This window comes from Phodopus roborovskii, unplaced genomic scaffold (genome assembly GCF_943737965.1).
Source record: "Phodopus roborovskii unplaced genomic scaffold, PHOROB, whole genome shotgun sequence".
Classification (NCBI taxonomy): Eukaryota; Metazoa; Chordata; class Mammalia; order Rodentia; family Cricetidae; genus Phodopus; species Phodopus roborovskii.
The window spans coordinates 27,770,545-27,835,000 of NW_026126407.1; the positions used below are offsets into that span (position 1 = coordinate 27,770,545).

The 64,456-nt window shown below is 47.5% G+C and overlaps 1 protein-coding gene and 1 non-coding gene across 5 annotated transcripts; both read right to left on the minus strand.

Annotated features, from left to right (window-relative positions):
- Positions 1 to 6,232: 6,232 nt before the first annotated feature.
- On the minus strand, positions 6,233 to 33,367 carry Vdac1 (voltage dependent anion channel 1). 4 transcript variants are annotated; one of them, XM_051180715.1, is made up of 9 exons: positions 33,177 to 33,367; positions 19,494 to 19,560; positions 18,847 to 18,896; positions 17,535 to 17,687; positions 17,383 to 17,435; positions 10,692 to 10,919; positions 8,850 to 9,000; positions 7,257 to 7,314; positions 6,233 to 6,373 (listed from the first exon to the last, which is right to left on the minus strand). In XM_051180715.1, the coding sequence occupies exons 2-9, from the start codon at positions 19,558 to 19,560 to the stop codon at positions 6,282 to 6,284; spliced, it is 852 nt and encodes a 283-aa protein (XP_051036672.1). In that variant the 5' UTR covers positions 33,177 to 33,367; the 3' UTR covers positions 6,233 to 6,281. The 4 variants fall into 4 exon arrangements, with proteins under 4 accessions (XP_051036672.1, XP_051036671.1, XP_051036673.1 ...); XM_051180714.1 differs by having other exon boundaries at positions 19,494 to 19,563; positions 33,177 to 33,336; XM_051180716.1 differs by having other exon boundaries at positions 19,494 to 19,563; positions 33,040 to 33,180.
- Positions 20,289 to 20,416, minus strand: LOC127219873 (small nucleolar RNA SNORA20). Its single transcript, XR_007834306.1, has one exon. It is a non-coding gene; the product is annotated as a small nucleolar RNA SNORA20 (small nucleolar RNA).
- Positions 33,368 to 64,456: the final 31,089 nt, after the last annotated feature.

Consider the following 64,456-nt stretch of genomic DNA (forward strand, 5'->3'; position numbering starts at 1 on the left):
ATTATTTCAATGCTACATCTACTGCTGAATTGCTGCTACAGAACAAAACTAGAGTCTGTGAGACTGTTAGGAAGAGTAGAGGTTTACCACCAAATTTGAAAATGTTACATCCAGAGTGAAGAAAGGTGACAATGTTTTCCAGAAAAGGTGCTATTCTTCTCCTAGCATGGAAAGCACCAAGGGATACAATGCCCACATGAAAGGCATTGACCGTTTAGATTAAATCCTTTCATGTTCTATGGGAAATGATGAATGGACAAAAAAAGTAGTGGTGTACCTTACAAACTATGGACTTTTCAGTTCATTCAGAGTGTACAACGTCCTCAATACAAAATGCAAAAATCAAGTATGAAGTTTCTGCTATCTGTGGAGACTGGATAACAGATGACAATGAAGGCTCCCTGGAACCACAGACCAATCTGTCCAGCCCCCTCTGGGGGTGCAAGGAGAGCACATAGTATAGATCCACCCAAAGGGTTGTCAGGTGATATGAAGCAGCACGAACCTACGTGTATTCCAGCCAATGGAAAGAAAAAATCCCCTATGAGAGCCTGCAGAGTTAATGCCACCATGGAAAAAGGAGTGACTCGAGATATGTCTGTAAATTTTGTTTGGTCCCTTTTCATAGAGGAAAATGTTTTATGCAGTACCATATGTTAAAAAAAAAAAAATACTAGGAACTTTCCCAGGCATTGGTAGTACATACCTTTGATCCCAGCTCTTGGGAGGCAGGAACAGGCAGATCTCTGTGAGTTCAAGGCCAGCCTGGTCTACAAAGCAAGTTCCAGGACAGCCTCCAAAAAAAAAAAAAAAAAAAATAGGGACTTAAATTGTTTAATTAGTTGTTTGTTTTTGTAAATAAAAATATTATTGAAAAACCATCACTTAAAAGTGCATTGTGATCTGTAATTATGATGACTTAAATAACATGCAGTTTACCCAAAAATGTGCCATCCCTGGCATATGTCTTAGAGATTTCTATGCAGCACACAATATGTTAAAGGCATATGCCACCATGCCCAGGAAAAATGGATGTTAAATTATGTGTAAGTGCAGGTGCCTTCCGATGCCAGAAGAGGGTGTCAGACTCCCTGGAGTTGGAGTTAGAGCTGGAGTGAGCCACCCCATGTGGCCGCTGAGAACTCTGGTCCTCTGAAGATCAACAAATGCTCTTAACTAGATAATTTCTCCAGCACCCTTTTGTTTTTGCCTTTTGAAACAAGAGTTCATGTAGCCCAGGCTGGCCTTGAAACCCCTTTGTACTCAAGGATGACCTTGAACTCCTGCACCTCCACCACCAGGTGCTGGAATTACAGGTATGAGCCACCATCCTGGCTTATCCTTTAGTGTTTCCTCAAATATTTAACACTCTTCCATACTTCAGGCTGCACTGATAAAGCAGACTCAAGCCAGCCCTTGCAGGACTTACTTTCTTGTGAGGGACATTAAGAATGGATAGGATTTAACAGGGTGGTAGTGTTAGGAAAGAAAAGCAAGAAAGTTGGCCAGAAGTCAAACTGAAACACTGCCATTGAGAATCACATCAAATTTTCCAAAAAAAATACTATCATCTTTTACATTTCATAAAACAAAACCCTCAGTATATGAAAATGTAAATTTAGAAGGTTTGCCTAGGGCCTTGGTACAGTGTTTGTGTCTGAGGCTATGTTGTGTGACTGTTCCTTAAATAAATAGTTACAGGTTTCAATTCATATACATTCCATTTCATTAATTATCAGGGAAATCGTTAGCATAAAGCTGCCATTTATTGTGCCTTCGGGTTCACTGCCATCTCTTCGATTTCCTCCCCTGAGACAGCTGAGCTGCCTCTGCAGGGTAGAGAAGGGCCTGTGTTCTCCCAAATCTGATGTGTTTGGCCCCAAGACAGCTCCAAAACACAGACTCTGTGTTAAGAAAACTAAGATGTCATTCATCTCAATTCAGTCTGCCACAGCCTGCATACATGGAATGGTGCCCAAACCTACCAGGTCAGCATGCAAAGGTACAGTTCTTCCAAGTCCATCCCCACCCCCCGGGGTTTGCTTTCTGCTGGTCCAGAAAATACCAGCATTCAGAGAATAATCTCAATCCTACCTTCTGCCAGTTTGGAGAGTTTTCAGTTGATCAACTTCTGTGAAACCCTCTGTCCTCCTCCCTAATCTGTGTTCTTTTGTCCTCAATAACAGATCAACTGAATTCATTTTTTGGCTTTGCTTAGTTTCTCTTCATGGCAAGAGTTTCTCTGTGTAGCCCTGGCTGTCCTGGAACTCGCTCTATAGACCAGGCTGGCCTCAAACTCAGTAACCTGCCTGCCTCTGCTTCCTGAGTGCGGGAATTAAAGGCATGTGCTACCACTGCCCAGATTCAGATGCATTTTTAAGTATATGTATTGTCTTATGGGATTTATGCATTTGAGTACAGTGTCATCAGAGACTGAATGAAAAAAAGAAATAAAAATGTCATGACTGTTCCTAGGTGTGGTGGAGAAGGTTTGTTTTAGATAAAAGGAAGAGCATAGTCAGAGGCAGGGACATCTGGGAGAGCCCAGAGTGGACATGACCAGACTGAGCTGGGTCATGTTAGAAGAGGGGGAGGGGAAAGGAGAGACAGGGAGCAGCAGCTATGAGGGCAAAGGTACAGAAGGAGCAGGTAACCAAAATGGCTTGATTATATAGGGAAGGGCTCTGTGGAAAGGGCAGTCCAGCCCCGGGCTGGAGAATTATGGGGGTTGGGGGTCTAGAGGCCGAGGGAGGCTGTACCAGCCATACCCTGAAACAGGACTGAGGGATACTGGGAGAACCTGGCCTGGTCTGCTTTGATTTGTTAAATAGGCACCTCAGCCATTTGTGCCGGGGTTTGAGACTTAACTGGGACTAAAAGATGGCATGAGATCCCCTAGAACTGGAGTTACAGACAGTTGGGAACCAATCCCAGTTTCTCTGCAAGAACAATCAGTGCTCTAACTGCTGAGCCACCCAGCCCCATCTAAATCCTTTTAGTTACTGAGATATTATGAACTCAAGGTATTTTGCAATGATATTCCAGTCAACACACTGCATACTGTAGGCAGGCATTCAATGAATAACTGGTGAATTAAATCTCTCTCATACTCAGGGGGCCTTTTGTACACTTCACAGCATCTCCCCCCCCCACCCCTGCCCTCCAAGACAGGGTTTCTCTGTGTTGCAGTCCTGGCTGTCCTTGAATTTGCTTTGTAGGCCAGGTACTCATAGCGATCCATCTGCCACCAGTGCTCAGCCACTTCACAACATTAAAACTATATCTGGCTCTTGACTACATGGACCCAGAAACCACTTTGTTCAGGGCAAATCCTCTGGACAGACTCTAAGTATTCATTTATAAGAAACAGCTGCAGTCGGGTAGTGGCGGTGCACAACTTTTGGTGAATCTGTGAGTTCAAGGTCAGCCTGGTCTACAGATCGAGTTCTAGGGCAGCCAGGACTATACAGAGCCTGTCTTAAAAAGCAAACAAAAAAATGGAAGTGTAAACTCCAAAATGACCCCACCCCACCCCATGGCCCACAAGGGAAATCCTGTTAATGATGATGATTATTGTAAGTATAATGAGGTTACACTGCATGGCAGTTAACCTTGGGGGGGGGGCTAGCCTAATGGGCGAGCTGGTAAAAGGGCCAGCCAGTTCTAGAGAAATGAAGAGAAGCATAGTAAGAATTAGATGGGGAGTCCTGCTATTCTAACACTGGAGATGAGAAGGACAGCGTAAGCCTCCAGTTAGCAAGCCAGCAAGGGACTTCAATTCTACAACCATAACTATATTCTACCACAACCATGTAGACCTAGAAGAGGACCCAAAGCCTCATGCTGGAACAAGAGCACAGCCAAATTGTATTTACTTCCCTATTATTGCTGTGACAAAACATCATAACCAAGGCAATGTATGGAGTTTATCTGGGCATACAGTTCCAGAGAGATAAGAATCTATCACACCTCCTAAGCCTCCCCAACAGCACCAACTGGGGACCATGTACTTAAACGCCAGAGCCCAAGGAGACATTACCATTCAAACCCGAGAACGAAGCCAGGCTATAAACGGGGTTCTTAATTGGTCTAAGTAATAAAAACCTGAAGTCAGACATAGAGGAAAACGCTAAGAGATCAGAGAGAAGGAGCAAACCACAGCCACACCTTTCCTCCTTAGCATCTCAGCAACCAAGAGAGCAAGTTCCTGTTTCTCCTGGCTTATATCCTGTTTCTGCCCAGCTACCTCACTTCCTGTCTGTCTGTATAGACCTCCAGACCTCTATGGTTAGCTAGTGGCAAGCTCCATTCTCTGACCTTCAGACAGATTTGTACAAGCAAGGTACCACTACACAAGGCAACCCTTCCTGGACTTCTATTCCATACAACAGTGCTACCAATGATTTTTATATTTTTTAAAAAGTTATTATTTGAAAGCCTAGAGAGATGGTTCAGCAGTTTAAGAGTGCTTGATGCTGTCTCTTGCAGAGGACCCTGGTCCAATTCCCAACAGTCTTAATCAGACTGCCTGTGACTGCAGTTTCATTTAGATCCAACACTCTCTCACTTCCGGGGACAGCGTGCGTACACATGGTGCACTTAAGCTCATGCAGCTTCACACATGGGGCCTCCTGAGCCCTTCAACCTTTCTTTTGACACCCACACAGGACACTATTCCTTGCAAATTAATGGGAGACAAAAACAGGAAAAACACACCCAGCAGGGTTAAAGGTCCTGTTTGCAGTTAAGAATAAATTCCTAAAGTGGGCAGTTGTTAATCCCAGCACTTGGGACGCAGAGGCAGGCAGGTCTCTGTGAGTTTAAGGTTAACCTGGCCTACAGAGTGAGTCCCAGGACAGCGGGGCCGTTACAGAGAAACCCAGTTCTCATGACATATATCTTTACCCCTGCTCCTCCCCTTCCATTGTATAACAACCAACTCTTGCATCCCCGTGGAACCTTCTCTCTATAAAAAGGACCTCAAGAGAGGGAGCCTAACCCGACTTAGGGTTAGACAACAGCTGGCCAGTCCCCAAAATATAGCTTTAATTGAACAATCATAATTTGGTCTTTTCTCCCCCAAATGCTCAGGTCTAACAGTATCACTATGTATCTTTGGCCTCAGTCTCCAAGGGGCTAGGCTGTGTCGCTACACCCAACCATAAGTGGCTTTTTAAAAGATTTATGTCGTGTGTGGGTACCTAAGGAGACCAGAAGAGGGATTCAGATACCCGAAACCCAGAGTTGCAGTAGTTGTGAGCAGCCTTGGGTCCACTACAGGAACAGGAAGCACTCCTAACCCCTGAGGCATCTCTCCAGTCTCCTGAGTGGTGATTGGTTAGACAGCATGTACATAATACAAAGAAGCAAACACAAAACCAAACCAATTCCTGGCCATTCACATTTTCTTGACAAAGATGACGAGAGGAGGAGGTCTCAATATTTTATTCAAGTTTTATTTTAAGTGATGTTAATTACAGCATTTGAAGGGGAGGAGCTAATTCCACACAAAATGGAAGACTCTATAATGTGCCCATTAAACTGCTAAAAAATAGCGTGGTGAGGCTGTAACAGAGGTCGCTTTATATCCCTAGTGTTGTCGTGGTGTGACCACAATCACCCGCCCAGCTTAAAGCTGGAGATCCTGGAAGCCGCTTCATGCTCTGGTGTAATGGGAAAATAAGACAGGGGCGGGAGAGAGAGTGAAAGAAAGGAAAAGAAACCACACCACAAGGAAGAATTAAGTCCCGAATGACTGGCTCTATCGTGCCCACCCAACCCACCCTAAAATGGCACAAAAGAAATAGCTAATCAGAAGTACTTTTGGTGTAAAACAGGAAACTGATGAGCTAGGATGGGACCAGGGCGTGGAGATCTGTCTTAAAGAGTAAGTCCCTTTCACACAGGTATGTACATGCTTCTCAGCAGTTAGGATTAGGACACCAAGATCGATGCTCGGGAAGTCACAATTTCACCTGTGGACTTGACACAGATTTACAAAGGGCCCGCACATTCCCAGCTTCTGCTTGCAGCTTGACATCTCTGGAGTGGCTCCTCCCCCAACCCACGTCTACAGCTAAGAGGACCTTTTAGGAAAATGGGATTTCTGCTGTACCTCTGAAATGGTAAACACCTTAAAGCCAAGTCATCCTTAGCCTGGACATCTAACGTGGCATTTATCAATTCTCGCATCCCCAACATACAACATTAAAAGGTACACTAAATTCTGAAGGTAGCTATACTGCAAAATAGTTTAAAATTAACGATTGTACAATATTCATTTATGCTTGAAATTCCAGTCCTAGACCAAGCTTGTGGCCACCTGCATTGACGTTTTTGCCATCCAGCAGAGCTGACAGTGTCAGTTTGATACCTGCAGGAGGACCAGAGAGACAGGATGTGGGAGGGAGGGGTGACAGTTGGAGGAAGGAAGAAGAGGAGGGAAGGGGGAAGAGACAAAGGAAAGAGAGGAGAGGTTAATACCAAAGTCGAAATTTGTTCCAGATACAATCAGCAGTGGCCAAACGGCCAGACAAGGTGACTCTTCAGGTACATTCTGTAATACACCCTGGCTTGCTGGTATCCTCAGATGAACATATGCAAAGGCATCACTGGTACCCAGAGCAGAACATCCACTTCCCCTTGCCCTGCCTGTCATGTTCTCCCCATTACAAAGAGCAATGGACATCTGGTACCATACCGTAAGCTGCTTGAGCAATATTTGCCTTCAAAGGAAACCCTGTCCTGTATCAGGCTTGAACATTCATCTTCTTAACATGTATGCACCCATACTCACACACAGACAACAAATTCCTTTTCCTGGTACTTACTCGTAGTAATTTTAGATCGAACGGGCTGATTTTCCCAGGAAGAACTTGGTTTTCACATCACATCACCAGCCTTTGAGGGCTCAAAAGTGGGATTATCCCCGGGAGCCCTCACACTAATTCTACACCCTTGTCTTTCCATAGTGAGGGCAACTGACAGGTAAAATTTGACAACTGCTTGGGAATAATAAGGATGGGGAAAAAATAACCAGAAAGGACATGGTTTTTACCAGTGTTTTCCTTCTGGCTATTTCTCGTACTCTTTTTTTTTTTTTTTTTTTTTTTTTTTCTTTTGACAGTGACCCCACAACTCCTTTATAAACATTCAACTCTAAAGACTTATATACACTCATTTACAGTGTTCCACAGCAAGAGCAGAAATCAGCAAAATTAACCAGAGAACTAGCTTCACACACAGGCAACACATACCTGGCTTTAGGGTCTGAGTGTACCCCAAACCGATCAGGCTAGAGTTGTTCACTTTGGCCTGAAAGAGAAAAGATTAGCCCAAGTAAAAACAGTATCCCACATGTTTACCTCCAAAACGAGCAAGGGCTTCTCCCTCAGATCCCAGCTATCAGAACCAAAGTGTACCTGCCCACGGCCACCTCATGAAACTCAATATGAGATGTGTCAAATGCAGGCACATGAACTCTCCCGTTTCTATGAACTCCCAAAGACAGAGCAAGGAGAATAAGGGCTCTTGGCAGGCCACGTCCCCTCTAACCATTCCTTTATGCTCCCGACATCCCAACAAGGAGGCCCCTCATCCTTTGGTTTTACACACATGGCTGATGTTGAGGGGAGCTAAGTCTTGTTCCCAGGTCAGGAGACTTAAAACAGCCTATCTGTGACTTAAACCAACCAGCAGAAACATCCTGCAACAAGACAATTCCTCACGCCATCCAAAAGGGTGGCCACCTAGAATGTGACAATAGAGGCCAGTTCAACTTGGTTTACCACAAAATCTTGCAGTTCGGGTCCTCTGACCAGTGCCATGGGGTAGGCAAGACAAGATGTCCACTGACTAAAATTTTTAGAGGTGTGCTCTCACTATGTAGCCCAAGGTTGCCTTTGAACACTTGCAACATCATAGCCACGGAAGGCCTTGAACTTCTGATCCTTCTGCCTGCTGTTTCTGCTGTGCTGGGGACCAAGTACCAGGCTTTCTGCATGTGAAGCAAGTACTCTTCCCAGCTGAGCTACAGCCCTGGCCTTGTTAGGGTTTGCTTTTTTCCCCCAGTAATATGGCTTAAGCATAGTCCTCACACATGCTAGGTAAGGGCTCTACCACCAGAATACACCATCCAGACCACTGACACCTTAATGTGGGCCACGAGGACTGAGAACAAAATGAAAATGAGGGCAAGAATAAAACATTTAAGGGAATACAGTTTGCATGATGGGACAGTGATGGGCTAAAGAAAGAGGCTCAATAGCATAGTGCCTGCTCAAAACCAGGGCTGGGGATGCACTTTCTCTGTGCCATGTGCCTTTAAAGATATTACCCAATCAACCTCCATAAGCGTTCAGCTCCTCCAAAATAAAAATATCAACGATTTAAAAACCACGTGGGCGCCAGGCATGGTGGCGCATGCCTTTAATCTCAACAGTCAGGAGGCAGAGACAGGCAGATCTCTGCGTTTGAGGCCAGCCTGGTCTATAGAGTGAGTTCCAGAATAGCTAGGGCTACACAGAAAAACTGTTTCTGCAACCACCACCATCTCAACAACAAAAAAAAAAAAAAAAAAGGGAAAAAAACCTCACGAAGGCAATTGTGGTGGCACATGACTTTAACCCCAGCACCGGTGAGGCAGAGGCACATGGATCTTTGTGAAGTCTCTACAGCGAGCTCCTGGTCAGCCAGGCCAATTTTTTTTTTTTTTTTTTCTTCTTCTTCTTCTTTTTTAGTATCTGTTTCAAGTGGATTAAGCACAAGAATGGCTTTTGCACAATGAGAAGCTCTAAGCAGAAACACGGGAATTCTCTCAATCGTAAGCCCAGGGAATCATGGGTACCCACCGAAAAGCAGGCATCAGGGTCAACCTGATACTTGGCTGCTATTCCAAAGCGAGTGTTACTGTTTCCTGCTGTCCAGGCAAGATTGACAGCAGTCTCCAGCTTCTTGTTCACCTTCTGGTAAATGGAGCCACCAAACTCTGTCCCATCGTTCCTGCAAGTAAGCATAGCAACAGATGAGCGGCTGGCTGCCCGGGGACGTGGGCTGAAACCCAGGCAGAGTCACCAGCAATAACAGGAGAGCGGGAAAGCCAGAAATAGACTGAACCAAGGCCAAATCTCATGAAACGAGAACTGAGACACAGGAAGCCTGACAAGAGTGGGACAAACACCAGTCTCAGAGTTAAAACTGCTCCCAGTCACAGGGAACTCTCAAAGGTATCCAGACAACCACCAGAGCAGCACAAAACCTCAAGCTTGCTTCCAAACGCTCTTTTAGAAACCGAGGCAAATGGGGCTGACGACAGGGCTCGGCTGTTACCGTACAAGCACTTGCTGTTTTCCCAAGGGACCGAAGTTCATCAGCCTAAAGACAGCTCACAACTGCCCCCGAACTTCCGCTCCAGAGGCTCGGGCGCCCTCTTCTGGCCACCATGGGCACCCGCACACACGACACACACAGAAATGCACACATACACATGAATAAAAACAAACAGGTTTTTTTAAAAATGGAAGCAGAAACTAGAAAATTAGGATTCTGCACAGCGTTCTACTTTCTACCGTTTGTGTCTTTACTTTCACAACTGATTCTGTCAAAGATGGTAAAGGGAAACAAAGGAGAAGAAACATGGCAGAAAGGTCAGGAAAGCTCAGGCCTCACATTCCTTGAAGGCAAGTGCTGTCTGTGGTTTGGATATGGAAAAAGAGAACAGATTCCCTGCAAGTTGTCCTCTAACCTCCACATGTACACTGAGACACAGGCGCGCGCGCACACACACACGAATGCTTTAATTTATTATCAATGGAAATAAATGTGTTACTGGTCTAAGTGAGACATCACTTCTTTAGCACCCTCTAGTGGAAAGAACAAGTTAGTGCTTCATGAAATTAAGCCAAACAAAAATTACTTTTTTTTTTTTAATGTATGGGGGATGATGTATCCTTCAAAGACCAAGAGAGAGTCTCGGATCCCCCAGAGTTTCAGGTAGTTGTAAGCCATGCAAAACAAGAGTGCTGGGAACCAAACTTGTATCCTCTCCTACAGCAGCAAGTGCTCTTACCTAATGAGCTTCCCTCTAGCCCCCAATAAGATTATTTTCACAGTTGAAATTTTTGATTCCCTCAGGTCAACATCCTTCAACCTCCAAGCCCAGTGACAGACTCGCTCTAACCTAATATGCAACCTCTGCCTGTCTCCCACCATCCAACAGTCAGTAAGCTTTTAACCACATTAACAGAGAGAAAAAGTCCTATGCATTACTGATCAACCACTGTGGGATGGGAAACAAAACTGCTAACAGACCCTTTGGCTCATCTGACCCAAATGGCTAAAAACTGATCTGAGAAAAAAAGAAAAGCAACCTCCTGTGGCATTCCAAATGAGACTGGCCCCCATTCGAATGCTCGGCCACCGGGCCATAGAACTGTGGAAGGATTGGGAGGTGTGGTTTTGTTGGAGGAGGTGTGTCGCTGGGGACAGGCGGGCAGGCTTTGAGGCTCTCTTCCTCTTCCTCTCAGCTGTGGATCAAGATGTTCACTCTCAGCTGTCCCTGCCACTGTGCCATCAAGGACTCTAAACACTTTCTTTTATAATTTGCTCTGGCCATGGTGTTTTATCACGGCACTAGTAAAGTAACTAAGGCAACCCCCGCCCCCAACCACACACACACACACACACACACTTACACATTAGTATGAAGCTGGAACTCATCTGTCTTGTAGCCAACTGCAAAGTTGCTCTGGGTCACTCGGGACTTTGAGGTCTCAAAATTCATCTGGTAGCCAGCCAGCCAGCCCTCATAGCCAAGCACCAGAGCGCCCCGGATCGAGGGCCCAGCGATGTCAAAGTCCACATCACAGCCCAGGTTGATATGCTCCCTCTTGTACCCTGTCTTGATTTTAGCATTTTTTTTCCTAAGAGAAAAAGAAAAAAAATGTATTAAAGCCAAGCTAACTCACATTGACACAATCATGCTAAGAACTATGCAAACATGTTGACTGGTCCTAGTGTGAGTAGGTGACAGGGAACAGAAGTGGGGTCAGTGGTCAGTTTTCCCTAAACTGCTGCTGAGCCACAAGCAGGACACAAGTTCTCCTGAGCTCACATCTGCAAGAGGCTACATCAACACTGGGCCATGCATGCCATTGGAAGAGACCAGAAAGTGGGCTGTTCTCCCTATGCCCAACCCAACACCCCACACAGGCATCTATGAGGCTTGTTGTTTTCCAAACCTACAGAAGAGGCGCATATCACAAAACTGCCCAAGCAGCAATTTGAGAGAGATGGTCTTCTTTGTGGCTCACCCAGTGGGTGGCGCAAAAAAAAAAAAAAAAGTCTCTGGGGCTGGAGAGGAGGCTCAGAAGTTAAAAGCAAGTGTTTATGCAGAAGACTGGGATTCGGTTTCTGTTACCACACTAGCAGCTCCCAACTGCCTACAACTCAGGTCCTGGGGATCTGACACCTTTTCTTGTCTCTGCAGGTAACTGCCTCTTTGTGGTACACATGCACACACACTTGTGTGCACACATAAATAACAAATTTTTCCCCTGCCTAGTGAGTACACTAGGAGAGTATTCACTGCCACAGTTGTGAGACCCCACTGAGTTCACAACTGAGAGTTCTGGATACTGATGAGGGGGCTGGAAGTCCTGATCTCAGGCCCAGTGATGCCAGATTCATCACATCTAAGACCAGTTAGTTCAGTGTCTGCCAACTAGTTCTCAGGACCCCGTGTCCCTCAGCAAGGATAGATGAGTCATAATTTTTATCCAAAGCAAACCCCAGAGAATAAGAGAGCATCTACTGGGCTGAATAGATGGCTTAGTGGGTAAAGTGCTTGCCAGACAAACCTAAAGACCTGTGTTCAAATCCCCAGAGCCCAGTAAATGTTGTCTGCATAGCAAAAGTATCTGTAATCCCACTAAATCTCTCTGGGGAGATGGGATGGAGAGACAGAAGGCTTACTGAAGCTCAAGAGCCAGCTAGCCTGGCATATGTAGCAATGAACAAAAGAAATCCCAGAGAGATGGCTCAGGAGTTAAGAGCACTGCCTGCTCTTCCAGAGGACCCAGGTTCAATTCCCACCACCCACATAGCAGCCCATACCTGCCTATAACTGCAGTTCCAGGGAATACAACACCCTAACACAAACATACACCAATGCATATAAAATAAAAATAAATAAATCATTAAAAAAAAAAAAGAAAAGAGAAAGAAATCCTGCCTCAAGAAGGCGAAAGAGAAGAACAAACCTGAACTTACCCTCTGAGCCCCACATGTGCACTGTGGCAGGTAAGCACATGCCATGTACACACAAATATATTAAAATTAAAAAAAAATAAGATTTTATTTATTTATCATATATACAGTACTCTGCCTCTATGTATGCCTCCAGGCTAGAAGAGGGAACCAGATCTCTTTATAAATGGTTGTGAGTCACCATGTGGTTGCTGGGAATTAAACTCAGAACCTCCGGAAGAGCAGTCAGTGCTCTTAACCTGTGAGCCATCTCTCCAGCCCTAAAATAAAAATTTTTGAAGATCAAATCTATCAAATAAAATTGAAACTACATCAAATGCTCGCAAAGGGGATGATTCCCTGGCCAATGGCTTTCCCAGCCTAGACAGAAACCAAGTCAGAACACTGAGGACTACACAGACCTGCCTGTTCTTGGCCCTATGCACAGGGAGATTAAAGCATGCAGACCATGGGCTCTGAAGCCATTCCCTTCCCAGAGGCCCTGCTGTTTCTTGGGAAACAGTCAGTTACAGATCCAGAGCAGGAAACATACAGAGTAAGCCTGAAGCAGCTCTCCAAGCTATCAGAGATTACCAGGAACTGGACAAACAGATCTAATTGCTAAAATAAGAAGGTTCCACCTAGGGGCTTCAGAGATGGGAAAATGTGAGCATCGGTAAGAACAGTATTGGCAACAGACTAAAATATATCAAAAGAGGTTTAAGGCCAGTAATATGGCGTAGGGTAATGGCACTTATGCTGCCAAGTTTAATGATGTCAGTTCAGTCCCCAGGACCCACGTGATAGAAGGAAAGAACAAACTCCCAAGGTTGAGGCACGAGGATCATAACTTGGAGGACATAGTCAGACGCTGTCTCAATAAAACATGAGTGGCACACACGTGGACACGTAGGCGGGAGGTATCAGGAGTTCAAGGCCAGACTGGGCTACATGAGACCCTTTCCCAAAAGACAAACCAAACAAAAAGCTGCTTTTAACCACAAAGTGTAGTGCCTGTGGTAGAGCCTTTGACCAACCATGTATACCACCCACACCAGTTTGCACTGTGCCTCTGCTCACTGCCTCGTGGGATTCTAGCTAGGGGTCCAAGCATCCAAAGAAAAATGACAGAGCTAGAGCTAGAATGACTCACATCCCCAGGTCTCTGCTCCTCCAGCATCTATGGAGATTTTCCTTTCTCAAATGTCACTGGGATTTTTTTAAAGCTACTTAAGCGGTGGTATTAATTTGACAAGCACTCAAGAGAGACATGACATACGGTGACGGTTAGCAAGCAGGCTTCATCTGTGGAAGGCAACACTTGGTGGGGGGAGGGGTCTGAAGTCCCGCCTAGCTGTGGCCCACATTTGCCTGAGGTTGGCCAGCATTCCAGGTCATTTCCAGTCTGTCAAGAGTCATCAAAGCTCAAGCACCCAGCACACCTCACACCTACAGCTACAGTCTACAAACACCCTACCCAATTAAGGAACCAAGGCTCCTAGGAGGAATGGCTGACAGCGGGACTCAGTGGGGAAGAGCCTAAGATGAACCTCACACAACTTCTAAAACAAGAAACACAGATGAGCTCCAAGGGAGAGGAGCTCCCCAAAAGCCCACACATGTCAACCTGAAGGAGCTCCAAACTGTCACAACTCAGACCATGTGAGCCACAATATAAACGGTGCAATTGAATATAACCCACAGAATAAATGTCCATGAACCTATACTAACACAAAAACTGATTAGAGGCTGGCAACGTGACTCCAAAGGTAGAGGTGGCTGCAGCCAAACCTGATGACCTGAGCCAAATCCCTAGGACTAGAATGAAGAAAGGAGAAAACCAAAGCCAGCAAGTTGCTCTCTGATGTCTACATTGGCATGTACACACACACACACACACACACACAAACACACACAGAGTAATAAGTGTGTGTGTGTGTGTGTGTGTGTGTGTGTGCATGCTTGTTTTTAAATAATAAAGGGCTGGAGAGATGGTTCAGCATTAAGAGCACTAGGGGCTCTTATAGAACACGTGTATTTCATTCCCACAAGGTGGCTCACAACAGTCTGTAACTGCAGTTCCAGGGAATCCAATATTCTCTTACAACCTTGACAGGCACTGGGCACATGCACAATGTACACACATACATGTAGGCAAAACACTCATGCACACAAAGATAAATACATCTAAATAAAATTTAAAAATAAAAATAAAACTGGTTAAGTAAGTGATGGAGAAGGACAGCCCAAGAGTAAAACCCATGAGTAATCCCAGCACTCGGGAGGCAGAGGCAGGCGGATCTCTTCAAGTTCCGAGGCCAGCCTGCTCTACAGACTGAGTTCGAGGACAGCCTCCAAAGCTACACAGAGAAACCCTGTCCCAAAAAACCAAAAAGAGAAAAGAATGATGGTAGTAACTACCAAAAATAATGATGGAGGCAAGAAAGAATTAAAGGATGTGACCCGAGGCATGATGTTTTGAAAGCACATTTGCTGTCCTAGAATCTCCCCGCTGCATGTCAGAAAGCAAAGCAGCTTCTCAGTGGAGAGACCCAGCAGATGCCACATGAGCCACATAATAAAGATTGGTGTCAGCAATCAAGACACACGATGGCAGTCTTCCTACAGTGTGTACCGTGGACACAGTGATGAGCCATTTCTTCAGCCCAAAAAATATACAGCCTGAATGTAATCAGGAGGAATTAGCAGGCCAATCCAAGTAGAAGGGTATTCCATCAAGAACTCTCAGCCTTTCTTAAAAAATGTTCACGGCACAAGAAAAACAGACGCATAGTGTGTCCCAAGAAGAGACCACAAAGGAGACCTGACAACTTGATGCAACAGAGGATCCAGAGCTGGATCCCAAGCCAGAAGGAAGAACCATCAGGGCAACAGTTAACGGTGTGGTGCCTGCTGGTGCTGATCTTTGTTACAGCTACAATCGCTTAATGACAGGGACACACTCTGAAAATTACATCACTGGGTCATTCGGTCACTGAGTAAACATCACAGGGTGCACTTGCAGAAACCCAGATGGCCACGGTTAGTCAATCAACCATGGCCTCCTGATGCACCCAAGGGACAGAGTACATACTCAATGCCCAAGGCGGGCAGTGTAACCCAGCATATGTGTTCACGGTAAACATTTCACAAAGGAACACACTCTACTGGGAAAGTGCACCGTGAGTACATGAGCCAGTCACACACTGTATCATCCTCAAATACTGTGACGTGCACATAATTGTAATGCTAGACTTTTTTTTTTAAGATTTATTTATTCTGTATACAATGTTCTGCTTGCATGTATGCTATGGCTGCAGGCCAGAAGAGGGCACCAGATCTCCTTCACAGATGGTTGTGAGGCACCATGTGGGTGCTGGGAATTGAACTTGGGACCTCTGAAAGAGCAGCCAGCGCTCTTAACCTCTGAGCCACCTATGCTAGACTTTTATGGGCAGGTGACAGAGTGGGTGCTGTTTATGCCAGTTATCACACACTCGAGAAATTCACTATGACTCAATGGTAATAGGGATGTTTGAGCAGTTGTAATCCCACATATAATTCCTATATGTGCTCAACTGAAATATTATTATATAGTAAATGCTATACATTAAATATACATTATGGGCATATATTATGCACTGTGTTATAATGTGATGGTAGATATAAGATTTCAACATTAGAGGGAGCTAGGGGAACTCTACATGTTAGCTTTATCACAATTTTCTATATAAAAACTGCAAAATTACTTTCAAATAAAAGGTTACACTGAGGGGGCTGGAAAGATGACTCAACAGTTGAGAGCAATTGCTGCTCTTGCAGAGGACCCAGGTTCAGTTCCCAGCACCCACGCGGCAGCTTGAACCTTTAATCCCAGCACTGGGGAGGCATAGGCCGGCAATCAAAATAGGAAGAGAAAAAGCACAGAATTGCAAAACATGAAGACACATGCCACTGGACTGTGGGCGCAAACGATGATGCAGATGGTAAATTTTACACATGTTTTGCTGAACCCAAAACCTGCAAAATCAAAAACTGAAGACTTACAATTTAGTAAAAGCCTAGACTCAGTCATCAGTGGGCCAAACAACCTACCTCTGACTTGGGAGACTCGCCTTTCTGAGTACAAAAACCACAGGAGTGTAGGCTGTTCCAGAAGGGAAGAGCTCTTTCTACTCCTGCAGAGCCCAGGGAGACCAACTTGCTCTTTGCCCTCTGATGTGTCAACAACCAATAGGACCTGGCAGCTCCAGGATCCACCCTGTGGTTAAGCTTCCAAGATTTGTGTCTCAGAAAATTGGGAAAGGGCGCCCCCCCACACCTATAAAACAGGCCGGCAACTGTGACCAGTTAGCCCCTGCTTCCAAAGGCCACCTCTGCCCTTCAGTCTTTGCGCTTTCATTATTGGCAGACTTGAGTAAAACAGATCAACAGAGAAAGAAAGCCTGCAGCCTGCAGCCAGGCACACAGTGACATCGAGGGATCATAGAACCCTGGTCTCAGTCCTCTACTGCCAAGGACAATCCCTAGCCCTGGGGACACAGCTCAATGGGTAGTGCTCACCTGGGGTGCACGAGCCCTGGCCTCACTGTTACCACCCCAGACACTGGATATGGTAGCATGCATCTGTGATCCCAGAGCTGGGAGATGGAAGCAGAAGGCTCAGAAAGAGGTTCAAGGTCCGACTTGCCTATATAACAAGTTGAAGGCTAGCCTGGGCTACAGGAGACCCTGGGTCTCCTTGGGGCAAACAGCATCCTGGCCCAGGCACCCTCAACCCCCAAATGAGCATAGGAACACACAAAACCACGTGTTAGATAAATGTGTTTCTTAACCCTTGATACAGCATAGCCCATTAACAGATGTGTCGCAGCCAAACCACCACCACAGAACTCAGAATGTATAGAGCTCGGACCAAGGCAGCCTGACTGTTGTTGTCTGGTTGGTTTTTGTTCTTTGCCATGGAATCTCACGACATAATCCTGGCTGGCCCTGACCCCCCACAATCCCTCCCCACCCTCTGGCCTCCAGTTTAGAGGCCATGTGATTGTTATCCATGACACTGATTTTGGTCATGAAGGACTTCCAAGGCCCCAAACATCCTAAAATGTCGTCATGGGACAAAGGCGAGAACCTTACCCAGTGTTAGGTGAGAAGGATGAGTCAAAGGTCAGCTTAAGTCCGCGAGTGAGCTGCACGGAAGAGAAGGGTGATACAGGTTAACGAGGGAAAGTCTGTGGTTGCTGTGATGGGAATGAGTGCAGCCAGACCCTCTGGCTGGCAGGCCTTACCTGGTCCTCCACAGTGATCTCAGTACCCAGGGTGTTGTCTGTGTTCCACTTCTCTGTAAAGGTCAGCCCGTACTCGGTCCATCTATACTTGGTTTCCAGGCTGCCGTTCACTTTGGTGGTCTCTGTGTTGGCGGAGCCTGAGCTGGTAAATTCCTTAAAGGAGAGAGAGTATCTATCAGCCTGCCCTGAGTACTTCTCACCATGCAGACCAGCTGCCACGGGTACCTCTCGGCCCACAGTCTAGCTGCCCTCAGGATCTCTCTATGCCCTTAAACAACAGAGAGTCCCCGGCATGTCCAAGCAAAATTATTTGTATAGTTCAGTCAGATACTGAAAATACAAAGGAGTGGAAGAGCCCACTACCAAAAGGAACCTTCTGGGGAGATCTTTGGAAGACAGCTTCCTTCCCCACTAGGGCCCTGAAGTCTGGACAGGAAACCAACCAGCTTCCACGCTGGCTCCAGCCTCAGACAGAGAGAGCCATTGAGCAAAACCTGACACAGTAGAATTCTAAACCCCATACTATACTCCTCCTTCTGACAACTGCTGTAAGGTGTTTCCTAATCATAAGTAAACATTAAAGACACAGGTGACACACATTTTAATCCCAGCACCCAGGAAGTAAAGGCAGGTGGATCTCTAAATTTGAGGCCAACCTGGTCTGCATAATAAGTTCTAGGGCATCCAGGGTCATGTAGAGAGACCCTGCCTCAAACAACTAAGCTAAAATAAATAAAAACAGAAGTCAATAGGGCTGAAGAGAAGATTCAGTGGTTTGGAGCATTTACTGTTCTTGTAGAGGGCGTGGATTCGAGTCCCAGCATCCACACAACCGCTCACAACTGCCTGTAACTCCAGTTTTAGGGAATCTGACACTTTCAGGCCAATGCACATAAAATAAAGTGAAATAACTACTTTTTAAAAAAAGAGAGGGAAAGGTCATTTTTAAAGTAAGAAACACCAAGAACAGGTCAGACTAGAAGTGTTGGTCAGTGGAAGAGCACTTGCCTACAGAGCATTAGGCCCTGAGTTTGATTTCTTTCCAACACCACAAAACAACATGGAAAAAAAAAAAAAAAAAAAAAGCAGCAAACACAATGACAATTTTACCAGAGGCCACTCTCATTTTCCTATGAACATTAACAGTTACTATAGTCAGACCACCTACCCACCACACAGGGATATGATGATAGGACAGGCACAAACAGCCACAATCTACAGAGGCAACTGCTTTTGGCTCTGCCAGGTTGGCCACGACAGCTCCTACTGGTCAGGAATAAATACACCGTCCCATGCAAGTTGAGCAACTTACCAATCCATTCTCAGACTTCGTTTTCAAATCAAGTTTAATTAACCCAAATCCTAAAAAAGAAAAACAACCATGAACAAGTTAACTAAGCCAGAGGGACTGGAGGTACAGCTCAGATGTAGGACAATTGCTAGCAAGCTCAAGGCCCTAGGTTGGCTGGATCCCCAGCACTAGAAAAATAAAAGCCATTCTTAAGCTGGGAAGCCAGGAGCTCTGCCTTCCTCCTGGCTATCTGGAAATGCTTAAAGAAACTCAACGCAGCCCTAAGAACTGGGGCACCTGACCCTTGCTGTTGCTTGTGGGAGCCAATGCAACAGTGGCACACACACCCCGCGCGCTCCCGTGCCCATGCAGGGCAGTGCAGGGGGGTGGTGTTCCCGGAAGCTGGCAGAGACACAGTCATCAGGCCTGGTGGGCCTATCAGGCTAAATTTAGAACGGCATTCTACTGGGCGGACTCTAAAGCTTGCAAGAGACTAATCAGCTACTTGTCTTGCAATGACTGAACCTCACCACTGGGTGGCGCAAAGCTGCAGGAAGCTTGTCCTTTTGACTGGACAACTGTCCAACTGTCCCAAACATGCTAACCCTGTTAGTAAGTGAAACGCCCTCCATGTCTCCATTACTCTGACTCCCTCCTCCAACACTCACCGTAGCCTTTGGTGAAAACATCCCTGGCAGACTTGCCAAGATCAGCATATGTGGGAGGCACAGCCATCTTCTGCCACAACAAGAGAAGCACCGATATGAATGAATGCATTGGTAATTATGGAGATTAGTTTACCACCAGTAAAAGCTATTTAATGTAATTAAACAACCAATAAAAATCGCCCAGCTCTAAAAGTCCCAGGCAGCTTCCCCTGCCAGGTGTGGGTGTGCCGTGAGCTGTCTCACCCTTACCCTTCCGGGCCAGACCTGGAGGAATTTAAGTGATCAACCTGACTTTAGTAGCCCCAGGCCTCAGCACAAATGCAGAGCACAGGGAGAGTCAGTCGATATTTGCTGAATGAACAAACTGTCAAAGACACATCCCCAGGAGTCAGTTACTTTACTGAACTGCAGGACTCTCGCCAATAAGACAGATCTTCTTACAAATACACGGCGATCAATGTATTTCCACACATGGCTCTGGTCTCATTCCAAGTATCAATGGAGTACCTTTACATGCCACCAGCCCAACTTTTCACAGAATTTTCATATTTCAGGGACCACTTTTACCACATGACAAGCTAGGTAAGTAACTCCTCACTTGAAAAGAAATCCAACCACACGCTACAAAAAGGAATCCTGGCCTCTGCCTCTGCTCCCTGGAGTACTGGGATTAAAGGTGTGTACCACCAACACCCGGCAATATTTTTCTTTAGTAGCTTTTAATTAATAAAAACAATATTAACTGCAAACACTCTTGATTAAATCCTGTTCACATTTAAACATAACCACCAAGAACAATGTCTAGACCATGCAAAAGAGACAAAACACACTTCATCTCAATTTACAATGGTCTAATATTATTTTATCCCATGCGTATAACTGCTCCTATCACTGAGAGACTAGAGCAGCAAATAAATGGGAAACGTGTTTGTTTAGAGAAAACCTCATAGAGCCCAGGTTACCCTGGAACTCATTATCTCATTATGATAGTTGATATTGTCAGGCTTGACAGAACCTAGAGTCACCTAGGAAATGGGCCCACTGCAGGAGGCGGCATTCCCCAGACTGAGATCCCGGCTGTCTAAGTTGAGGAAGATAGCGCAGCAGCATTCAGGGCTGTCCACTTGCTGACTGGATCCGCTGTGACCTGTTGCTTCAAGACTCCACTGCCTTAGGCTCCTGCCTAGTGCACTGCACCCTTGAACACTGAGCCAGAATAAACTCTTCCTTTAATTGCTTTGTCAGTGTTTTATCACTGTAACAGGAAAGGCAACTAAGTAGCCAAGGATGACCTTTGAACTCCCCCTTCTCCTCCTCCTGCCTCTGGGATTACAGGAGTGTACTGTCACAGCTAGCAAGACTTTAAATGCTTATTGTACTCCAATGTGACTTTATAGTTTTTAAAGATGCATTCCTTTTTACTTATGTGTTTATCTGCACCATGTTCATGCCTTGTGCCTGAGGAGGCCAAAGTCAGATCCCTTAGAACTGGAGTTGTAGATAGTTATATATACGTGGAAGGTGGGATTTTTTTTTTTTTTAAGATTCCTTTATTATGCATACAGTGTTCTGCCTGAATGTATGGCTTCATGACAGAAGAGGGCACCAGATCTCACTAGAGATGGTTGTAAGTCACCATGTGGTTGCTGGGAATTGAACTCAGGACCTCTGGAAGAGCAGTCTGTTCTCTTAACCTCTGAGTTGTCTCTCCAGTCCAAGCTGGGATTCCTGTAAGAGCAGCCAAGTACTTTCTGAGCCACTTCTGGCCACAACAGGGCCTTTATTTTAAAAAGGCAGTGATGGTGCCTGCCTTTAATTTCAGTTCATGAGGGGCAGAGGCAGGCAGATCTCTGTGAGTTAAAAACCAATCTGGTCTACAAATTGAGTTCCAGGAGAGCCAGGGCTACACAGAGAAACCCTGTCTTGAAAAACAAACAAAAGCAACTATCAAAGCACTATCTGGGGAGCTGAGCCTAGAGCCCAGGGTTAGCATGCATGAGGCCTTGGGTCCATCGAGAGTGGTGTCTGTGGGTGAGTACGCACACATGGGTGCAAGCACCCCAGGAGGCCAGGGGAGCTGGTTGTTATACATGACTAAGTCAGTCAAATAGTTATTACGGATCTCAGTAGTCAGAGGAAGAGATGGTCTCCACTGTAAGGATGACATATTCCTGGAAGGTTTTATGTTGACAAACTATATAGAAAAAAATTAAAATCCTACTCTGGGACAGCACACACTGATTTCCATACTAGAAGAGAAGGCTCCATAAATGAAAACGTCCCATCCCAGAATCATTACTGTCACTAGCCAAGAGAGTGTTCCCTTTTTTCCTCCTTCTTCCTGAGACAGGATCTCATGTAGCCAGGTTGGCCTGGAACTTTCTATATATCAAAGGATGACCTTGAACTTCTAACCCTTTACCCCAAAACTGCTAGGATTATAGGCATTTATCATTGCTAGGGTCAAATTTAGGACTTCCTGTACACTGGCAGGCACTTTGCCAACCGAACTAAGTTCCCAGCCTTGGTCCTTTTGCTTTTAAAATACTGTACACACCTAAATTATCAAACTGAATCTGCATATATAATACCTGACGTGACTCACGTATGCATTTACAAACATGAATATACTTGTATGTTCCTGGCAAGACGGAACTCCCTGGGAAAGACGTCAGGTGACTCCAGGGAACAATCAATATTAATTAACCAAAGTCTTCACTTAAGACCACAGAGCCCACAGGGTGAGAAAGGTAATTTAGCAGGTAAGGCGCCTGCTAGACAACCTCAGCTGGACCCTTGGAATCTGCATGGTGCAAAGGAGAGTCAACTTCCAAAAGTTATCTTGTGATCTCCACATCCTAAAATCAACCCATCCATAAATAAATAATTAAATGTCATTTAAAGAATTAAGAGACAGCCCACAATCAAACATAGTACACTTTAAACAGAACCAACCATGGACTCAATGCTAGCTGAGACTGCAGTCCAAGCAGAGCTTCCCATTTTCAAAGACTGTGCCCACCCTCCCCTAACTTTCGTTGCTGTTGCTTTATTTCTTGCTCACAAACAGGCTGGAACCATGGGCAGACCAGCCATATTAGGGTCAGGACAGAGGGTGTACCTGACACTGCCCTGTCGGCTCTTCTAAAACTGGGGACTCTCCCCTTTCCTTCAAACTAACCCAGCAGGCACATGTACCCAAGGGCAGGCAGGAGACCTCACACTCAGGCCTAGACAAATAACACACACACCTCAGACCAGATGGGCCTGACCCTTCCTAAGAAGTCAACAGCACTCAATCCCCGGCTGAAAGATAACACAGCCCAGCAGACCTGCAGAACATCTTGGCGGAGAGCCCAGAACATTCCCCATCTCTGCCTGGATTAAGAGCTATCTGTGAAAATACAAAAACAGGGATATGGAGAGATAGCTCCCTGGTTAAGAGCATTTGCTGCTCTTGCAGGGGTTCAATTTCCAGCACCCACACAGTGACTCACAACTGTCCAGTTCTGGGGATCCAATGCACATGGTGTACATACACACACAGATAAAGCATTTATACATATAAAATAAATGAAATGAACAAACAAAGCAAACAAAAAGAGTTATCTGTAGACAGAGCTGTTCCCTACCATGCTGGAGCAGAGAGGGGACAGGCCTATCAGCAGCATCCAAGCTTGCTAAAGCCCACTCCCACTCTGACAAGTTTTTAAGGTGTTTTTGTGTGTTGGGGGGGGTTGTTTTGTGTGTGTGTTTTTGGTTTTGTTGTGTTGTTTTTGGTTTTTCAGAAAGGCTTTCTCTTTGTAGCTCTGGCTGTCCTGAAATTCATTCTGTAGACCAGGCTGGCCTTGAACTCACAGAGATCTGCCTGCCTCTGCTTCCCAAGTACTGAAATTAAAGCCGTGGGCACACAGCCCAGCCTTCATTTTAGTTTTATGTATACATCTCTCTCTCTCTCTGTGTGTGTGTGTGTGTGTGTGTGTGTGTGTGTGTGTGTGTGTGTGTGTTCTCTTCAAGCTGTTGTTACAGGTGTTTCAATTCCCAATGTGGGAATTGAGAACCAAACTCAGGTTCAGTGTTAAAACACCCTTAATCCCAGCACTCAGGAGGCCAGCCTCGTCTACAGGATGAGTTTCAAGACTACCAGGGCCACACAGAGAAACCATATTTCAAAACAACAATAAAGAAATAAACTATAACAGCAGTGCTCTTAACCCCTGAGCCATCTTAATAGTGTGCCCACACACGTGTCTGTATTTTTAGGGTTTGTTTTTGTTTTCTCTTTTGAGACAGGATCTTGTTTAGCCCAGGCTGGCCTCAAACTACATAGACAGGGATGTCCTTGAACTTCTGATCTTCTTGTCTCCATCTGAGAGTGCTGGAAGTGCAAGCATTTCGGATGTATGCAGTGTTGAGGCTCTGCACACTAGACAAACACCCTACCAATTGAGCTGTGTCAGAGGACAGGTCTTTCCCCGCTGTTCTTCCCTGGCATCACAAAAAAGCCTCCTACCCCCCCCACCCTCCCACCCTGCAGAGAGTCACCTTTGCATCTGGACCAGATCCCACCATGAGAAAAGGGCAGGGCACTCATTATTCAGTGTTCCCCAGATGCATCTTTTGACACTAATCCCAAACCCAGCATGGAAAGCCACCTGCCAAAAAAGAAAAACCCCACAGCAAACATCAGCTAAATCACCAGCACTAAGGAGATTAGTGCCCAGGACAAGAGTTGGGATGCCAGAGCTCAGAGCAGGGCCAGGCTCTGTAGGGCTCCCCTCTGACTAGTCTACCATGCTGCCTTTATTTGGTACCTGCTGCATGCAAGTGAACTTGCAGCACACAAAAACAGTCTTAACTGCCAACACTTTACATCAACCACAGTGGAACCAGCCTCCCCACATGCAAGTTACACCCTCCCCTAGGTCCCGCGAACAGAGAGGGGAACAGAACATCCCCAAGTCTGGGCTGTTAGGACAAGGTGACAGGCTTGTCTACACCGTAACAAGAAAATATGCTCTCCACCTTCAGAGGGAAGGGGACTAGGTAAAAGAGAGTCAAATTCTCTCTTGGGCCCCTAGGGAACACCCCTCTGAGCATGAGTTTGGCCCAGCTCTTGCCAAATGCCCCCTGTTGCTAGGTTTCAGTGGCTTCTCCTCCTGCCCTCAGGCACCCACGCCCCATCCTGTGATGCATTTATCCAGAAGGATTAAGGGCAGCCTGAGACAAGATGAGAGTTCTGCCTCTGCTGAGCAGCTCAGTCTTCCGACAAAAATAAACAGCGCCCAGAAGATACCCATTTCCACACAGTTCTCAGAACTCACTTCAGCAATGCCTCCTGGTGGGAATAAAGTTCAGGCTCCTCAGCCAGGAGTGAGAGAAAAAAAAGTATGCAGCCCCTCACTCAACCCTGCCTGGAGGTAGAAGCCTGGGCAAGTCCCTCCTAGCTCTTCCTTCCACCAGAACAGCAGCACTGTGGATACACAACTGTCGCCACAGAACTGCCCTCTGCAGCATCACCCACACCCCTTCAGAGGCCAGCCCTGAGCATGAAGCAGAACAGCCCGACACAGGCCAGGCAGCCAGCCCCAAGCACAGTAAGAAGGTGGCCTGAAAAGACAAAGCTTCAGCTCTGCCTGGGTGTTGGAACTTCATGCCAGTAAGAGACAAGAACACAGCAGGGTGGGTAGGACAAGGCAAAGCAGACCAACACTGATCAATGACAGCTTTGAAGAGGACCAGCAAGTCACAAGTCACAGAGCTCCCTGCTGCCCCTCCAGTCTGCCAGGCTACCCAACACATGTCTGCCCTGGCTGACCTTGAACACATTATGCCAACACAACTCCAGCCTCAGGAATGGATATCCAGCCATACTGGAAGCTCTGAGGGGAAGGATTGTATATCACCTAAGCAGGCTACACAGCACACTTACATAACCTCCATCTTGGGGGGAGGGGGACGACAATGTCTTCCTGACTCATCAACTACATGCCAGTGACAGCTGCTCATTCACCATGCTCCCACCCTCCACTCCTCCTCCCACACCACACCCTGAACTCAAAGCTCCTCAAAACCTGTCAAGCATATGTTTGTCCAAATGTGTATAAAGATGTCAAGGCCTGGCACATGATGGGCATTCATGAGTAAATATGCAATGGATAGGGCATATTATGTTTTTAACTACATGTATTCAGTGAGCCTGTGTGTGCCATTGTGCACCTGCGGAGGTCAGAGGGTAACTTGCAGGAGTTAGCTCTCCTTCCACCATGTAGTTCTGGGAACTGAACTTGGGTCTTCAGACCTGGCAGCAAGCACCTTTACCTACTGAGCCCTCTCATCAGCCCTACCAAAATATCACTGCAAGCTGCAGTAGCTTCAGAGGCTTAGGCCAGAGAATAGCTAAGGGGTGGGATGAGACTCAGTTGGTAGAGTGCTTGCCTGGCATTAGCATGAACAAAGCCTCTAGCACTATCCCCAGCACTGCATAAACCAGGCTTGGTAGCACATGACTATAAACCCAGCCCTCAGGAGATAGAGGCAGAAGGAACCAAAGATGTTCAAGGTCAGCATTGGCTACATGGTAAGTTCAAAGCCAGCCTAAGCTGTTTCAAAAATGGGGGGGGGGGGGGTGAAATGGCTCAGAGGTTAAGAGTACTTGCTTCTTGCAGAGATCCTAGATTTAGTCCCAGCTCCCACATGGGAGCTCACAGCTAGATATAATTCTAGCTTTTGTGGACACATGATACACACAATGCGAAAAGGCAAAACACTCATATACATAGAATTTAAGTGAAGGGAGAAGGGCAAGTAACAAAGGGGCAGGACCAGGAGAGTTCTAGATGAACTAGGGCTCTTAGGCCAGCTCCTGCTTAGTAAAGAGTATCATTGTAACAAAAGGAGGAAAGTAGAAACTTGCTGTCTGACAATAGGAACAAGAAAATTACAATGTAACCAGGAAGTAAGAGCTTCCTGAGCAAGGCAGCTGGAGAAGCAGAGTAGAGGAGACCAGGAGACCCCAGAGCAGCAACCTTACCAGGGAGGAGCTGGGCCCAAGCTGAGGGCTCTGGGGTGAAAAGCGGCTGCTTCAGGCCTCAAAACCAGACACATTTCATTCCAAGAGCTACTGCAGAGTGGCAACTTCAAGACTGGCAAAATGTCAATGCAGAGATCCAGGAAACAGAGTGTGAATACAGCCCCCCTTTTTTTTTTTTTTTTTTTTTTTTTTTTTTTTGAGGGAAAGTGATGATGGACAAGTAACTCAGGATTAAGCCCACTCTTAGGAACACCTCCCTCTCCACTGTAGCATTCTAGGCACCCACAAACCTAAGCCCAGTACCTGACCACACCAAATCTAGAAGTAAAGTGACCATCACAGTCATCATTAGGAAAATGAACCAAAAGTAGGATACTAGCAGACTAAGGAATACCAAACAGTCATCAGAGACAAGATGAGGTGGATATGGAGGCAGAAGCCTGTAATTCCAGCACCTGGGTCAAGGAGGCAGGAAGAAGAAAAGTTCAAGGTCATCCCTGACTACATACGGAATTTGAGCAGCCTGAGTTATGGGACTGTCTCAAAACAACAGTAATAGTGGTAGATTTGTCTGTGGGAACATAGAACACTAAGTACAGTTGAATGAAGAGAAAGCCAAGCTAGGTGAGGTGGCACACATCTTTAATCCCAGCACTTCAGGGAGATCGGAGTTCAAGGCCAGCCTGGGCTACGTAGAGAGTTCAGGACAGCCAGAGCTGTCTCCAAAAAAAGGAAGGAAGGAAAGAAGGAAGGAAGGAAGGAAATGGCATGCTACAGAAAATTCCTAACTCCACATCATGCAAGTAAGGGCTTTTTGCATGTACCTCTTTACACACTTGTGAACTTGTAAATGAGTGGGAGAGAACAGGAAAGAGAGGTCCCGTGGATAGAATGGCTGCCTCAGGGAAGAACGTGGCTCTGGGAAGGCAGATGTGGAGTTCACATGTGGTTTCCACTTTTTATTCTACTTCATTGTTTAAATGTTGTAAAGAACAGAAAACACTGGAAGTCAGCAATGTTCCAACATGTCACCACAGTCAAGACGCTGGAGGGCTAAAGAAGACTAGAAATTAAGAGCACAGTCCACTCTTCACGGGACCTAGGTTGGGTTCCCAGCACCCATATGGTGACTTACAACCATCTATAAAACCAGCGCCAGGCCTCCTGTGCCTACCTCTGACTACTCGGGCACTGCATACATATGGTGCGCATACAGTCACATGAAATAAAAAATAAATCTTTTTTTTTTTTTCTTAAGAGACTGGAGAGATGGCTCATTGGTTAAAAGCACTGGCTATCTTTCCAGAGGGACCTGGGTTCAATTCCTAGCACCACATGGTGGCTCACAGCCATCTGTAACTCCAGTTCCAGGAGACCCAATGCCCTTTGAGGACACCAGACACACAAATGGTGCACATACATACATGCAGACAAAACACCCATCGAAATAAAATAATTTTTTAAGATGCTGGAAGGGGTGAGTGGTGGTGGTACACACCTTTAGTTCCAACACTTAGGAGGCAGAGACAGGCCTCTGTGAGTTCAAAGTCAGCCTGGCCTAACAGAGCAAGTTCCTGGACAGGCTCCAAAGCTACACAGAGAAAAACTTATCTCAACTCCCCCACCCAAAAAAAAAAAAAAAAAAAAAAAAAAATCAGGCTCATTCTTCACTATGCACCCACCAGAACCCCGAACTTGACATAGGCTCTGCCTATGGGTAACACAGGCAGCAGTGTGGCTGTCAGTCTCACACCTGGCCAGGAAGTAGAGTCCCCTGAACACTGGTAACACCCCTAGTGGCTCAGATCCCCACCCCCAAAATCCAGGGGGAAACAGGACAAATTCCAAAGAGCAGGTGCCACCGTGCCATGGCATCTCCCAGACCATGGAGGTAACTACATTATAGGTGATTACGGAAGGAGCCGGACAGAAGAGCCCCTGGGTGTGAAAAGACCCACAGGCACACCCTTTCTCAGATACTCTATAGCCTGACCCCCATCTTTGCAAATAACTTCATTATACTGCAAGAATAACCAGATAACAGTATACACAGACACTGTCAGGAGCCAAACCAACACAGGGACCAAACTAACTCTTCCATCACCATCCCAGGGTCCCCTCAGAATGACAGAATCATGGGACATTTGGCTCCACTGTTTCTCCAACAGTTTTGGGTGGTTGCCAGAACAAAAATGGACCAGCTTAGCTTACAAAAGATGTATCAGAGGGTTGGAGAGATGGTTCAGCTTTTGTAGAGGACCACAGTTAGGTTTCCAGCACCCACATAGAGATTCATAACACCTGTAACTCCAGTTCAAGGGGATCTGATACTCTCTTCTGGACGAAAATGAATGTGGTGTGCTAACATATGTTCAGGGAAAACATACACATAAAATAAAAGAGGCCAGGTGAGATTACAGCAACATCAACTATCTATCCCCCAACCCTAGGATTGGGGGGGATGGTAACCAACCTCCCAGCAGAAGGCAGGCCCTGCTCAGGGACCTCCCCCTCACACAGACATAATCATAAACACACACAGACAGACAGATATAAACACACACACAACAGCACAGCACTATCTTTCCAAGCAAATGCAGCACTGGGTACGGTCACCGGATCCAGATGCTGGCAAGACACTGGCCCTCTGCTCTGGAAGCAGACTGTGTTCCCTTAAGCAGCTGCCCTCCCCTCCCCTCCCCCTCCACAGAGTCTCACAGGGGGCAGCCTGGCTTTCCAGGCGCTGCTTCTATTTTAAAACACTCTGGAAGCTGGGCCGACACCAGCAGCAGCAGTCTTCCACAAGGCTTGGGAGAATGGAGCTGACTCAGGGCAGCCTGCCTACCCACTCACCCACCTGTGAAGAGGGGAAGGCTATGCTGGCAGTCAGCACTCCAGGGTCTAAGGTCTAGCCAGGCACACCAAGGCTCCAGCATAGCCACAGACATCTCAAGAGCCCACACAAGGGGTAAGGGGGTTGACACAGACAGTTCTTTTAAGCGCTTAACCTGGAGAATCAAGAGCATCTGGGCCCATATCCTACTCCCCTTTCTACGTAAAAGATCCAGGTTAATCAGTCTTTCCAATCCCATTTTTCATCAATATAAAACACTAGTGGATGGTACCCACAGAAGGCATGAAACAAACACAACTAGCATTCCATCAAGATGACAATAAACTTCAAACTCATTATTAAGTCACCAAGGATGACCACCTCCACCTCCACCAGAGTGTATCCCATCACACTGACTTTCTACAGTGTTGCAGCTAGGACCCAGGGCTTCCTGCAAGCTGGGCATGCATCCTACTGAGCTCTATACCCATTCAATAGTTTACATTGCTACATTTGTGGCTAGGGATCTAAGCAAGCCCCTGTTTTGCATACTATTATAATAATGGTCTCTGAGCATCTTGTCAAAGACTCACCTTGAACCACAGGGTGCAGAGTCCTCCTCATCCATAAAGAAGTATTGTTTAGCTGGATGCTGTCTAGCTAGGTCCTGGAAGAACACCTCGCATCTCGTCCCAGGGAAAACTAGGCTTTCTAATACTCAGCCCTAAGATCCTTGCTGGAAACTGGACTGATTCCTGTGGGCACTATCCACTGCAGATGGCCAACATCAGCTTCATATTTCTTTTTCTGTTCCCAACCAGAGTGATTTCTACTTTATAAACTCACACCCACGAGCTCAACACATAGCAGTGGTACAGTGTGGGGACCCTAACAGAGAACTACCCTGTGCCCAGACACCAAGCATACACAGCAGGGTCACAGAATATGCACACTCTAGCTGGGCAGTGGTGTCGCGCATCTTTAGTTCCAGCACTCAGGAGGCAGAGGTAGGAGGATCTCTGTGAGTTCGAGACCAGCCTGGTCTACAGAGCTAGTTCTAGGACAGGCTCCAAAGCTACAGAGAAACCCTGTCTAGAAAAAGCACCAAAAAGAATATATACACGCTGAGCTCCAGAATGGACAACAGTGCCAATCACTCTTGTACAGCAGATTCTGGTATGATGGTACACGTCTGCAATCCCAACACTCAGGCGGAGACAGGAAGATCAGAAGTTGTCCTCTGACCTCCACATGTGATGTCTACCTCCAAACAAATAATGTTTTAAAACAAAAGGGGGAAAAAAAAAGCAAAGAACACTTTAAAACAGAGAAACTAAGAAATAAGAAAGCTACTTAACCTGAGCCAGACCCTGTGGCTCTTGTGAGTCCAATCAGTGTTGAGAGCCCAGGCTGCACTTTGGAGCTTTTTCTTGCTCAACTCTAGGTAAAATGCTTACACCTGTGACTAACAGTGAAAGGGAGGCCTGTGCCCAGGCATTGCTGAGCCTGCCCTCATCATCCTTTCTTGATGACTGCCAAGGAAACGTGGGGAAAGGACAAAGTTACAGAGTACAACCTTTCTGGAATCCTGTGGAGGCTAACCTCCTGCCTTTGGCAGTTCTCAGCCACAGTTTCCCTCAGTCACCACTATTACAGGTGTCCATCATACTGTGGGAAACTTAGCAAGAGCAAAGGGCCTCGGAGCACCTTGAGGATGGGGGTTAAGGTTGCCCTTACCACCACCATCTCAATAATCCAGAGTCTACACCTGCTTCAGGTTCATGGTCCCAAACAGCCTGTCTAAAACCTCATTCTAGTCTAGATAATCAGAAACAAAACGAAGCACTCTGAGTACCCACTGCTACAGCTGGGGCCAGGTACCTCCCTCAAAGTCACATGATAGTAGAAGCCACCAGACACACCTGTCAGAAAAGGAAGGCGCAACAGGCCCAAGGCCTTGGCCAGAATTCCATTCACCCACGTCACATAAAGCCCAGAAACACCCGTTTGACAAGTTCCCACAGGACTTGGGAAGTTGTGGAATGTTATAAGGGAGTAACTTCTCATCTTTCATGGCTACTGCTGTAGGTTAGTATGTGCCATTACAATTCTTTAAACATCTGTGACTCTACTAGGTCAGGATAGCTTATATGAGATGCACATGTCTTCTAATGAGTGTTCAAGATTCCTCAATTTAATATGCACCTCCCATGTGTCACTTGCTGTGGTAGGATATAGAGCGGAATGAAAAACAAATGGATTTATTGGGGCTGGAGAGATGGCTCAGGGGTTAAGAGTGCATCCTGCTCCTGCAGATGACCCAGGTTTGATACCCCAGGCCCACCTTGGGTAGTTCAGGGGATCCAGTACCTTCTCCTGGCCTCTGAGGACACCTGCATTATATGCACACAAATTCATATAGGCACAGACACATACATCTAAATAAACATTTCTACAAATTAATATATCACCACTGACCTTTCCTATCCACCTAATGTATGTCAAGTGGTTCCACCCAAGACCCTGAAGACAACGCTGCCTGGGTAAAGAAGCCCCTTCACCCATCTCTCTGGTCAAGGGAGGCAAGGGTAAGCCCAAACCCTTCCTGCAATCCAGCTGGGTCTGCAGTCAGACTTAGTGATCGAGCCTGACGACTGTCTGTAAACAGGCAGTATTTCATGAATTGTCCTTCAATTACTCAATATCTTGTGGTGCACAAATGGTTGTTACTAACATAGTAATAATGGGATTAAAGTAACAGGACCCCATAGTTGAGTCCTTTTCAGGGCACAATGTGAAACAAAAGGTCTGCGGGGGGGTAGGGGGGGATAAAGGGAGTGAATTCAATCCTCCCCAAAAGCTCCTAAGGTTAAGTGTCAAAGTTGACAAGGTGTGCTTGTGTGTGCCCCAAGGCTCCGTGTTAATCGGATCATTTTATTCTTCCCCCCAAACTCAATGAAGTATATATAACTGCTCCTATTTCGCATAAGATAAATTCGAAGTTTGAAATCTTTCTACCAGTGTGACCTTGGACAAACCATGAAGAGTTGTGGGCCTCCAATCAGATGTCAGACCCTGGAAACAGTTTCCCGAATGCTCAGTTGCATTTGGTGACACAGAACAAGGAATCCATCCCTAAGGCCAAAGAGGCATATCGCTCCCTATGGGTCTCGCCTCTAGTCCAGGCCCAGCCCTGGAGGCCTAAGTCCACTCAGGACAACCCGTTCCGTCCGGGGAGGCACTGGCATGCGCGGGAGGGACCCAGCGCCACCTACTCCGGGCGTGGGCCGACTAGGGCATACAGGGGCTGGGGGCTCCAGGGCATGGCCATGCCTGGAATTCGTCCTCTCGGCGGCGGAAGCTGGGTCTGCACAGGCCCTCTGGACTGGAGAGGAAGGGCTTGGGCTGAGGGAGGGTCTCTACCAGATCCATGTCGACGAGATTTAGAGCCAAAGGGCGCCGCCAGGAAGGTCACCTACACCCGAGGCCCGCCCGGCCTCCACGCGGCTGCCCTTGCCCTTCCGCCTGCATGTTCGGACCGCCCCTCGCTCCCAACTGCAGGTGTTCTGGATGCTCTAACTCGGATCTCTTCCTCCTGAGATCCGCTCGGCGCCCGCCCTCCAGGCCTCATCTACCCGCCCGCTGAGCCTCCAGGCCCGCGATGATCCTCCCTGGTTCACCCTTCCCGATGCCTGGCTCCTAGGCCCTGCGCCCTCGCCCGATCCTTACTCGATCGCCTCCCTCGAGACTCCCCAGGAGAGCTGCCCGAGGCCCCCAGGGACTCAGGCATAGCCGGGGCCCTCTCTGCTGCGCCTACCTCGGAGGCGGTGACGGCGGGAGCAGCGGCAGCTACGGCGGGGGCTGCGGCGAAGAGGCTGGGAGCGCAGGGAGCGGACCGAGGGAGGAGCGGAGCGGATCACGGCGGCGCGAACACGCCCCAGCTCTGCGCGCCCGGCCCTGAAGCTCCGCCCTCGGCTCCACCCCAGACAGCGCCCTGACCTGTCCCGGGGTCCTTTTCCAACCCCGCGAGCAATACACTGCCCTTCAGTGGCTCTGTGACCGCGTGCGGCCGTGCGTAAAGGCCTGCGTGCACCCGGGTGCGAGGCGTTAGGGAGGCGTGGGGCTGACGTTCGTGAGGTGTGTGCGTGCGCGGGGACACGCGGGTCACTGCTGGAGTCTTCAGGCTGCTGGAAGCATTTGGGAAGAGGGGGAGGGGAGCTTCCGGCACGGCACATTGAGCAGTGGCTTGGGGACCTCAGTAATAAGAGCGTTGGAGCCTTGTGGCTCCTGCGCAGCCTCGAGGCCTCGAATCACCCGAGGCCCAGTGGGGACACTGGGCTCCGGAGGTGGCGCTGCTTAGGGCAGAACGGCTACTGTCGTCCTCTCATCTGCGCTCCGACCTCTCTACACTAGGTTTCCGGAGCCTGCGACATGCCCGCTTGCGTCAGCGAGTGAATTGCGAATTAAACTCCCCTGATGGCCGGCTCTGCACTGCAAATTTGCGTGCAACTTTCCCTCGTGGCGAAGCCGCTAGACGCCACTTCCCAAGCAATTCATAAACTAGAAAAGGCAAAGTGAGTTTTGTAAGATTCGATGCAGAGTCTCACTGCGTGGAGAGGTCACGCGGGTTCTGGATGTCTGCTCTCCTGCAGTGTGGAGCGGATGGTAACTTTCTCCCAGCCTGGTCTCCTTCCCTACTGAGCGGCTCCCAGCATCCCACTCCAAAATAAATCAAAACAGGCCGGTGAATGAAGACTTCACACCCTTTGCCTTCAACTAACCAATGTCCTAGGAGAATCCAGGCATTTCGGTTCCAGCGGAGGGAGCCACCACCAGCTGTGGCTGAATAAGGCAGCAGGAACATTGGTGGCCGGCCACTCTGAGTTTAAAATGCTTTTCCAGTGGGCTGAAAGAAGGAAACTGATAAAGGAGTGTGTGTGTGTGTGTGTGTGTGTGTGTGTGTGTGTGTGTGTGTGTGTGTGTGTGTTTGGCAGCTGAGCCTAGATCGGACTTAGACTAAGGGAAAGCCCTTCAGGATGGGGTGTGGATAGACATATAACTCAGTGGTATGGGGCTTGCTTAGCATTAGAAAGCAAGCCAGGGTTTTTATATAACTTCCCAAGTCTGTAGGTTTACCTGACAACGAAGACCCAAGAGTAAAGCAGACCATGAAAGCTGCTGAGTCACAAGGGAGTGCTCCAAGAGCTGGTGGGAACACCGATACACAAGGAAGACTTGTCTCCAAGAAAGCCTTATACTTGGCCCTGGGCCCTGATGCTCAGTTGTGGGGCAGAGAGCCAATGTTCAAAGTCCTTGCCCTCCAAATACCATCGCAGCATCCCTTTCAGAACCCTCAGCCTGGAGAGTTCTAGTGGCCTCTCCTGTCCTCCCCAGCTGCCCTAGGTAGGATACGAAATCACCATGACAGCTTCTAGGCCACTTTGGGCAGTGTGGCCATGGGCAGGAAACCTGGCTTCTCAGAACCTCAACTTGGAAATGTTGGTGTTAGTTTAAGATGTTCTTGCATCTCTCCATGTGGGCTCTGGGGATTGATGGGCTCTCGGTCCTGTCCTGCCCTCTTCACTTGCAGCCTGCTGAAGTGTTTCAGAGACTTCCTGGGGGAAATCCTCACTCATAAAGCCATCCACATTATTGTGACCACATTGCAGACTATAGGCAAGTTATAGCAAGCCAATCAATGGCGGGAGATGCCCATCCTGTCCTACTTATGGGGCCCTGTGAATGTATTCCTTTTTTTAAAAGATGTATTTATTATGTATACAGTGTCCTGCTTCCATGTATGCCTGCATGACAGAAGGCGGCACCGGATCTCATTATAGATAGTTGTGAGCCACTTTCTATATGTAGTTGTAGGGAATTGAACTCAGGACCTCTGGAAGAGGTCAAGTACTCTTAACCAATGAGCCAACTCTCCAGCCCCATCTTTTTCTTTCTTTTTTAAGATTTATTTATTTAATGTACTTTGGTGTTTTGCTTGTGTGTATGTTTGTGTGAAGGTGCCATATAGCCTGGAACTGGAGTTACAGACAGTTGCCATGTGGGTGCTGAGAATTGAAGTCGTGTCCTTTGGAAGAGCAGCCAGTGCTCTTAACCCTTGAGCCATCTCTCCAGGTCCAGGACACCCCCTTTTTTTTTTTTTTTTTTTTTTTTTTTTTTTTTGAGGAGGGTTTCTTTGTGTATCTTTGGAGTCTGTCCTGAAACTCAATCTGTAGACCAGGCTGGCTTTTGAACTTACAGAGATCTGCCTGCCTCTACTTCCCAAATGCTGGGATTAAAGGTGTACACCACCACTGCCCAGCTGTCAGCATATTCCTTAAGGAAGGGTCTTGCTATATAGCTGAAGCTGACCTTTAACTCATGGTGATCCTCCTGCCTCAGCCTCCTAACTGTTGGGATCATAGGTATGTACCACCATATCCAGCAAAGATGCTAGTTTTAAAAAAGATTCATTTATTTTACTTTATATGTGTTGTCTGTATATATGTCTGTGTGCCACATGCGTGCCTGGTACCCCTAGAGGTCAGAAGATAGTGTCAGATCCCCTGGAGTTCTGGATGGTTGTGAACCATCATGTGGATGCTAAGAATTATGAACCACCAAATGGGTGCAAAGGATTAAATCCAGATCCTTTGCAAGAGTAATTAAGGCTCTTATCTCCACCCACCAGGAAGAATATTTTGAGACAGGGTTTCTCTGTGTAGCTTTAGAGGCTGTCCTGGAACTCGCTCTGTAGACCAGGCTGGCCTCGAACTCACAGAGATCTGCCTGCCTCTGCCTCCGAGTGCTGGGATTAGAGGTGTGTGCCACCGATGCCGATTTTTTGTTTGTTTGTTTGTTTGTTTGTTTTTGGTTTTATGAGACAGGTTCTCTCTATGTATTCCTGGCTACCTGGAGCTCACTACATAAACCAAGCTGTCCTCAACTCACAGAAACCCTCCTGTCTCTGCCTCCTGAGTCTTGGGCTAAAGGTGTGCACCACCATGCTTGGCTAAGAATCTTTCTTAAAAACCTACTTTCCTGGGGCTGGAGATGAGTCAGTGGTTAAGAGTACTTCCTGCTCTTCCAGAAGACCTGAATTCAGTTCCCAACACCCACATCAGGAACCACTTGTAACTCCAGCTACAGCGTATCTGATGCCCTCTTCTGACCTCTGCAGATACCTGCACACATGTGACATTCACAAATACAATTTGCACACATAAATAACACAATTTTTAAAAATGTCCTGAAGTGTGGTTGGCATGTAAAAAGCTATACATGCTTAATACATAAATTCCCCACCCTTCAACTGTCAGTGGTGGCACACACCTTTGATCCCAGCTGAGGAGGCAGAGGCAAGTGGATCTCTGTGAGTCCAAAGCCAGCCTGGTCTACAGAGTGAATTCCAGGACATCCAGGGCTACACAGAGAAATCCTGTCTCAGAAAAAAAAAAAAAAAAAAAATAGTGCTGGAGAGATGGCTCAGAGCAATGGCTGCTCTTCCAGGGGTCCTGAGTTCAATTTCTAGTGACCACATGGTGGCCACAACCATCTGTAATGAGATCTGGTGTCCTCTTGTGGCATGCAGGCAGAACACTGTATATATAATAAATAATCTTTTAAAACAAACAAACCACATTTCCATGACTTTAGACACAAACCTTCAGGAAACCAGCACCATCAACAATCTGTACAGATGGCAATCACATCCCTACATTCCTTTTTCTAGACAGGGTTTCTTTGTTTCTCTGTATTGCTTTGGAGCCTGTCCTGGAACTGACTCTATAGACCAGGAAGGCCTGGAACTCACAGAGATCCACCTGCCTTTGCCTCCAGAGTGCTGGGATTAAAGGTGAGCACCACCAATGCCTGGCCCTCTACATTTTTTTTCTTTTGTGGTGACCATTTTTAGAGACTGGAGAAGAGATGGCTCGGCCATTGAGAACACTGGTTGCTCTTGCAGAGGATCCAGGTTCCATTCCCAGCACCCACATGGTGGCTCATAACTGCCTGTAATTTCAGTTCATGCAATCTGACACTCTGTTTTGGCTTCCATGGACACCAGGCAAGTGTGTGGTGCGTCTGCATGTGTGTGGGCAAGTACCCGCACACAGAGAGATGGCTCAGCAGTTAAGAGCGCTGACTGCTCTTCCAAAGGACCTGAGTTCAGTTCCCAACACCTACATGGTGGCTCATGCCATCTTTAACTTTAGTTCTAAAGGAGCCTACACCCTCCATTGTGGGCACTGCCCAAATACAGTGCACAGTCATGCAGGCAGGCAAGATGTCCATACACATAAAAATAAGTAAACGTAAGGCAGAACTGTTTGCCTATATACCATTAGGAGGTGCGGGAGATGTGAAGAGTGTCCATGGGTGAGAGAAGAACACTGTAGTCAGCTCTCTTCTGCATACAGATTAAACGCAGCAAACACCTCTACCCACTCACCCATCTCTACTGCCTTTGGATTGTTTGGCTGGTTTTCTCTGTGTAACAACTCTGACTGCCCTGGAACTCTCTCTGTAGACCAAGGTGTGAGAGCAATACTGGGTTCCAGGGTCTCAGGGAAGGGATGGGGACATAGAGATGTTATCCTGTGTCATCTGGTGGCTCTAATATGCTCACAAAGATCCTTAAAGGATTGGGTGTGGTGGCACACAGCCAGAATCCCAGCAACTTGGGAGGTTGAGGCAGAGACCAGAAGGTGGGGGCCAGCCTGCACTACATAGCCAGCCCTCAGAGTTATTTATTTTATGAGAGATGCATACATGCCACAGTCCACCTATGGGGGTCTGAGGACAGCTTGTAGGAGTCAGTTCTCTCCTTCCACCATGGTCCAGGGGATTTAACTGAGGTCACTGGCTTAGATTTTCCTTTAGTGTCAAAGCCATCTCACCAGTCCCACAGTTTTTACTTTTTGAAACAAAGCCTTGCTAAGCTGCCAGGGCTGGGTTTGAACACACTTTATATCCCAGGCTGGCCTTGAGTTTGCTAAGTTGCCACAGTGCTTACCTAGCAAGCACAATGCCCTGGATTCCACCCCCAGAACCATATAACACCAGATCTGGTGAGGAGGCAGCCTACTGAGGAATTCAAGGTTATCCTCAGCTAGATTAGGATAATGTGACAGAGCCAGTCTGTGTGGTAGCATGTACTGTGATCCCAGCATTTGGGAGACAAAGAGCAAAGGTAGGATTGCAATAAATCTGAGGCCAGCCTGTGCTACAGAGTGAGACCCTGTCTCAAAAGGAGGACAGAGAGTGGGGAGGAGGCTCAGCAGTTAAGAACATTAGCTGGCTGAGTCTGGCTCCCAGCGCCCTGTAACTTCAGTTCCAGTCTTCTGGCCTCAGCAGGCACTGCACTACCATGCACACACGCACACACACACACACACATGCATGCACATGCACACACACACACACACACACACACACACGCACGCACGCACACACGCACATATTATACTTTAAAATCCTTTCTTAGCCAAGTGTGCTGGCACACACCTTTAATTCCAGCACTCAAGAGGCAGTGATAAATAAATGTGTGTGAGTTTGAGGCCAACCTAATCTACAAAGTGTTTCAGGACAGCTAGAGCTGCATAGTAAGACCCTATCTCAAAAAAAAAAAAAAAAAAAAAAAAAAAGCAATAAGTGAAAAAAAATACTTTTTTTCTTAATAAAGGCAGAGGCTCTTGCTTCATTTGCTGCATTAAAATTATTGTGATTTGGAATGAGTGAGGTCATTTCTGCTATTGAGTAGCAAACCCAGGCCTCTATCTGCCTACATAGGTACTATGAGGTTCTTGGATTTGGGTTTGAGTGTAGAAAGTAGAATTGATGCATTCCCACCAGAGACCTTTGAGCTGATGACACCTAAGCTGGGAAGAAGGCCAGAGTTTTTTCTTCACTTAGCATGTTCTGGTCAGTGTGTGTGTGTGTGTGTGTGTGTGTGTGTGTGTGTGTGTGATCATTGGCTAAGATTCCATACTACTGCAAGGACAAGCATTGTCTTCTCAGGCTACACAATGAATAGATACATGGGGTTTACCCTAGAGACAAAGATGTACCTGCCTCTGCTACTTAACTTAGCTACCCAAGTCTTTGGGGACCTGAATAAGTCCCCTGTTACCATGGCCTCTGCTAACAGGCACAACTTCATGTTTGTGGTTTTGTTATTATTATTTTTAGACAGAATCTCACTATGTAGCTCTGCTGTCCTGGAACTCACTAAGTAGATTAGACTGGCCTTGAACTCGAAGAGATCTGTCTGCCTCTGCTTTTCAAGTGCTAGGATCAAAGGTGTTCGCCACTACACGGCTGTTTTGTTTTTTTGAGACATAGTCTCATGTATCCCAGGATGACCTCAAACTCACCATTAAGTAGCCAAGGATGACCTTGAACTCCTGATCCTCCTGCCTCCATTTCTAGTGTTGAGATTATAGGCATAGCTACTTACTACACATGGTTTGTGCTGTCCTGTGGCCTGAACCCAGGGCTCCCTGCACTCTAGATGCTAAGCATTCTACCAACTGAGCTACATCCTTGGCCCAGTGGTCTCCTCCTCCACTTCTAACCACAATCAGGTTCTTCCTTGTTCTTCTTCTTGGCTCAGCTCTTTGCTTCCTTTGTGGGACTGAACACCTAATTACAGCTTTGCTAACTTCCTTCCTGGAATGAATGCCACCCAGGGGTCAGGGTTGGCTTTGACTTGTCCACCTTGTCCCTTTTTCAGAGCACTGTCATGTGGCTGGTGTTCAGCACACCACCAGTCTGGATGGTGATGACCTTTGGCATGAAAGCCGGTGGCAAGCCCACTGGGCTCCTATGTCCTGAATTCTACTGTACATATGGGCAGCTGAAGACCATGTGCTTGGGGGTTTCAGTCCCTCTGGAAGAATGGACTCTGCAGCCAAATGCAGGCCAGGGGGTTGAAGTTATCTACATACAAGTAAAGAACTCAACCCTATCCAGAGGGAGGTCTAACCTTTGCCCCCCGGCTTCCAGAAAAGTGCTGTCCAAGGGGAGGATCTTCATTTAGGGAGAGTTGGCCACACAGGATAAGCATAAGCATCTGGGCCTTGGAAGGTCTGGAGGACTGGTGCTGACCTCACAGGCAGTGAGTGGGAAACCCCAGTACACACTCTAGGTAGCAAGGCAAGGGATGATGCCCTGTGTGAGTTGGCACATGGTGAGAGTGGGGGGCACCAGCTGGGACTCCATCTGCAGAAGACAACAGACAGCTCCTGGGGGATCTTCCAGGCCTTGCCCACCCTACACTTCCCTGGATTGGTTTTACCTGTGACTGTGAGAGTGGCAGAGGTTCTAATGAGTTCTTAAATGTGAAGGTGGCCTCAGGGATACCTAGATTTGCAATTGATGTCAGCACAGAGAGGGTGTGGGTGTGGCCTGATAGAATGTTCCCTACCTTGACAGCAGTGACTGTATTACCTCCAATATGGCAGCTCCCTGCTTCCATACTTCCATGAATCTCTCTCTCTCTCTACACACACACACACACACACACACACACACACACACACACGCTGATTGAGATGTCAGACCAGGTACTATGCTGCATGAAAGTCTGAAACCTCTCAGGTATCTCTGGCAGAGGGGCTCATTGCCCAGTGACCCCTCCTACAATGCCTCGCCCTCTGTCCCTCCAGGGACAGGCCTTTCTTTCTGAGCTTGACATTCTAGGGAGAGGACTTTCTGATTTTGGCAATGACGGGTAGAGATAACAAATCAGCAGCCAAGTTTATTGGCTTCTGGGTACTCTGGAGGTAGGAGGCAGGAGACTGACCTTCAAGGCTTGCTGTGGCATGCTGTGACTTTTCCCAAACCCATAGGTTAGCCCTCTCTCCAAAGTCACCATTTCCTGGGTGCAGGGCACACACTGTGAAGCCCGGGACACAACCCTTCTTGCCAGAGCCACCAGTCTTGGATGCCTTTCCAGAATCAAAAAGTTTCAGGTTTAAGTCTAAACTTAGCAGCTCTGCCACCCAGGGTCACAAAACAAGTTGGTCTGTGACTCTTACATAAGCAGATCAGACCTCTGCTCCTCCTTCAGCGACCCCAGCTCCTCCCTAAGTTTTCCTGGTCACTATGCCAAAGCCGCCTCTGTCAAGTACACCTCCCCTTCTCTCCACACACAAAGTCCCAAACATAAACTTTATAATTCTATATGCCAGTGGGGATAGAGAGAGAGGGAGGCAGACAGAGAGACAGAGAGAACTGAGTCTTGGGGTGAGTACTTCGTGATTCTGCCCAGCTGGAGGAAACTGGACCTCCTGGCCAGTCTGTACAGGGAAACACAGAAGATTGCTTGTTATCCGAACCTTCTATAAAAATAAAACCACAAAGGCCCTTAGGGATACAAAGTCCCTGTGTTGGTGTGAATAGAATGGCCCCCATAGGCTCATGGGTAAATTCTCGGTCCCCTGTTAGTGGGAATGTTTGGGAAGGATTAGGAGGCATGGCTTTGTTAGAGAAGGTGTGTCATTGGGGGTGGGCTTTAAGGTTTCCAAAGCTGGTGCCTGGCCCAGTGTCTCCCTCTGCCAGCTGCCTGAGGGTCAGGATGCAAAGCTCTCAGCTCCTGTTCCAGTGTTACGCCTGTCTGCTTCCCACCATGATCATGGACTGACCCTCTGAAAGTGTAAACAGAACAGTCCACAAATTAAATGCTTTATTTTATAAGAGTTACCTTTGCCCTAATATCTCTTCACAGCAATAGACAGTAACTAAGGCAGAACCCCAGAGGATAAGTCAGTTGTAGAAAATCCCAAGTCGAAGCCAAGCATAGTGGCTCATGCCAGTAATGCCAGCTCTCAGGGGCTCAGGAAGGAAGGTTGCAGAGAATTTTAAAGTAGCCTGGGTTACCTACTGAGTTCCTGGCTAGCCTGGGCTGTAGAATGAGACACTGTCTTAAAGACAAACAAACCAAGCACATGTCTATAATCCCTGCACTTGGGAGGTACAGGCAGGAGAATCAGGGGCCCAAGGTTATCCTTAGCCGCAGCCTCAGCCACTGCATGAGTCCTGGGCCAGCCTGGGCACCCAGTCTCAAAAAAAAGTCCTAATTTCAATTTTGTGCTTTGTTGTTCAATATTTTGTTTTGTTTTGTTTTGAGTTAGGGTCTCATTATGTAGTTCTGGCTGACTTAGAACTCATAAGATGGCTTTGAACTCACAAAGATCCATATGCTTCTGCTTCTAAGATGCTGGGGCTAAAGGAGATTGCCACTGTACCTAGAAGTCCCAACTTGGCAGAGAGAAATGGAGAGAAGTAGATTCTCAAAAGGTTGCGCACCTGGGCATCCTGGAAGGAAGGCTGGGGGAGCTGTACATGGACCTCAGCCCTCCTCGGGGGTCTCCACTTCTAATTGTGGAATGTCACTGTCACTCAAGGTCTCTCCAAGTACCATAAGGCAGCCGAGAACAGCAGGCCCGGAAAAAAGCATGCCCTCAGCAAGGGAAAAGGAAAGAAATCCAGAGCATGGCTGCTGCTCAGAACAAACATGGCTGCTGTTTAGAACAAACTTGGCTGCTGTTCAGAACATGGCTACTGTTGCTCAGCACCACATTCTCTGTGTTCACTGGTGGCTTAGCCTTTTGAAGCCTGCATTGTGTAGCTCAAGTTGGCCTCTTAATTTGTAGCAACCCTTCTGCCTCAAACCCTAAAGTGCTAGGAATACAAGCGTGCATTACCACACTTAACCTGTTTTTAAAAATAATCCAGAATTGTTTTCTCCTTTATTTTCTTTGGAAATAAGGATCCCTCTGTATTCTAGGGTTGTTTTGAATTAGAGATTGTCCTGCCTCAGCCTCTCAAATGTGATTATGGGTATGCACTACCATTCTGAGAACTTTAGGAGATTAAAAAAAAAGAAGAAAAATTAGGTCAGGAGTGATGGTACATACCTTTAATTCCATCACTTGGGAGACAGAGGCAAGGGCAGGTGGATCTTTGTGAGTTCAAGGCTAGCCCAGTCTACATAATAGAGAGATTGTCTCAAAAAAAAAAAAAAAACACTTTAAAAAAAATGGGCCTATAGAGATAGCTCCGCAGTTAAAAGTACTTGTTATTCTTGCAGAAGACCCAGATTCTGTTCCCAACAACCCCATGGTGGCTCACATTTACTTCAGGGGATACAGTACTCTCTTCTGGCCTCTTTGGGCACTAGGTATGCATACTTATGTACATTCAGGCAAAATATTTATACCAATAAAATAAAAATAAATATTTATATTTAAAACGATTTAATGTGTGTGTGTTTGTGCAGGTGTATGTGAGCCACAGCATGGAGATCAGCGATGGTTGCAACAGTTGGCTGTGTTTTCTCCTTCCATCATGTGGGTCCCAGGGATTGAACTCACGATGTGAGGCTTAGAAGCAGGTGGTTTTACCCTCTGAGCCGTCTCACTGGCCCAGAATGTGTTTCTGAATTTTTGTTGTGTGAATTCCAAAACCTATGTGTATTTGTGTGTCTGCATGTACATTCGCATGAGTGCAGGTACCTGTCATGGCCAGAAGAGGGCATCAGCTTCCTTGGAACTAGAGTTACAGGTGGTTGTGAGCTGCCCAGAGTGAGTGCTAGGGAATTGAAATCAAGGCTTCTGCAAGAATAATGCTCAATCTTAACTGCTGAGCCATCTTTGCTGCCTGCCCCTGGAATGTTTTTATTTACACTCATCTTTTAGTTCATCAGAATGGCTGTAAACAACTGGGTAAGTTACAATAAAGAGAAACGGATGGCTCACAGCTGTAGAAGCTGGCAAGCATGATACCAGCACCTAGCAGGGCCTTTCCATGCATCTTCCCGTAGTGGGGACATCACATGATGGATGGAGGGGTAAAGGTTGGGTGAGCAAGAGAATGTAGCTCCTGTTACACCGGCATTAATCATCCCACGAGGTCAGAGTAACTTAATGGCCTCTGTAGTCACCTTAGTAGTTAAGTTTCAACCTAAGTCTTGGAGAGGGCAGACAATGAACTATAACCCTTGTCTTAGTTACTTTTCTATTGCTGTGAAGACACATCATCACCGAGGCATCTTCTAAAACAGGCTTGCTTAAAGTTGCAGAGGTTGAGTCCATCACTATCATGGCAGGGAGCATGGTGGCAGGCAAGCACATCTCAGAAGAGTAGCTGAGGGCTTATGTTCTGATCCATGAACACATGGCAAAGAGAGAGGGAGACTGGGCCTCGCCACGGGCTTTTGAACCCTCAAAGCCCACATCAGTGTCACACCTCCTCCAAAAGTTTACCAACTAGGAACTACACACTGAAATATGAGCCAAAGCCAGGCAGCGGTGGTACAAACATTTAACCCCAGCATTCAGAAGGGAGAGGCAGACAAATCTGAGTTTGAGGCTAGCCTTGATCCAGAATACTTGTTTAACTATTAAAAAATGTATTGCATTTGTTTAACTATATAAAGATGTGTTTCAGTTGTTTAACTATGTAATGATGTGTTGCAGTTGTTTAACTATGTAAAGATGTGTTGCTGTTTTACCTTGCCTGCCTAAGGCATCTGATTGGTCTAATTAAAAGCTGAATGTCCAATAGCAAGGGAGGATGTATAGGCAGGTAGAGTAAGTAGGAAGAGGAATTTAGGCTAGGAGAAGTGGGGGGGGGAGAGAAAGAGAGAGACACCAGGGGCCAGTCAGACATATAGGAAACAGGAGAGTAGGAAATATAGAATGAAAGAAAGGTTAAAAAAAACTCTGAGGCAAAATGTAGATGAACAAAAACAGGCTATATTTAGTCAAAAAGAGCCAAGCTAAGGACAAGCCTAAGCTAAGGCTGAGTATTCATAAGTATTAATAAGTCTCTGTCTCTTTATTTGGGATCTAGTTGGAAGCCCAAAGAAAATTCCAGCTATAAGAAAATTCCTAAAAACCTGGTCTGCAGAGTGAGTTTCAGGACAGCCAGGGCTACACAGAGAAACCTTGTCTCAAACACACAGAAACCTACACACACACACACACACACACACACACACACACACACGCACGCACGCACGCACGCTCACACACGCACACACACGATATGAAGGCCATTCTCATTCAAACCATCACAGCCCTGTATCTTCGGAGGGTTGGGACCCACATGTTAGGAGGAAGCAGTGCCTGGATGCACTTTTGCCTCTCGGCTCCTGTCCTGCCCCTCCCTCTCAGGGGTCCCTCACTCACCAGTTTTCTTTCTTTCTTGTTGGGAAATGTAAGTACTTGTCCCTTACAGCTCTCTTCCTGCCCACCAGCTGTAGAACTCCCGTGCTCTCCAGGTTGATCAAACAAGGTTGTTCTCATAACTTTCCGGTGTGCAGTGCCCATGCCTTGACCCCAGGTGTGGGTGGTGCATGATTTTCCCCTATGCTTAGCCCATCTCCTGGCTTGGGTATACAAGCCCATTACTCTCTGTAATAAACGGCAGCATCTTCCTCTTCACTTCTCATGGCGGTTTGTTAAGTGTTTCAGTCCCGACACCCTCTGGCTGCACAGGTGCGGCACTTGCTTTTTTTAAGATTTACTACCCTGGCAGTAGTGGCGCACACCTTTAATCCCAGCACTTGGGAGGCAGAGGCAGAGGCAGGCGGATCTCTGTGGGTTCAAGACCAGCTTGGTCTACAGAGTGAGTTCCAGGACAGGCTCAAAAGTTACAGAGAAACTGTCTCAAAACACAAAAAAACAAAACAAAACAAAAATGTATTTACTATGTAGACAGTATTCTGCCTGCATGAGCAGGCTAGAAGAGGGCACCAGATCTCATTACAGATGGTTGTGAGCCATCATGTGGGTGCTAGGAATTGAACTCAGGTTCTCTGGAAGAGCAGGGGTGCTCTTAATCACTGAGCCATCTCTCTAGCCCCCACTCACTCAATTTTCAAAAAAAGTCTTGCTCTCCCAGCACTAATAACCAAGTCAGTGTGGGAGAAGCAGAAACTGTCACTTCCCTAGTGGACCTCCTAGTCAAAGGATTAGATGGACTTCCCTCAAAGTGCCATACAAATAACATGTAAAGACTGGTCATGGTATCCTGTGCCTGTGACCCCGGCACTCTGGGGAACAGGAAGAGCGATGAGTTCAAGGTCATCTTTTGACTACACAGAAAGGCTGAGGCCTGGACTATGTGGGACCTTATCTAAAACGAAACTGGGGGCTGGCTGGGCACCCACCTGAATCCCAGAACGTGGGAGGCAGAAAGAGGTGGGTCTGTGAGTTTGAGGTTAATCTGGTCTACATAACAAGTTCTAGCCCAGTCAGTGGTATACAAGAAAAACAAAAAACTAAAAAGAAGCTGTAGAAAGGACCCTAGCAGCCTCTCTACCCCATCCCCCCCCCCCCAAACAGGGATGCTACAAGGCATGGAATCTATAGCAGCCCCATAGAAGATTCCAGGCCTAGCCAAATTCCCAGCTAAATGTGACCCCATGCACACTGCATCATGGGAGATGAAAGTACAGCCCCAGGGAAGCCTCTGGCTTAATATGAGAGTGGCCCAAAGATGAGGCCGGTAGTGGGTTAGATGGATTAGAGGAAGCAGAGGTCGTGGGTTTCCAGCGGAAGTACACAGCTACAGTGAGCTGGAAGATGGTGAGGTTCCAGGGAAGATTGTGGGTATGGCCACCGCCTGTGCCATCCTTCTGATTTCTGGAGGGGAGGGGACAGCCTCTGGAGTTTCCAGCAGTCTAGCCAAGGGAGGCTATTGCCAGGCAAGTATCCGGACTTGATGCCAACACTTGGGGTCCCTTCACTGATACAAACACACAGAGCCAATCTTATAGCCAGTGATTCTAAAGGAAGGAGGGTCACAGTGTGTGAACACAGGAAAAAGGAGAATTGAACCAAGACCGGGTTTCTTTTCAACATCTCTGTTTGAGCAGCATAATGTAAAGTGCCCTGTTTCTGCTGACTCCTCTGCTTTATATACACTCTGCCCTGCCTTGCTTGGGGCTCCCGAGCTGAGTCTTAAGAGAGAGGCCCTTACCATGACAATCCATGGTCATCCAAGCATGCATTTCCACCCACTGACCAAGAGGTGGCAGAAGCCCCACAGGTTGCTCGCTTGAAAGCAGTAAATTCTCTCCTTTCCTTGTAGGGAATACGCACCAGTCAATATCTACAGATGAGGGAAGTGGGAAAGGCTGGGGAGAAAATGATTACAGCTGCAGCTCATCTTCACGGAAAGGTCTCAGCCCCACTAGTCCTGATGGTCCCCTGACCCGGTCCCAAAGGAAATTCAATCCTTGCTTCTGGGAAGTATCCTGCAACCTATAGAGGTATTTTTGATGCTCACAGGTTAGGAGTAGGAGGATGTCATAGTTCATCTTCACTGTCAACTTGCCTGGGTTTGTAACCATACGAGTGTGTCTGTAAGGACGAGTTGCATGGAAGATCAACGGAGGAGGGAAGCCCCTGGATGTGGGTAGTACCATTCCACAGCTGGGATCCAAGACTGAATAAAAAAGGCGGAGGAGGGGGAGAAAGCCAGCTCATAGCTCATCACCAGCATTCCTTTCCATTTCCTACCTGCAGATACAATGTGACCAGCATCCTCTTACTCCTGTCCCCAAAGGCTTCCCCACCACCATGGATTGTACCCTCAAGTCATTAGCCAGAATAAAGCTTACCTCCCAAGCTCTGAGGTTAAGAGCACTGGTTGCTCTTCCAGAGGTCCTGAGTTCAATTCCTAGCAACCACATGGTAGCTCACAACTATCTATAATGAGATCTGGTGCCCTCTTCTGGTGTGCAGACAAACATGCAGACAGAACACTGTGTACATAATAAATAAATCTTAAAAAAAAAAAAAAAAAAACAAACAAAAACCCCTTACCTTCCTTAAGACATTTGTTAGGTATTTCATCATAGCACCAAGAAAAATAATTAAAATATTGGAGTTACTGGGGCCATGGACAGCAATGCTGCTACACAGAGCAGGCTTCCATGACAAAGAATTGTCTGTCCTCATAGGGCAGTGGTGGTGCATGCCTTTAATCCCAGCATTTGGGAGGCAGAGGTAGGTGGATCTCTGGGAGTTTGAGGCCAACCTGGTCTACAGACTGGACAGGACAGGCTGCAAAGCTACAAACAATTGTCTGTCCTATAACAGCAACAGTGATAAGATTGAGAGACATCAATCAATCAGACTCTGAAGAGCAATGGGCTGTGAAGGGACAGGGAAGGCCTTCTGCAGCCTCCCTTGCCCTCAGCTCCCCACATCGGGCCTTTGTGTGCTAAACCCTGAAGGCTCCAGCTATGCAGAAGTCCTTGCCTTCCTTACAGGAGATCAGGCTACAGGGAGAGACAGTATCTTTGTAAAGTGAAACTGTGATGGTGGGGACAACTGAAGAACTAAGAATGACATAGAAGGGATCAACTTTAACAGAGATGATGGGGTGTGGGCAGGAGATGTGGGTGCTGGCAACCAAACTCTGATTCCCTACAAGAGCAGCAAGTACTCCTAACTGTTAATCTGGCTCTCCAGCCCCCCATATGTTCTATTTTTACATCACTGGCAGTGCAGTGGGTGTGTTTGCACCAGCATTTCCATGGAAACAGGATTGATGTGTTACATGTGACACATCACCTGTAGGCAATAGGATTTTTTGTTTGAGACAGGGTTTCACTCTGTAGCCCTAGCTGTCCTGAAACTTGCTCTATAGACCAGGCTGGCCTTGAACTCAGAGCTCCGCCTGTGTCTGCCTCCTGAGTGCTGGGATTAAAGGCGTGTGCCACCGCTGCCTGATAGCAATAGGAATTCTGTATCTGGTTATATTACGGGACGGCTGTCATGTGCATGCAACTGTATCCTCATACAGCGAAGACAGGAGAGCCTACTCAGAAGATGCCCTTGTGACAAAAGATGCCACCTGCTGGCTTTGGAGATGGAGGAGGAGACTGCAAGGCAGGAACTACAGCTCCCAGGTTGGAGAAGATAAACATGAATATCCCCACAAACCAGGGAGGACGCTTGCCTGACAATACCTTAGCTCCCACCCAGGGAAGCCATTTCAGGTCTAGCTGCTAGCTCTGTAAATACTGTGGCTTTGTTGAGACGGGTCTCATTCTGGAGCTGCGGCTGTCCTCATACACGGTGTATAGACCAGAGGGGGCTTGGTGGTCCTTTTGCTTCATGTCACAAGTATGGGGATTATATGTTTCTACCAACACTCCCGACTCAAACCAATATTTGTCCGGTTCACTAAATTTGTGGTAATTCAGAGTAGAGCCAGGTGTTGGTGGCACATGCCTTTAATCCCAGCACTTGGGAGGCAGGGACAGGTGGATCTCTGTGAGCTTGAGGCCAGCCTGGTCTACAGAGTGAGTTCCAGGACAGGCTCCAAAGCTACACAGAGAAACCCTGTCTCTGGGCGGAAGGGGAGGGGAGCGGCTGATTATTTCAGCATTCAAAAGGCTGAGGAGAAAACCAGGCTAGCCTGGGCTACAAAATAAGAATTTCCCCCACCCTCTCTCAGACAGACAGACAGACAGACAGACACACACACACACACACACACACACACACACTCAAAGTACATTAGGCTTACAATAAAGACATAACCGGTCTACAGAGCTAGTTCCAAGACAGGCTCCAAAGCAATACAGAGAAACCCTGTCTCGGGAAAAAAATAATAATAATTAATAAAGACACAAAATGTGGACAATTTGGACTCAGTGAAAAATTACAGACACCAACGTGAGGGTCATTCATGGGCTCAGTGGGTTATCTGCCTTATACTCAATTCTGGTGGTCAGTGCCTGCTCATCTGTAGGCCTCTTAGTCCTTAGGCAGTGAAGGTAGATTGCACACCAGGGAAATAAAGCTCTTTGGAAGGCCCCTGGGGTGTCTCCCCTCCAGCCCACTCATCCCTCTTTGCTGATTCATAGAGAAACAGAAAGCCAACAGATGGATATCTTAGTGGCTCTGCAATCCTGGCTCATGCTGACATCATCTAGGGAATGCTTCCAATGCTGGCCTTCACTGGCAAAAGAACATTTTGCATTGGCTGGCTGTGATTATCTCTATTTGTCGAAGCTTCCTTCCTCTGGCCAAGTCTATTGGAAGCTCTGTTGCTATTTGGAGACTCGGCCACCAGATGGAGGTAGAAGATGGCCAAAGAGAAGAGAGTCCATCTTCCTGGTACCCAAATGGTGAGAAACAGGGAGGTGGGAATCCTCAGATTAAGAGAGCAGCATTAGCCTCTGGCCCCTGGAGGGGGCTTGTTTGTTTGTTTAGCTTTTGAAGAACTTTATTCTCTCTCTCTCTCTCTCTCTCTCTCTCTCTCTCTCTCTCTGTGTGTGTGTGTGTGTGTGTGTGTGTGTGTGTGTGTGTAGTGGGCAGGGAGCACTCATGTGGAAAGCAGAGGACCTTCTAGAGTCAGTTTTCTTCTCCCACCTTTGTATGGCATCTGGGAATCAAACACATGTCGCCAGGCTTGTGAGACAAGCCCCTTGACCTGCTGAGCCATCTCACCATCCCTATTTAGCTTTTTATGAGACAGTCTCATATATTCCAGGCTGACCTCAAACTCACTGTGTAGCCAGAACTGGCTTTGAACTCTGGTCCTCCTGCCTCTATCTCCCCAGTGCTGGGATTACAGGTGTGCCCACCACTCCCAGCCCACTTGTGATTTTATGTGAGATGTCCACCCAGGAGTGTTTTCTAGACTGCTCCTGTGGGGTCTCTGTGGGGTGAGGAGGCTACAGAGCCCTCTCGGCCCAAAGCACCTTCCCACACAGTGGGAAATCAAATGGTACCACCACAGCCCTTCCAAGGATGGCAGAACCCCCAGGGGTGGGGTCCCACAAAGTCACCTCATCTTTTGATCTTCTCTGACAGCAGCACCGCACTGACTGCGTCATCTCTAGCGTGCATTCTTTGAACTGGCCAAGAACTAAGCCGGGAGGCCCCGGGGGCCTCTCTCCACATGACATGCAATATTAGGCATTTGCATCTTGCCCCAACAAGAGGGGTTGTGACTTTCACCAAAGGATCAAGGACACAGAAAAGGCCAAAACACAGGGACTTGAGCTGAGCACGAACCATTGAGGAAGGCTTAAGCCTAACACTGCAGAGGCTAAGGAAGGAGGATCAGTACAAGTTAAAGGCCACTCTGGGCTACAAGGAAAGACCCATGTCAAAATGAATGGTGGGATGCCACTCAACTGGTAGAATGTTTGCCTAGCATGCACGACTCTGGGTTCCATCGTTTAAACTGGGCATGGTGGTGCACGCCTGTATTGCCTGCACCTGGGAGGTGGAAGCCAAAGGATCAAGTTGGTCTTTGGCTACATAGCGAGTTTCAGGTCAGTCCTGGTTACTTGAGACTTTGTCTCAAAAACAAATCCTTCAAGGGCTGGCTGGCATTCAGGTTGCTGCATGGGCAAGAAGAAAAGAGGTCAATGCTAAAAGTTCTTAGCATTATTCTTCCTTACTGCTAACAGGACTTGCCCACCTCCGAGGAACCACCACAGGTCCCTTAGGGCCATAGCCGTGGAACATGGGCCCCAGGTTCTGTGGCAGTCTCTCCTGACCAGTGAGGAGACACAGGAGGTGAGGGATGGGGAAGCAGCCCCTTTGACCATACTTTCCCAATGGCCCAAGCTGAGCCAGGTAGCCTGGAAACTGAATCTCAGAGAAAAACAGGCTTTGTTAATATTACCCAACAAAGGGCCTCTTAGCCTTGCCTGGGATCCCAGCCTACTGCCCCCCCCCCAATGTGGCTCTGCTCTTGGCCCCTAGGAGGAGCCCCAGGTCAGAACATCCTGTTGGTGGGTGAGTCATTCCCTAAGGATTAGGGCCCACCCAGGGTGACCTTGCCAAATAGTCCTCTGGGGCTAGGCACTACTACCCTGGCTACCACACACCCCTCAGTCGCCACCCCTGGAGCTCCTGAGGTAACCCATTTCCCTCACTCTCTCTGGCAGCTTCAAAACAAACCAAAACACAGACCAACATCCTTTGTTTGTTTGGGGGATCAGAGCAGGGAAAGCACTCTGTGGGTTTTTACTTGAAAACAAGGCTGTTTGAGGGACAGGGCTTCTTGTGGCCACATGCTTTCTGGATGAGTCAGGGCACGGCTGGGGACCCAGTAACAAGGCTGACTGCTCACCACTTTTGGGGACTAGGACCATGGCCACCCCTTCTCGACCTAGGTAATTTGTATTTGGGGTGGCTAGGCCCAAAGAGAGGCAGGCTTCCTATTTAATGGCCCCAGACTACTTTACCATAGGTTGGGTTGGTTCAAGCCCCTAGGACAATTCATCGCCATCTCTTAGCTTCCGGGCCCAGGCTAGGTGTCCAGGGCCTGGTGGTCTGCCCCAAGGCAGAGATGAGAGCCTATCTAGCACAGGCTGCCTCTGGTGTGTTCAGTCAGCCTGTTGGATCTGGGCTTCCTGGTGAAACTGGGATCCCTGAGGTGCACACAGCAGGTCAGAGACTGTACACAGCGTGTGTGGATGTGGGGGACAGGCTGGCGGGGACTGCCTATCAGCAGACTTCACCCGAGTCTGTGAGCAGCAAAGTCTGAAGAGGGGTGGCAGACAGACAGATGGCTGTGGAGTGGCGGCTCCCAGCTGATCATTCCTGGCCTCTCTGACAGTTTTAGATGCACCAACTCATTTGAGTTTCACAACCAGTTAAGCTAGAGAGGATGAGGCCACTGCGGTTCAGAAAGGCAAAGCAAGTTATTGAAGGACACAGTAAGCCAGCATCAGACACAGGGCAAAGACCGGCTCAGCATTAGACCACATCCAGGGCTGGGGATTAGTCCACTAATGGGAGCTGGATTCTACTGCCTGGTGGGAAGGGACTACAGAGGACTCTCCCCAACACCCCTAACTCTGCTGGCCCAGGGTGGGTGGTAGGCGTTTGTTAAAGGCCTCCATTCTTTAGTTCCATTCTCATCGAATACTCCCTGCATCCCTTAGGAGATGTCTTCATTAGTGCATTCAGTGACGACAGAGCTGAAAGAAACATCAAACATCAGGGTCAGTGAGATGGCTCAGAGGGCACAGGCACTTGCTGCCCAAGCCTGGTGACTTGAGTTTGACTCCTGAGACCCGTATAAAAGTAGGAGGAGATAAATGACTCCACAGAATTGTCTTCTCAGCAGGAGCTGATGGAACATGCCTCTAATCCCAGCACCCGGGAGGCAGAGGCAGGCGGATCTCCTGATGTCCGTGAGTTCAGGGAGAGCCTGGCCTACAAAGTGAGTTCCAGGACAGCCAGGACTGTACCATGGCATGTTTGCTTCCTGACACACAATAATAACATGTAAAATAAAAAGAAAAGAATTAAAAGGCTAAAGCAGCATATTTCCATCTGCAAAACAGGGGTCTCTGCCTCCCACCTGTCTCTTCATATATCGAAATGCCAGATTCCTGCCCCTTCCCTCTGTGAGCCTGTCCCAGGGTACATGTGAGTTGCACTCTGGAACCTAAGCTACAAGGCTCACTCTCCCCCCCCCCAGAGTGACATTTGCATGGGGTTCTGCTCCTTTCTACCCTCACTCAGCTGCCATTACACAGGTGTGCGTCAACGGCCCCGCCAACGGCAGCCAACTTCCGGGGGGCCTGCTCCCCACCAGTGGGAGACCCGAGCTATCCTTCTTGCCTGTTTCCTCAGCTGTTGGGCCCACAGGGAAGCCCCAGGTGTCTGTGAAATCACAGAGCCTTCAAGGCCTTGCTCAGCTAGTTGGCATCTTAGCTAGCTCCTACAATGCACACGGAGTCATCTCTTGTCCTTAGACTACAGCTCTGTGATACAGGAGTGTGTCTGGCTGTGTGCATCTCTGTTACACAACCATCTGTAATTTATGTGTGCACAGCTTTGTGTGTATACATGATCTGGGCAGGTTGCATGTGCACCTCCTTCCACGTCTACATGTGTTTTCTTTTTTGGTTTTGGGTTTTTTGTTGTTGTTGTTGTTAATTTTTTTTTGTTTTGTTTTGTTTTTGAGACTCAGCTTCTCTGTGTAGCCATGGCTGTCCTGGAACTCACTCTGTAGACCAGGCTGGCCTCAAACTCAGAGGTCCACCTGCCTCTGCCTCGCAAGTGCTGGGATCAAAGATGTGTGCCACCATTGCCAGGCATGTATGTGTTTTCATGTGTGTGAACTCCATGTGTGTACCTGGGCTCTGCTGGTGTGCATGTGTGGAAGTAACTGGTACCCACACTGTCATCCATCACTGGTTCTTCCACCCACCCAGGCACTGTGTGAGATCTAAGCACACAGAAGAGACCAGTCCCACAGATCTCTGAGCCCTTGTAAGCTTACCTTCCTGGGAGACACCCTAGCCATTCTAGACAGGTGGTTAGGCCCAGACTGGAGAGCAGTTGGGCCTTTGGTGAACAGCTGCTAGGGCAAGGAAGGGTCCACAACTCCCAACAAAGGCCTCCCTGCAAAGTCCTGTGCCTTGTCCTGTCTAGTCAGATCACAGGCCAAACCCCCACAAAGCCCACAGTGAATAAAACCACAGGTTCTAATGAGCATTATGGCATACCATGTAAAGGCACTTGCCACCAAGACTGACAACCCAGATGAGAGAGAGAGAGAGAGAGAGAGAGAGAGAGAGAGAGAGAGAGAGAGAGATTGTGTGTGTAGTCCAGGGTGTGTGTGTGAGTGTATGTATATGTGTGTGTATGTATGTGTGAGTGTGTGGGTATGTGAATGCATATGTGTGTGTGTATGTGTGTGTGTATGTGTGTATGTGAGTGTGGGTGTATGTGAGTGTGTGTGTATGTGTAGTTCAGGGTGTGTGTGTGAGCGTGTGTATTTGTGTGTGTGAATATGTGTGTATGTGAGTGTGTATGTGAGTGTGTGTCTATGTGAGTGTGTATGTGTGTGTGAGTACGTGTGTATGTGAGTGTGTATGTGTTTGTATGTGAGTATGAGTGTATGTGAGTGTGTGTGTGTGTGTGTGGTCCAGGGTGTGTGTGTGTGTGAATGTGAATGTGTGAGTGTGTTGTGTGAGTGTGTGTGAGTGTGAATGTGTGAATGTGTGTGTATGTGAATGTGTGTGAGTGTGTATATGTGAATGCATGAGTGTGTGTGTGAGTGTATATGTGAATGTGTGAGTGTGTATATGTGTATGAGTGTGTATGTGAGTGTGTGTGAATATGTGCGTGAGTGTGTGTGTGAGTGTGTGTATGTGAGTGTGGGTGTATGTGAATGTGTGTGAGTGTGTATATGTGTGTGTGAATATGTGTGTGAGTGTTGTGTGTGTGTATGTGAGTGTGTGCGTATGTGTGTGAGTGTGTATATGTGAGTGTGTGCATATGTGAATGTGTGTGAGTGTGTATATGTGTGTGAATATGTGTGTGAGTGTTGTGTGAGTGTGTGAGTGTGTGTGAGTGTGTATGTGAATGTGTGTGAGTGTGTGTATGTGTGTGAATATGTGTGTGAGTGTTGTGTGAGTGTGTGTGAGTGTGTGTGAGTGTGTGTATGTGAGTGTGTATATGTGTGTGAATAAGTGTGTATGTGAGTGTTGTGTGTATATGTGAATGTGTGTGAGTGTGTGTATGTGAGTGTGTGAGTGTATATATGTGAATGTGTGTGAGTGTGTGTGAGTGTGTATATGTGAGTGTGTGCATACATGAATGTGTGTGAGTGTGTATATGTGTGTGAATATGTGTGTGAGTGTTGTGTGAGTGTGTGAGTGTGAGTGTGTATATGTGAATGTGTGTGAGTGTGTGTATGTGAGTGAATAAGTGTGTATGTGAGTGTTGTGTGTATATGTGAATGTGTGTGAGTGTGTGTATGTGAGTGTGTGTGTGAGTGTGTGAGTGTGTGTATGTGAATGTGTGAGTGTATATATGTGAATGTGTGTGAGTGTGTGAGTGTGTGTGTGAGTGTGTATGTGAATGTGTGTGAGTGTGTGTGTGTGTGTGTGTGTGTGTGTGTGTGTGTGTGTGTGAGTGTGTGTGTAGACCAGGGTGTGTAGGCTTTACATCGAACTGTAACGAGAGACCTGAGATCCTAACCAAGGTGGCCCTTGGAAGTCCTCTCCTTGCCCTTTCCCAGTACTTGCAGCTGCTGCCATTCCTTGGCTCATGACCTCATCCTGGTCCCCACGCCAGCGTGTCTTCAGGCTCAGCTTCTGCTGTTAGATCTCTTCTGACCCTCATCCTAGCAACGTCACTGAGGCGCTAGGGGAACGGCCTCTCTCCAGGTCTTCGGCTTTCCCGAATCTACAGAGTTGTTTGCTGAGTAAGGTAACCTCACAGGCCTGGGGAGTCAGTGGGTGTGTTAGGGCTGGGTAAGAACAGGGGGATGAAGAAACTGTCAGTGCCCTGGACCCTGTTTGCTAGTGAATTCCCTTAAAGTATGAAACATATTATGTACAACTTTTTGTTTTTTTTTAATCTGTTGTTTCAAGACAAGTTCTCACAGCGCCCAGACTGGCCTCAAACTCATCTTGTGGCTGAGGATGACCTTGAACTCCTGATCCCTGGCCACTGTTTCCAGAGTGCTAGGATTGCAGCATTGTGCTGCCACACCTGGATAAAGCTCAGTTTCCCAGCAGATCTGGCATTTCCTCCATTCACTCAGAGCAGAGAAAGAGGCACCTCAGAGAGCCTGGCTCTTCTTACTTCCTGTGGCTTTTGGAGCCAAGAGGAGGGAACAATTCGCTCCTTTGTTGTGTGCGGCTGTCCCTAACAATGGCATTCTTCAGGAATTAGGGTATTAAGGATTTAATAACTACTTGATATGCAGTAAAACATTCCATTACACTTCTGGAAAGCACCATCCTCATCCCTTACAGGAATCCACCAAGTGTCTTTTAATTAAGTTGGGTCTCAGTGAGACACCTCGGTGCAGTAATTTTCTGAATGAAGCTACCCTGAAGTACTAATTACTTGGTTTCTGATGCTTAAGGTGCCCTGCCAATCTGGTGGCAAGGGTGGGGCTGACCTGCTGGGACGAGACAAGGTCTCAGTGGCATCCAGATTTCAGGGAATGCACTGACATTACGTCCTTACAGTGTGGAGCCACGTGTTAGTGGCAGTTTTTCCTCTAGTGACCCTAAGAACTAGAACCTGGGAGGAGCTAAAGACCCTGCTGGCTGTTACTTGTCTCACACCACCACCATCACCTCTGTCATTGTTATCTGTATTATTAATGAGACAGAGTCTCTCTAGGTAGTCCAGTCTATCTTGGAATTCACTATGCAGAACAGGTTGTCCTTGAACTCACAGAGATCTGACTGCCTTTGCCTCCCGAGTGCTGGGATTATGTGCCCTATCATGTTTACCCCCCTTTTTTTAGATATTAATTTGTGGGTGTATCTGTGGGAGTTGTGTGTAACTCGACTTGTTGTGTGTAATAACATGTAACTGCAGGTCCCCATGGAGCCTAGAAGAGGGCATTCGATTCCTCCTGGAATTGATGTACAAGCAGTTGTGAGCCTGCCAACTTGGGTGCTGGGAACTGGATTCTGGTCCTCCGAAAGAACAGCAAGTGTGCTACTGCATCATCTCTCTAGCCCACACCAGTCCTCTTTAGTATGCTGTGCCGTGCACCTTCCAATCTCTGGCTGATGTAACATTAGAGCCTGATGCCTTCAAGATGAGCCTCTACTACTGTATGACTCGTTCATATTCTCTCTTTCTCTCTTCTCTCTCTCCCGTGTGTGTGTGTGTGTGTGTGTGTGTGTGTGTCTTCAGGAGACAGGGTCTTGCTATGCCAGCTGATGCAAACTTGAACTTTTGATCCTCTCAATAAATTGTGTTCACTCGTTCTAAAAATAAAAATTATGCTGGGTGTGGCAGTACACACCTTTAATTCCAGCACTCAGGAGACAAACTCAGGTGGATCTCTGTGTGTCTGAAGCCATCCTGGTCTACATAGTGAGTTCCAGGCCAGCCAGGGATACATACTAAAACCTTGTCTCAAAAATAAATAAAAATCAGGGCTGGCAAGATGGATCCGGTACAAACACTTGCTGACCAAGCCTGACAACCTGAACTCAGTCCCTGAAACATGTGTGAGGGCAGAGAAGTGATTCCACAAAGTTGACCTCTGACCTCCACACACATGCATGTGCTCACTGGTGCATGCACACGCAGGTGCGCGCGCACACACTTATAAATATACATAAATGTACACATAAATAAGATTAAATTTGAGTTTTACAGATATTGCCAATGACACTTGAGGAACACACTGGACTCCGAGGTACTCAGCCTCCTTTCCCTCTCTGCCCTGGATACCATTTGTCCTTTATTTACATTTTTCTGCCAGTCAGAGAGGCAGAAGAACAAGAGAGAAGGAAGGAAAAGAGAAAGGTGTTCCTCGTGGTCTGACTTCTATGCTCAAGCTCTGAGAGGCTGACTGAAAGGAGGACCTGGATTTACTGTATGTCCCCTGGCTGGTGACTGACTCATAAGACTTCTTGAGAGGTCTTGGGCAGATCAGTTTAGCAGCCTCGACTGTGCGCAGTACATTCCAGACATAGTGGGATGGAAAAGGAAGGGAACTTCCCTCTCAGGGTTCAGTCTCAGTAATAAAATAATTTTAGAACCAACTTTAGCTGGTGGTGATGGTGGTGGTGGTTCACACCTCTAATCCCAGCTCTTGGGAGGTAGAGGCAGGTACATCTCTGTAACTTCCAGGTCTACAGAGATAATTCTAGGATAGCCAAGGCTACACAGGAAAACCCTGCTTCAACCCCCCCCAAAAGAACCAACTCTAAAGGAATCTCTAGGACAATTTCATTTGAGTTTAGAAGAAAAGTTCCAAAGCAGGTGGATGAGAAATCTCAAGAGCTGCCCAGAGGAGGGATATGGGGAAGATGGGGAATACAGAGAAAGAAGCTCATTCCTTTGAGTTTGCCACACGGCAGATAAACAGCCAAGGGCAGGAGGGGACCTTAGAGAAAGAGTCGAGCTGAGAATCCTTTTGGAAAGCAAGCTTAGGAAAAAGACTGAAGGGAAAGTTCACTTTTCTGAGTAATTCAGGAAATGCATAGCCGCGTAGCCGCAGCGCCCTCAGCAAACGCACTCAGAGGCAGGGATTGAGGGAAAGAAACGTATGTTACCTCAGAGCTGGAGAGATGGCTAGGTAGTTAAAAATCCTTGCTACTCTCCTGCAGGACTTGAGTTTGGCTCCCAGCACCCAAGCTGGGTAGCTCACCACAGGTACAAACAGCTCCAGGGGATCTGGCACCCTCTTCTGGCTTCCTGGGGAATAGCATGCACAGACACATGCACATACACAAATAATAAAAGAGTAAAAATTGTAAAAGGCACATTATCTCATGAAAGGGATAATTATTCCTCCTATCTCTTTAGTGTGACCAGGGTAACTCTACTTCCCCAATGGGAAGTCCCACCTTCCAGCGGGTCGGCCCTATAGCCAGGTGTTGACCTGCCTAACTAAATGCTAGATCTCAACCCAGGCCATTGTCTTGCCCATAAAGAAGTAATATTCCTTTAGTGAGTCTTTTACTATCACTGTAACACAAGCGCCTGGGTTCTAAGACCTTCCCAGACCTTCCTGCGGCGGAGGCTGACGTATCTGACACAGCAGTGCCAAGAACCCCCGGCTGGCTGGCATCTTATCCCACAGACCATCCTGTCTCTCACCTTTGCCCTTCTCAGGGGCTGAACCAGCGGTTCTCAGAAGCTCCAGGTGGACCTGACTACTCCCAGCACCCATGAGGAGGCTGAGGAAACAGACCAGCCTGATGAGTCAGCACTTCCGGACACTAGGCTTGCCAACTGCTAGTCGGCGACAGGCCATGAGTCACAAATTATAGGCCTTCCATATGAGCAGGCTGTGCCAGTCTGTGAGGCGGCAACGCTGGCAGGGAGCTCAGGAGCCCTAGGCTTGGGGCCATGGGAGAAGAAAGGCCCAGACAGGCCTGCATACTGTAGGGCACTCCTATGGCTTCTCTCCCACCAGCCACCAGGCTACAGTGCCAACATTTAGGCTCGGACGTGCTCTGACACAGGACTTCCTCCTCAGCCTCAGACCAGAAGGAAACTGGCTTTACCAGAGCCTTGTGGAATCTCAAAGCCAGTGTCATTCCACTGCAGTTATGGAGGGTGCGATGCCAGAGAGCCTGCTTTGTCCTGCAGTGGGTGGCCTCTGGAGGTTCGCTTCATCACCCCCAAAATACTCCAGGACTTGGAGCTGCCTTGCTCAAGAGCAGAAGGCCAGAGGTCAGTACACTGTCTCTGAGGCCAAATAGGCATGATAGCACAGGCCTTCTGAGTTCTGGCATATGCGTAGCCAAGGCATCAGGGGCTTCTAGAAGGTTCAGAGAATTTTCATGTTGATATAATGAAGCCAACTGCATCCTGCCCCGACAACATTCCTTTGAGCTCAGGACCACATTCTCCACAATAGCAAGTTTACATGTCCCCTAAAACTGATGTCTCACCCAGCTTTTCTTTTTGTTAGAAATGTTTGATTGTGTGGCTGAAGGGGATGCAGGAAGCCACAGACAGCAAGGAATGAGGGCCAAAGCCAGGCTTGAGCAGAGGCCCAGGGAGGCTGTGTGTCTCCTTGAGAAGCTCCTCCTGAACTGGCAAGGCCTGGGCTGCTGCACTGAGGGCCTCGCACCCAGGCCTCTCACCACTGCTCTGCTAGCAATGTTTACACTCTGGGCCGGTAGCCTTAGCGCCTACAGGGAGACTAATGAGTGAGCCTGGGAAATACCGAAGCAGACCTCATGAGAGCCTGGTCCTGAACCCCCACAGCAGGGCCACATCTCAGAAATCAGTAGAGATATGAACATAGTAATGGGGTCACCACTGAGTGGCAGCTGACCCACGGCTTCTGTGCCAGGATGCCCAGCTCACATCATCCCAGTGCAACCACCAACCCAGACACTTTCCAGTACTTGGCACAGTGCCTGGCACCAGGAAGGTCCCCAGGAAGTACAGGGGTGGGAGCACCCAGGAAAACTGAAGACCACACCTTCCTCTTCCCCGGCAAAGGAATCTTCAACACCCCTCTCCCTTCACTTTCCTATTTTTGTTTTGTTTCTGGAAACGGTCTGACTTTGCAGCCCTGGAATTCTTTATGTAGCTCAGGCTGGCCTCCAATCGGGATGACCCTCTCAGCCTTCCCAGTGCTGGGATTACAGACAGGGACTACCACACTGAGTGCTTCTATTCTTTCTTTTCCTCGGTGGGGGAAGACATGCGCCACAGTGCAACCTGGAAGTCAGGTGAACTTTGTAGTGCCGGCTCTCTCCTTCCAATTGAACTGGGTCTGGGGGTGGAACTCCAGTTGCCAGGCTTGCATGACAAGCACCTTTATCTACTGAGCCCTCTCATGGGCTCATTGGTCTGAGGACCAAACTAGAGACTTCTGGGAGCATGGCCAGCACTCTTAATCAGTGGGCCATCTCTCCAGTCCCATCACTCACTTCTTAGCTTCATTGCAGTTGGCCCGTTTTCCCAGTGTTTGTCTTGGCCTTCTGCCTTTTTAAAGAGCGCAAGGTTTGCTTTTGTTCTATCCTCCAGCTGTACTTCCAATCCTAATTTTCAAATATCTTACATTTCCCCCTCGTGGTTCTTCTTTTCCTTAGAAATTATTTGGATGTCTTTCTCTTTTTGCAGCCCTTCAATCAGCAGCTGTCAGCATTGCCGCTCAATATAGGAGATTTACCCAACATGTACTTTCTCTTCCTTATTATTTTTCCATTCCATTCCTTTCAGACTTCAGTTTCCTTCTGTATTTTTCCCCTGTGTGTAGGAGAGAGTGGTGTGTGCACATATATGTGTGCAGAGGCTGGTGTGTGTACATGTATGTGTGCAAAGGCTGGTGTGGGCACGTGTATGTATACAGAGGCTGGTGTGTGCACATGTATGTGTGCAGAGGCTGGTGTGGGCACCTGTATGTGTGCAGAGGCTGGTGTGTGCACATGTATGTGTGCAGAGGCAGTTGTGTGCACCTGTATGTGTGCAGAGGCTGGTGTGTGCACATGTATGTATAGAGAGGCTGGTGTGTGTACATGTATGTGTGCAGAGGCAGTTGTGTGCACCTGTATGTGTGCAGAGGCTGGGGTGTGCACCTGTATGTGTGCAGAGGCTGGTGTGTGCACATGTATGTGTGCAGAGGCTGGTGTGGGCACCTGTATGTGTGCAGAGGCTGGTGTGTGCACATGTATGTATAGAGAGGCTGGTGTGGGCACCTGTATGTGTGCAGAGGCTGGTGTGTGCACATGTATGTATAGAGAGGCTGGTGTGTGTATGTGTATGTGTGCAGAGGCTGAGGTGTGCACCTGTATGTGTGCAGAGGCAGTTGTGTGCACCTGTATGTGTGCAGAGGCTGGTGTGTGCACATGTATGTATAGAGAGGCTGGTGTGTGTACATGTATGTGTGCAGAGGCTGGTGTGGGCACCTGTATGTGTGCAGAGGCTGGTGTGTGTACATGTATGTGTGTAGAGGCTGGTGTGGCACCTGTATGTGTGCAGAGAGGCTGGTGTATGCACCTGTATGTATACAGAGGCTGGTGTGGGCACCTGTATGTGTGCAGAGGCAGAGGAAAACATTGTGTTCCTGCTGCATCTCTCTGCCTTGTTCTTTTGAGGCAGGGTCTCTCTCAGAACCTCGTCCCTTCCTGTTTCCACCCCACTCACTACTGGGGTAATAGGGACGTGATGGACTATTTTGGCTTGTTGTGTAGGTGGTAGAATTGGTATTCTGGTCCTTGTGTTTTCAAGGCAAGCACTCTTAACTGCTGAGCCATCTCTCCAGCTCTGCCTGCCACCCCTGCCTTTTCTTTCATTTCTTTAAGATCTGCTCTCATGTAGTCAAGGAACATCTTTAACTCTTGGTCCTACACTAGTTCCTAAGCATTGAGATTATAGGCTTGTGTCACCACACTGGGCTCTTCCCCCCCCCCTCTTTAAATCTTACTGCATAGCTAGGTATGCAGTGTCCTCAGACATTGGCTCTTCCAGCATCAACCTTCAGAGTTAGCATCCACCTTTTTGAGGAATGGTCTTTATCAGTGTTTTTGCAAGAATCTGTCTGTGAATGTCTTTCCATGTTTTTATTTTGTTTTTATTATTTTTATTTTATGTGCATTGTTGTTTTTGCCTGTATGTGTGTCCGTGTGAGGGTGTCAAATCTTGGAGTTATAGATAGTTGTTAGCTGCCATGTGGGTGCTGGGAATTGAGCCCAGGTCCTCTGGAAAAGCTGTCAGTGATCTCAAAAAACAAAACAAATGTCCGTCTGGATTCCTGGAACAGCACAGCATTTCTGTAGTACTTTAGGACTGCGATTCTCTTGTCACTTTGAGGATACATTTCTGGGTTTTTGTAGCTGACACAAGGGATGCTTTCCTGTGCTTTCTTTGTAGGGAACATCCTTTTGTCTGTGATTTCTATGGAGATAAGCTTGCTGATCAGGTTAGGCTGAGCCCCAGAAACCCTCTGTCTCAGTCTCCTCTGCCCTGAGATTCTTAGGATTGGCCTCAATTCCTGGTATTTGCAAGGCCAGCATTTCATGGGTGAGTGGCTTCCCCAGCTTTTTCCCTTAAAAATAAAAACCAAACAAAAACAAATTGGGTCAATAAGATGGCTCTGTGGGTAAAAGTGCCTGTAAGCCTGAACCTGAGTTCCTGGGGCCTACCTGGTGGAAGGAAAGAACCAACTCTGAGTTCTCTGACCTGCACATGAGCTCGAGCCCACACACCCTCCTATCCCACCCCTACTAAAATAAAAATGTAAAAAGTAATTTTATAGATGAATTCTCATGTTGCACATACTGCCCCCAAACTTACTATGTAGCTGGGGATGACCTTAAACTTCTGATCCTCCTGCCCCACCTCTCCAGAGTGAGAACCACAGTTGTGTACTGCCACACTCCGTTTATGCTGAGGGTTAAGCAGAGGGCTTAGTGCACATTATCGAGCACTCTACCAACCTATGTACATGACATGTTTCATTTGTTCTCCATCTTTTCAATTCTGTGTTGGCTTGGCATGGTGACATTACCTCTAATCTTCACACTCAGGAGACTGAGGCAGGACTGTTAGTTTGAGGACAGTCCAGAAAATATGAAACCCAATCTCAAAAAACAAATGCAGGTATACACATACACACTCAAACCTCTAGGCTTAATTGGTACAT

What these genes read in the sequence shown, in the direction of transcription:
- Vdac1 (XM_051180713.1), bottom strand. Translation starts at nt 19,602, where the DNA reads ATGCATTCATTCATATCGGTGCTTCTCTTGTTGTGGCAGAAGATGGCT. An exon ending in TCCTTCTCACCTAACACTGG is followed by an intron (nt 10,920 to 17,382) that starts GTAAGGTTCTCG and finishes TTTTTCTCTTAG; the next exon opens with GAAAAAAAATGCTAAAATCA. An exon ending in CACTCAGACCCTAAAGCCAG is followed by an intron (nt 6,374 to 7,256) that starts GTATGTGTTGCC and finishes GTCCTCCTGCAG; the next exon opens with GTATCAAACTGACACTGTCA.